Consider the following 71282-nt stretch of genomic DNA (forward strand, 5'->3'; position numbering starts at 1 on the left):
TCGCCGGTGATGGCTCTAACCTGGTACTCAGCGGCGACCATGGAGATTTGGGAGGCCATGGATTTTGGAGGAGGGTTAGGAGAAGTTGAACTGTTGTACCCCGCAAAAAAACTGGGAGCGAACTAATGTGAAAGAACGGGACGACTGGGAGCGAACTGTTGTAAGGTAGAAGACGGGGACGAGTAGGGCGTGCGAACGGCGTGGGGTTGCTGGCTTGCCCGGTGGATAAACGGCTGCAAGCCCCCCAAAGAGTTCTCGAGAACTATGCGGGACCCACTAGATGTCATGTCTACTAGACCCATATCGTAGGCCTGACGGTATAGCTTCTGCCTGTTCGCACGCCATGCCGGCACGTAGATGTAACTTCACTTAATTCCGTCAAACGTCGCGCCTCCCACGACCTTCGCCTCCCTCGTGCGGTTGCGCCCTTTGAGACTTCGGCCGGCTATAAATGAGCAATTTTTTTTGCCTTTTTTTGAGACAAGCAATTTTTTTTGCCTACTCCGCATGCATGATACTCCCTCTGGTCCTTTTTACTCCTGTCAACCGTTTGCAAAGTGTTTGACCAAATTTATACTTCTTTTTTGAACACCACCTTATATTAATTAACCAGCCACACCAGTACACTCATTCGATACAATATTCACCACACAGGGCGGTACGTTATTTACAAGAATACAATCTAATCTATTGTCAAAGCTATACTTAGCGATTAAGTGTGCCACCTTATTGGCTGAACGGCTAATCTTTGACAATTGAAGATTGTTGATCAACTTTGAGATGCTCAACGCTTTGATCTTCAGGTCACACATAGCAGACCTGTCATAGTCCCCCGATGCAAGAGACGCTACCACAAAAGCGCAATCAGTCTCTAAAATTACAGGATTATGAAGAGAAATACCTATGTAGAGACCGGCAATGCAAGCCCTAAGCTCCGCTTCCTCCACGCTTTGACAGGCATCAATGAAATCCCACGACCAAATTTATACTAAAAATATCAATATCTACAATACTGATTATAATGAGTATAAGAACTACGTTTTATAATGAGTGTAAAAATATTGATTTGACATTGTGAATGTTGACACATTTTTAAGTCTGGTGAAAGTAGAGGTACATTGACTTCAGACAAAACTTAAATGCACAATGCAGACTAGTTCCTCCGTCCAGGTGCGTGCCATGTCCTATCTTGTCATCACAACAAGGTTAGCTATTAGGCTGGCCATAGTGGGGGTAACATAAGTAGTATCATGCACTTGGGACTCGCAAACATGCTAATGTGGTAGGCAATTAAAGAAGAGAGAGATGGTTATAGTAACATAGGTAGATACCGTAACATAATAAATGTGATGCTACTATGTGTCATGCATGGCAATAAATGAGACCACCTATGATACTAATCTATGATACTATGCACTATAGAGGTAGTAACATAGACTAGTAACATATGCATGTTACTAGTCTAAGTTACTCCCCACTATGACCAGCCTTAGAGTACCACTACCTCCCTTCTAGTTTAAAGGGCTCGATTCAAAATTTTCACCTACTCTTAGCAAGATAGTAGAGGCGGTGGAATAGTTTTTGAAGTCTGCAAAAGTACTCAACTAGTGCTGTCGTTCTTCACAAAAAAATGTGTTTACCAATGCATGCATGAATACTAGTTACTCTAACCCCCCTCTCTTCTTTAATTCTTTGCCACATCAGCATGTTTGCTATTCCCGTGTGCATGATACCAGCTAAGATACCACCATTATGGCCAGCCTTAATCATCGCATGCAATAATTTAGTGCACCTTGAAATATGAACATGTGTGGGGTGTGTATGATTTTAATGGCTTGAGACTATACCTAGCCCGGCATGCAAGATGACTTATTATGCACCGTTCCCCATACCTGCAGGAAGCCCGTTCGTCTCCAAATCTTTTCCTCTCCATGTGTGGAAACAATATGCCTGCAAACTCTCCTTCTCCCTCCGGCGGTCCCACCACTCCACCCCGTGTGAAAAAATCTGCATGCATGACTCTCCTCCCCCACGCTCGTCCAATCCATTGTGACCAGCAATATTTCCACCCCTTCGCTCCCCCGTAATTTACTCCAACAAATATGCCCACGTAGCTGTTACTTAACTGCAGGTGCATTGGGTCACTGACATATGGGCCCAACAGGGGTCTGGCCCACATGTCAGTGACGCAACTGGACCTGCAGTTAAGTCAGTGCAGCTCAGTCCATATCTTACGTAGGTGTGCCATTGCTCGCTATAAATACTGCGCCTCCCACGACATCGCTATCTCCTCCCCCTCACGTTCACATTCATCGCTATCTCCTCCCCCTCCCTCTCACGTCGACCACCATGGCATCGCCCCTCCCAAGCCCTAGGAGCCCCTCGCTGCACCGCGCGGATGGTCACGCGTCGCCGTTCCGTTCCTCGCCGCCACTAGTCGAGGAGGACGCGTCGGTGTTCCGCTCCTCGCCGCTACGCGACGCGTCGCCGTTCCGTTCCTCGCCGCCACTAGTCGAGGAGGACGCTTCGGCGTTCCGCTCCTCGCAGCGACGCGATGCGTCGCCGTTCCATTCCTCGCCACCACTAGTCGAGGAGGACGCGTCATCGTTCCGCTCCTCGCCGCGACGCATCGAGGTGGACGCGTCGGCGTTCCCAATCTCGCCAGCACGCGCGCCGGAGGACACGTCGGCTCCCCGCTACGAGGAGAACGCTGCGCCGCTCGCCGAGCCCCCCCAGCCTTGAGGAGCTTTGGAAAGAAATGGATGTCGCCTTGTGGGAGGCTTTGCCTCCAGTAGAGCGCGCCAAAATAGAGGCGGAGAAGAAGGCCGAGGAAGAGAAGCGCACCGCGGAACAAGCTGCCTAGGAGGCCTATGTCGCGTCCGAGAAAGTCAGGCAATTGGCTCTTTGGCAGAAGGCTCGTGCGAGGGCCGTGAGGGTGGCGGAGGACGCCCTGCCGATGCCCTGAGTGCAGTCGGGCCCAAGCGCCTCATCTACGCTTGGCGGTACGTGGACCGGGTGCACACTTCCAGCGAGGAGGAGTACCTGTTGGCGCCGGATCACCACACCGGTGAGATCGCGCTCGCCCGCCGGCAAGCCGCCAATCAGCACCTCGCGAGTTGCGAGGCTGAGGAAGAGGCGTTGTGTCGGCGCACTGGGAAACGGCCGCGCACCAGGGCACTCGTGGCGCGCCGCAAGCGCTCCTGCGAGCGCCGTGGCTTTTAGGAGGAGTATAATTTTTGTTTCGTAGGGCGATCTCATTAGTTTTGGGACGCAAATGATAAATGCCGAACGTTCAGGAATTTTTAGCGTCCTTAATTAAGTATGTAAAAGGGAAAGTTTGGAAACCTTGTGTATTCGTACGCATTTTGCAAGTACGTGCATATAGCACAAACTTTACTATATACTATCGCACTACACGTCTCTCTCGATATATGCTTGCAGACTGTGCTACTCCCTCCGTCCAGGTCAATAAGTCATCTTTGGTTGTGCACCATGACCAAGAAGGAGGGAAGAATTATACACCTAGACGGAGGGAGTACTACTATTACTTATGTATGTGCAAATGCACGTTTTAACATTACGATGCGGTTTTTGTAAAAGTAGAAAAACAGCACTAGTCAAGCTTGTGAAACGATTCAATGCAAAACAAATGCAAAAATGCTCGTTTGATTGTTTACTTTTAGCTTCCTTCTCTGTGGTTATTTCTCTGTCGTACTTTGTATGGAGTATCTCACTGGTTGGAAAGGCATGCAAATTCCCAAACCGCTTCCTACACCCTGTATCGAATTTTTTTGCCTAACAAGTTGTGCCATGCAATTGGAATTCCAACTTGAGTACTACTACTAGTAGGAGTACCAGGGGCCAGTTCTTTTAGGCTTCTAGATTAGTAATCCCATAACTACTACCTCCGTCCTGGTTTATTGGTCCCCATTGTAATTTGTGTCAAATTTTGATCATAAATTTAACTAATGAAATGTTAGTGCACGTCACATGCACTACTCCATCCGTCTAGGTGAGTAAGTCATCTTAGGCTGTGCACCGTGACCAAGAAGGAGGAGAAAACGAGAAACATTAATGTTTATTTGCTAATTAATAGTATTGCATGCAATGAACTAACCACTGCATGTCGTGTTTGATATCTCAAGTCATTAAAAGCATGCACACTCTTTATCTCTTATTGGTTGATATGTCAAGAAACAAGAAACGAGGTACGGGGTAGAAGTTAATGCACCGCGCCTAAGTGTTTTGGGATTATTTGGTTTTCGTAAGATGACTTACACACCTAGACGGAGGGATTACAATGGTGAGGAATAAACCAGTTAAATCTTTGGTCAAAATTTAGCACAAATTACAATGGTGAGGAATAAACCAGGACGGAGTAGTAGTTTAGAAGCCCAAATAAATGAGTGAGGCGCCTTATTGTTACTCTCCACTGTGACTAGTCTTGTGGGAAAAGCTGGGGAAGCCACCAAAAGAACTGGCCCTAGGAGTAGTAGCTAGGGATCGAGTGTGCGAGATGAACCGGAGAAAGTAAATGCAGAGAAATGAAATGCAAAAAAGACGGAGGGATGTGATGGTTGCTTGTCCGTTTATTTTATCAGGCCACTTATTACTGGGAGTGGTTGGGTTTTGTGATATGACGGCTTTACTGCCGCGCCACGAGCGGGGTGAGAGGTGAGACTCCCGTGCAGCGCCGCCCTCTACACTTGTACTACATCGGTCGTGGTTTATTAGTCCCCCATTGAATTTGACTGAAGATTTAACTGACAAAATGTTAGTGCATGTCAACAAAAACTATATCGTTGGATTCGTATTTGAACATAGTTTTGAATGATATAATTTTAGGTGACATGCATCAGCATTTATCGTACTATATATAATGTTAGTTCAATTTTTGGTCGTACTAATCTATAGTAGTAAGGTGCCCGTGCGTTGCACCAAAGAGTGAAATGCATTGATCGGGGAGTTGTTTATTTTGACAAAGGATGTGGGGGTCATCTCATGTGTAACGGGTATCGATAGGTTTCTTCGGATATTATTTCATCTCTAGAGCTCACAAACATCCGGGTGAAATAGATAAAAAGGTATCTTTTGCAAACAAAAGCGTTCAACTGTTCAACCTGCATCCAAAACTTGTGAAGAAATAACACTTATTGTGCTTTGCAAGAAATTATCTTTAAGAATTAGTTTTTGAGTATCGATTGTTATACATGTTGGCTACAGATGACATGGCACTTTCTTATAGTCAACAGTTGGCTATACTATTAAGTAATATTAACCATGCCCTTATACACCTAGACGGAGGGATTAAATCAGGATGACTTGCAAGCGGGCAGAGGAGATGTAAGAAATGGTTCATCGTAAGTCTTTCACCAGTACTGTAGTAAAACTTCATACATGGAAGATTCTAGACTAAACCATAAACGGATACACTATTATTCATGCGCGATACTCCAATAGAGCAAGATCCTGCATGGAAGTCTCCACATGCTTAGACAGCAGATTACATTGAGCGAAGACTAATGATCAACATTTAACTTGATAATACGTATGTCCAGGTGAACCTCCTTGGAGTCCCCGTGCACCGCGTCGGCGGGTAAAGGATGCCATGGGTTTTCCAAGTCCACATTGGCGGGATAGTCCCAGCTCCCCAGAGTCCAAGTCCGTTCGATGAGGCCGGTGTCGCCGCCCACGCGACCCAGAGGGGTAGTAACACTGACCATGCACCCGTACATCGGCCTCGTGTCAGTGTCAGCGTCAGCGGCGTCGCCCCTGACGCACATTACAGAGACGGGGTGGCGGCCTGCGCGGACCTCGCCGGTGCCCACGATCAAGAGGAAGACGCTGCCGTCCTCCTCCGAGACTAGCAGGCGGCGGTGATCCTCCAGCGACTCCGGCATGGTGAACGGGTAGCACGTCTCGTACTTGATGTTCTCCGCCAAGGGCCAGCAGTGACTGCTGCACGCATCCATGAGGTGATGCACCATGTCCGCCGGCGAGCCACAAAACGGCATCGGGCACTCATAGCAGTGGACGAAAGGCTCCTTGGAGGCATCGACCAGGCCGTCCATGAAACGGGAGTGGCAGTAGGGGACGTTGCGCCAGTTGAATATATGAGCAAGTTACTACGAGATTTAATCCGAATAAGCACAAAATAAATCATGACGGCTATAACAGAGATGAAACTAATCATGTGGACTAGCATAGTAGTAGGATACAGAGTAGAAACATGAATTCTACCACGATTTCGAACAGGAAGGACAGAAACACGTATGGTGCAACGGGAGCAGCACCGTTGGCGTTGAGGTTGTCGCCCATGTCCAAACACCACGTACACACGGTCTTTGAGCACGGTTCGTAGTCGTTCCACGCTCGGGCATTGAAGTTTGTAACTATTTTAGATTAGAATATACTACTCCTCCGGTGCTAGTAGTAGAGCAGAGTCCTACTCTACTACTCTACTCAAGCAAGTTAGGGCATAGCACTGTAGGGAGTACCAGTACTGTGATCACTCAAGCAAGTTGTCTGGCATCGACATGACCCTACGCTGCTGGTATGTGTCTCGTAAGTCAAGCGGCGTGCTGTAGTCATCATCACCTGTCCACTTCCCGCGGCACATATTCGCTTCTCTATCTTTGTCCGCACATAATCTCGTCCAATCTTCCATCCCCGCTAAGGCGCCTCCCCCCCTCGTCCGAAACCCAAGCACTAACAATGGCAGAACCGAGCAGCGTCCGCCAAAAGAGTGGCTGGAATTCGCTCCCCACAGATGTAATCAAGCTCATTGTTTCGCGTGTGGACAATCTCAGTACCATGCCGCTCGCTGCGTGCTCGTCGGGGCTGTACCGTTTACTCAAAGCCCTCAAGCCGGAGCTTTTTAAGCCAGCTCCTTGCTTGCTGATGCCGCCTGATCTTCAGAAATGGCGTGTCACGCAGCATAACGATCGTAGGGTGGCAAGCATCAACCCCCTTGACTGCGATCCGATCCCCGTCAGCCTCAACTACATTAACGGTATGTACTGGGTCGGCATGAACACGTCTTGGATGGTGCTCGTCGACGGTCGCGGCAGCTGGATGCTCGTGGATGTCTACACCCGGCGATTGATCCCCTTCCTTCGATTAACACTGCACTGCTTTGGCACCGTGGCCCATAATACTCGGAATCTTACAGTAGCCAACATGATACCAAGTTTGATTTGCTCAAGGTTGTAATCTGCCAAGTGCCCACAAGATCTGCGAATTATAAAGACTTCAGGCTAATTGCGTTCTTCAACCGTGGTCTCGCCTATCTGACAGGTCACTGCGGTAAGTGGATAAATCTGCACGTCCATCGCAGGATCATACATCCTCCATGGTTCTCTGATGCCATTGAACACAAGGGCTTCATTTACGTTGTCGACTCCTTCTATGGCTGGACGTATTGCTGGCCTACTCCAGTCATCGCTACAAACGGCTGTTACAGCAGTATGTTACTTTCCTATGATATCATGATGGCTTGCTTATATTACTGTCAACATTTGCTGAAAAAATATTCATGCTCATAACATGCTGTTCTTAAGATTGACTAAATCAAGAGCCCTTTTTTATTTGACTCCAACTTGATATGATTTTGTAAGCCGCCTGGTGTCCCTACCCTTCCTAATCCCAGAACCTTTCAAAGAAAAGCGGCATGGCAGTTGCAGGTGGTTCCTGGCTCGATCAGACAACGGCGAAAGATTGATGATCGTTCGCATGTACCGGACGTGTTGTTTCGCGGAATACAAGCACAGTCACTGCAAGGTCTTTGAGCAGGATCCCAGCTTCTCTGGGCCTTCAGGAATTTTTGACTGGAGGCTGGTAAGTAGCCTTGGTACACGCTCTCTGTTTGTTGGACTGAATTATCCGATTAACCAGGAGATAACCGACGGCAAGGATCATGATGGCAGCGCGGTTTCGTTCATCAGGCAAAACTGTGTGTACAGAGCGTACCATGTGTCTCTGCATGCACCATACCCTGATATGTGCCGCCACGCTCTGCAGCCCAAAGTAGGAGAGAGGGTCGCAAGTATCAGACTTCGACCTGCTGGCTGGAGTTTCCCCCGTCAGGCACCCATCTGGTTCAAGCCGTGAGCCAATCTCCACAGCTTAATAAATAGTAACGTCTAATTGAGCCAGTTAGTTAGATGCGTACACTTGGTGTAGTAGGATCTTTATTTAGTTTGACGCATACACTTGTTCTTTTTTGGTAGCCCTTTTGTAATGATGGCTGATGTTTGGTTTGGAAGAGAGAGCTGCGTCTTCACTCTTCTGGCCGGCTTACTGCTTCTGTTGCACCCCCAGCCCTGGTTGCTGCTGCTGTTTTCAATGTACAATCAGTAGTATATTTCGTCTGTTGGTTGAATAAATGTGTTGTTAGAACGACAAACACAATGTTTTGGAAGTCGTTGCACGGTTCGATCCTTTAGTGCCTCGTACCGTACGTAGCGCATACTACTTTTCGTACGGAACACATTTTCCACTTGTTGATAACATGCAGCCCACTGATGAAGGCCCAATAGAGAAACCCATAATTAACTGGAAGGGAGGCTCTCATATGAATCCGGCCCAGGTACATGCTCATGGTCCCCTAAGCATAAATAAATAAATAAATAAAGCTAAATGCTCATGCACCAGTTCTTTGGGAAAATAGGTAGCCCAGTATTTCTTTTTGAAGAATACCCAAGCTAGGCCTATTTGTTTTCTCCGAATTACTGGGCTGCAAATCTTTCAAGACGAGGAGGGATGCATTCTGGCCTGGCTTAAGAGTATGGTCAATGTCTGTTAAAAGTAATATCAAAAGGGGTTGAAAGTTCCAAAAAAATTATAGCAAATGGGATATAAGTTTCTTTTTTTTGTTTTTGTTCTTCACTGCTATCTTATACGTATTTCATTGGATTTAACATGACATAGTATTAATTTATTTTTAAATTTGTTTTAGTATGGCTATTAATTTTTGGATTAAGAATATTTCGTTCCCCAGCAAAAATTTGCGAATTTTCAAAATTTCCCACATATTTAGTTAATTTTTTTACCCTGGTATTGACCAGAAAATGGCCAGCAATTCTAAAAATGGAAAACGGGCTGCAATAAATTCCATATGAATTAGAAAATGAGTAAAAATTATAAAAATAATAGCAAATGGGCTGTACACGCCACAGATTTCGAGGCTGACTTGTTTACGCAAGGCTTTGTCAGTGAACACACGATTCTAGCAGCAGTGACTGTTGGATGTTCATCCAACGGCCGACGTGCTTCTTCAATCTCTGATCTTCCTGCTCCAGCCGCCTAAACTAGCACCGGCGGGACTGCCTGCTCCCTCCTCTTGTGGCCCGCTATGATGCCGCGCGGGCTTCCCCGGCCCACCCTACTCCCTCCGCTGGCCTAGCCGCACGCAATCAACTGCCTCCTTATTACGCGAAAAAATGATTCCTCCCACTGACATCTGGGGCACATCGGTTGGGAGGCTGACCTGTGGGCCTACTAAGTTGACGCGTACGCAGGGCTTGTCAACTTAGTCAACAAACGATTCTAGCAGCAGTAACCGTTGGATTTGAATCGAACGGTCCTGCTGCTTCTTCAATCGCTGCTCTTCTTGCACCAGCCGCCCAAACCAGCGCCGGGGAGAGCGCCTGCTCCTGCCTCCAGTGGCCGGCTGTGCTGCCGTTGAGGCCTCATCGCCCCCTACTACTCCCACCGCTAGCCAGGCCCTGCGGCGACGGCAGCCTCACACCGCAGCCGAACCAGTGAACCCTCGTACTCCTCTCCGCGTGGGCATCCACTGCCACGTCTTCCCTGGCTCCGCGTCGTCCCCTTCCTAGGCCTCGCCGTCGTCCACCGCCTTGGTGCTCTAGGCGCGGCGTGGTCAATGTGGTCAACGACATTCCATCGGAAGAGTACTGTACGTGGAGAGGCTGACAGCTGGGTCCACGGCCACAGCCCAGTTTTTTTGTGATTTGCCAAGTAAGTCGCTTTGTCAGGCCTGTTGGGCTGCAAATCTTTCAAGACGAGGAGAGCTTTCATTCGGCTGGCCGAGAAAATGGCCCATCAGTAATGAGAAATGGGCTGTACATTTTTAAAACACATCAAACCGGCAATTAGTTTCAAATATCTTTTTTTTTCATTTCGAGATTTTAAATTACATTAATTTTTATGCGTGGAGAATTTGTTGGATTTTATATTGATATACATTTATTTTTAAAATCAGTTTGAATGTGAGTCGAAATTTCGGGATTAAAAACAGTTCGGACCGCACCGAAATATGCAGAATTTCGTATAATTTTTTAACCGTGGCCACAATATGGGTTGTAATGCTAACAAAAAGAATATGGGCTCCAAAAAAACCTTAATAATTAGCAAATGGGCTGTAAATTATTAGAATAATGGCAGATGGGCTGTATGCTATTTTCCACAGATTTGAGGCTTTCCTAAAAAAAGGTTGACGCACAAGCAGTGACTGTTGGATGGCCATCCAACGGCCGTCGTGCTTCTTCAATCTCTGCTCTTCCTGCTCCAACCGCTCAAACAAGCGCCGGCGGGACTGCCTGCTCCCTCCTCCCCGCGGCCGGCTCTGCTGCCGCGCAGGCCTCACCGCCCCACCGTACTCCCATCGCTGGCCTAGCCATCCCTCTACTCACCCACACCTGCTGTTATTCTCCGGCGACGGCAGACGAACCAGTAAACCCTCGTACAGTCGTACTCCCCTCCGCGTGGGAAACAACTGCCGAGTCTTCCCTGCCTCCGTGTCGTTCCCTTCCTAGGCCTCGCCGTCGTCCACCGCCCTGGTGCTCTCGGCGCGGCCTGGTCAATGTGGTCAATGACCGACATGCATCTAAAGTGGACTGTACGTGGAGAGGCCGACAGCTGGGTCCACGGCCGCACGCAAGGAAATGCCTCATTATTACGCGCAAAATAATGATTCCTCCACCTGACATCAGGGACCCACCGAAAGGGCCTCTGTATTTCGTGAAAAAAACGTTACCGCCGCTGACAGCTCGGACCCACCAGCTATATCTTTGCACGCAAGGAAGTGCCTCCTTATTACGCACAAAAAAAATGAATACTTCCCCTGTTAGCTGGGACCCAGTATAGTGGCAGGCTGACTTGTGGGCCTACTAAGTTGACGGGGACGGTGGGCTTTGTCAACTTAGTCAATATGCAAGATTCTAGCTCCAGTGATCGTACTATGTCCATCCAACGGCCGTAGTGCTTCTTCAACCTCTGGTCTTCTTGCTCCAGCCGCCCAAACCAGCGCCGGTCGTGCCTCGTGCTCCTGCCTCCCGTGGCCAGCTGCGATGCGGCGGAGGCCTCACCGCCCCCTACTACTCCCACCGCTGGCCAGGCCATCCCTCTACTCACCCACACCCCCTGTTATTCTGCGGCGACGGCAGCCTCACACCGTAGCGAACCAGTGAACCCTCATACTCCTCTACGCGTGGGCATCCACTGCCGCGTCTTCCCCGGCTCCGCATCGTCCCCTTCCTAGGCCTCGCCGTCGTCCACCGCCCTGGTGCTCTCGGCGCGGCGTGGTCAACGTGGTCAAGGAACGGCTTCCATCGGACGTGGACTGTACGTGGAGAGGCTGACATCTGGGTCCACGGCCACAGCAAGGAAGTGCCTCCTTATTACGTGCAAAATAATTATTCCTCCACCTGACAGCGGGGACCCACCGGACGGGCCACCGTATTTCGCGAAAAAAACGTTTCCCCCTGACTGCTAGGACCCACCAGCTACATCTTTGCACGCAAGGAAGTGCCTGACAGTCGGGACCCACCTGGTCGAAGCGTACGTAGTGTTGTCATTCTGGTCGCGAACGTGTACGTACATATATACTGGTGGATGTAGAGGCGCGCACGTGTCGTAGTAGAGGCGCGCACGTAGCCTGTACACGTACGTACAGCGGCCAGGGTGCAAGAAAGAAAATACGGCCACGTATGTCTACATACGGGCGGGGTCTCGAACGCCTACTCGCGCATACGTACGGCCAGGGCTCGTGTACATGGCTGGGTCGGAACGGAGAAACAGCGTCGTCATCGTGTTCATGGGGAGGCAACGGAATGCGTCGTGTTCATGGGGAGGCAACGGAATGCGTCGTGTTCATCGGGAGGCAACGGAACGCGTGGGAGCCAACCGGCTGGGTCGGAACGGAATCCGTGGTCGTGTTCATCGGGAGGGATTGGACGGAACAGGCAATGGAAATGAGGCCTGGCGTACCGCAAAACGAAGGAAACGGACCTCCTACGGTCGAAACGGGGGTCCTGTTGATCGGGAGGGGTGTGGCGTACCGCAAAACGGACGAAACGGAACTCCTACAGTCGAAACGGTGGTCCTATTGATCGGGAGGGGTGTGGCGTACCGCAAAACGGACGAAACGGACCTCCTACGGTCGAAACGGGGGTCCTATTCATCGGGAGGGGTGCGGTGTACCGCAAAACGGGACTCCACGGGATACTGTCCATCTCCACCGTCGACCTCCTCCAGCCTCCACGGGCTACCGTCGACCTCCTCCAGCCTCCACGGGCTCCTGTTCATCCAGCTTCCACCGCGCGCTACTCCACCGGCTACTATTCAACCACCCCTCCACGGGCACCCCTCCACCGTCTAATGTTCATCCAGCCCTCCACACCACGGGGTCCTGTTCAACCATCCCTCTACCGTCTATTGTTCATCCAGCCCTCCATACCACGGGGTCATGTTCATCCAGAGGCAACGCCACCGCTCACTGTTCATCCAACCCCCCCCCCCCCCCCGCAACGCTCACTGTTCATCCAATCGATCGGCTTCAGTTAGCAGCAGTAGCGAAGGAATCGCTCGATCGGGTTCAATTAACAGCCATCGATCGATCGCTCGGGTTCCGTAACGCTTAGCCTGCAGTGCAATCGCCGGGTTCAGTTAGAGCCCAAGGCCTCGCTTGGGTTCAGTTAGAGCCAACGCCTCGCACACACGCGCGTATGTGTATGAGAGAAACGCGCATCGCTCGGCCCCCGACCTCCCACCGTAACTGGGAACTCCCCGAAATTTTCCTCCCCCTCGCTTCTACCATGGTTTTTTCCGTCATGGATGGCCCAAAGAATGTCATGCAGCTGCGTCTCCGGCCCGCCCAGGACGAAAAGCCCATTTTCTGTCATGATTTTTTGTCATAGAAGTAGGAGCCCATCACATCTATGATGATACCGGGTTTTGTCACAATTATCGTCATAGAAGTGTCATATGTATGACAGAAAAAAAATTCGTTCGGCCCAAAATGTCACGGATTTGTCTTTTTTTTGTAGTACTACAAGATGGAGGAGAATAGCTCAGCTAGTGAGCATGTGCTCAGAATGTCTGAGTACTACAATCACTTGAATCAAGTGGGAGTTAATCTTCCAGATAAGATAGTGATTGACAGAGTTCTCTAGTCACTATCACCAAGTTACTAGAACTTCATGATGAACTATAATATGCAAGGGATAACGGAAACAATTCCCAAGCTCTTCGCGATGCTAAAATCGGCGAAGGTAGAAATCAAAAAAACATCAAGTGTTGACAAGACCACTAGTTTCAAGAAAAGGGGCAAAGGGAAGAAGGGGAACTTCAAGAAGAACAGCAAGCAAGTTGTTGCTCGAGTCAAGAAGCCCAAGTCTGGACCTAAGCCTGAGACTAAGTGCTTCTACTGCAAAGGAACTGGTCACTGGAAGCGGAACTACCCCAAGTAATTGGCGGATAAGAAGGATGGCAAAGTGAACATAGGTATATTTGATATACATGTTATTGATGTGTACTTTACTAATGTTTATAGCAACCCCTCGGCATTTGATACTGGTTCAGTTGCTAAAAATAGTAACTCGAAACGGGAGTTGCAAAATGAACAGAAACTAGTTAAGGGTGAGGTGACGATGTGTGTTGGAAGTACTTCCAAGATTGATATGATCATCATCGCACACTCCCTATACTTTCGGGATTAGTGTTGAACCTAAATAAGTGTTATTTGGTGTTTGCATTGAGCATAAATATGATTTGATCATGTTTATTGCAATATGGTTATTCATTTAAGTTAGAGAATAATTGTTGTTCTGTTTACATGAATAAAACCTTCTATGGTCATACACCCAATGAAAATAGTTTGTTGGATCTCGATCATAGTGATACACATATTCATAATATTGAAGCCAAAAGATGCAAAGTTAATAATGATAGTGCAACTTATTTGTGGCACTGCCGTTTAGGTCATATTGGTGTAAAGCGCATGAAGAAACTCCATGCTGATGGGCTTTTGGAATCACTTGATTATGAATCACTTGATTCTTGCGAACCATGCCTCATGGGCAAGATGACTAAGACTCCATTCTTCGGAACAATGGAGCAAGCAACTGACTTATTGGAAATAATACATACTGATGTATGCGGTCCGATGAGTGTTAAGGCTCGCGGCAAGTATCATTATTTTCTGACCTTCACAGATGATTTGAGCAGATATGGGTATATCTACTTGATGAAACATAAGTCTGAAACATTTGAAAAGTTCAAAGAATTTCAGAGTGAAGTGGAGAATCATCGTAACAAGAAAATAAAAGTTTCTACGATATGATCGCAGAGGTAAAATATTTGAGCTACGAGTTTGGCCTTCAGTCAAAACAATGTGAAATAGTTTCACTACTCACGCCACCTGGAACACCACAGTGTAATGGTGTGTCCGAACGTCATAACGCACTTTATTAGATATGGTGCGATCTAGGATGTCTCTTACCGATTTACCACTATCGTTTTGGGATTATGCATTAGAGACAGCTGCATTCACATTAAATAGGGAACCATCTAAATCCGTTGAGACGACACCATATGAACTATGGTTTAGCAATAAACCTAAGCTGTCGTTTCTTAAAAGTTTGGAGTTGCGATGCTTATGTGAAAAAAGATTCAACCTGATAAGCTCGAACCCAAATTCGGAGAAATGCGTCTTCATAGGATACCCAAAGGAGACTATTGGGTACACCTTCTATCACAGATCCGAAGGCAAGATATTCGTTGCTGAGAATGGATCCTTTCTAGAGAAGGAGTTTCTCTCGAAAGAAGTGAGTGGGAGGAAAGTAGAACTTGATGAGGTAACTGTACCTGCTCCCTTATTGGAAAGTAGTTCATCACAGAAACCGGTTCCTGTGACACCTACACCAATTAGTAAGGTAATGATATTGATCAAGAAACTTCAGATTAAGTTACTACCGAACCTCGTAGGTCAACCAGAGTGAGATCCGCACCAGAGTGGTACGATAATCCTGTTCTGGAGGTCATGTTACTTGACCATGACGAACCTACGAACTATGAGGAAGCGATGATGAGCCCAGATTCCGCGAAATGGCTTGAGGCCATGAAGTCTGAGATGGGATCCATGTATGAGAACAAAGTGTGGACTTTGGTTGACTTGCCCGATGATCGGCAAGCCATAGAAAATAAATGGATCTTCAAGAGGAAGACGGACGCTGATAGTAGTGTTACTATCTACAAAGCTAGACTTGTCGAAAAAGGTTTTGACAAAGTTCAAGGTGTTGACTACGATGAGATTTTCTCACTCGTAGCGATGCTTAAGTCTGTCTGAATCATGTTAGCAAATTGCCACATTTTATGAAATCTGGCAAATGGATGTCAAAACTACATTCCTTAATGGATTTCTTAAAGAAGAGTTGTATATGATACAACCAGAAGGTTTTGTTGATCCTAAAGGTGCTAACAAAATGTGCAAGTTCCAGCGATCCATCTATGGACTGGTGCAAGCATCTCGGAGTTGGAATATACGCTTTGATGAGTTCATCAAAGCATATAGTTTTATACAGACTTGCGGTGAAGCCTGTATTTACAAGAAAGTGAGTGGGAGCACTACAGCATTTTTGATAAATATATGTGAATGACATATTGTTGATTGGAAATAATGTAGAATTTTCTGGAAAGCATAAAGGAGTATTTGAAAGGAGTTTTTCAAAGAAACACCTCGGTGAAGCTGCTTACATATTAAGCATCAAGATCTATAGAGATAGATCAAGACGCTTGATAAGTTTTTTCAATGAGTACATACCTTGACAAGATTTTGAAGTAGTTCGAAATGGAACAGTCAAAGAAAGAGTTCTTGCCTGTGTTACAAGGTGTGAAATTGAGTAAGACTCAAAGCCCGACCACAGCAGAAGATAGAAAGAGAATGAAAGTCATTCCCTATGCCTCAGCCATAGGTTCTATAAAGTATGCCATGCTGTGTACCAGATCCATTGTATACCCTACACTGAGTTTAGCAAGGGAGTACAATAGTGATCTAGGAGTAGATCACTAAACATCGGTCAAAATTATCCTTAGTGGAATAAGGATATGTTTCTCGATTATGGAGGTGACAAAAGGTTCGTCGTAAAGGGTTACGTCGATGCAAGTTTTGACACTGATCCAGATGACTCTAAGTCTCAATCTGGATACATATTGAAAGTGGGAGCAATTAGCTAAAGTAGCTCCGTGCAGAGCATTGTAGACATAGAAATTTGCAAAATACATACGGATCTGAATTTGGCAGACCCATTGACTAAACTTCTCTCACAAGAAAAACATGATCACACCTTAGTACTCTTTGGGTGTTAATCACGTGGCGATGTGAACTAAGATTACTGACTCTAGTAAACCCTTTGAGTGTTGGTCACATGGTGATGTGAACTATTGGTGTTAAATCACATGGCGATGTGAACTAGATTATTGACTCTAGTGCAAGTGGGATACTGAAGGAAATATGCCCTAGAGGCAATAATAAAGTTGTTATTTATATTTCCTTATATCATGATAAATGTTTATTATTCATGCTAGAATTGTATTAACCAGAAACTTAGTACATGTGTGAATACATAGACAAACAGAGTGTCACTAGTATGCCTCTACTTGACTAGCTCGTTGAATCAAAGATGGTTAAGTTTCCTAGCCATAGACATGAGTTGTCATTTGATTAACGGGATCACATCATTAGAGAATGATGTGATTGACTTGACCCATTTCGTTAGCTTAGCACTTGATCGTTTAGTTTACTGCTATTGATTTCTCCATAACTTATACATGTTCCTATGACTATGAGATTATGCAACTCCCGAATACCGGAGGAACACTTTGTGTGCTACCAAACGTCACAACATAACTGGGTGATTATAAAGGTGCTCTACAGGTGTCTCCGATGGTGTTCGTTGAGTTGGCATAGATCGAGAATAGGATTTGTCACTCTGATTGTCGGAGAAGTATCTCTGGGCCCTCTCGGTAATGCACATCACTATAAGCCTTGCAAGCAATGTGACTAATGAGTTAGATACGGGATGATGCACTACGGAACAAGTAAAGAGACTTGCCGGTAACGAGATTGAGCTAGGAATTGAGATACCGACGATCGAATCTCGGGCAAGTAACATACCGATGACAAAGGGAACAATGTATGTTGTTATGCGGTTTGACCGATAAAGATCTTCGTAGAATATGTAGGAACCAATATGAGCATCCAGGTTCCGCTGTTGGTTATTGACCGATAACGTGTCTCGGTCATGTCTACATAGTTCTCGATCGGTATTATGAGTTTTTGTGTTTTGATGTACCGAAGGTAGTTCGGAGTCCCGGATATGATCACGGACATGACGAGGAGTGTCGAAATGGTCGAGACATAAAGATCGATATATTGGACGACTATGTTCAGACACCGGAAGTGTTTCGGAAGGTTTCGGACATTTACCGGAGTACCGCGGGGTTACCGGAACCCCTCGGGGAGTATATTGGGCCTAATGGGCCTTAGTGGAGAAGAGGAGGGGCAGCCAGGGCAGGCCGCGTGCCCCCTCCCCCTCTAGTCTGAATTGGACAAGGAGGGGGGAGCGGCGCCCCCCTTTCCTTCCTCCTGTCTCCTTCCCTTCCCCCTTCCCCTACTCCTACTAGGAAAGGAGGAGTCCTACTGCCGGTGGGAGTAGGACTCCCCCCTTGGCGCGCCCTCCTCCTGGCCGGCCGCCTCCCCCTAGCTCCTTTATATACGGGGGCAGGGGGCACCCCAAAGACACAACAATTGATCATTGATCTTTTAGCCATGTGTGGTGGCCCCCTCCACCATAATCCACCTCGGTCATATCGTAGCGTTGCTTAGGCGAAGCCCTGCGTCGGTAGCTTCATCAACATCGTCACCACGCCGTCGTGCTGACGAAACTCTCCCTCGAGCTCTACTGGATCATGAGTTCGTGGGACATCACCGAGCTGAACGTGTGTTGAACGCGGAGGTGCCGTACGTTCGGTACTGAGGATCGGTCGACCGTGAAGACGTACGACTACATCAACCGCGTTGTCATAACGCTTCCGCTTAACGGTCTACGAGGGTACGTGGACGACACTCTCCCCTCTCGTTGCTATGCATCACCATGATCTTGCGTGTGCGTAGGATTTTTTTTGAAATTACTACGTTCCCCAACAACATCTTGCATACTACAAAATGAAATTAAGATAGAACATAATGCCCTACAATAATACAGTACAAACTAATAATGCAAGCACATCTGAATTAAACGGTACAACTGGAATACAGCTTACATACTACATGAAGTCATCATCGTCATCCTCCGTTGATGCAGCCCTCTTGCCCTTCGACGATGCGGTCCTCTTGCCCTCCGTCGATGCAGAACTCTTGCCCTTCGAGGATGCAGAACCCAGAAGCGGCGGCATGAAGATATCATCGTCGTCCTCGCTTTCTTCAGTCCATAAAAATGGATGCTTTTCTGCAGCCCTTCTGAAAGTTTCACTCTTCGGCTCCACTACCTTCTTCCACCTTTCATGCAACCTAAGAAGTTCTTTATGTACCTCCTCATAGGTCCTTTCAGGCCACCCAGACCTACGTAATTCGTGAGCCAACTCATTCATTATGGTGTCACTACCGGTGAGTTCATCCCATGGAACTATCCTATTGTCCATCTTGAAATCGGTAGCTAGCCTCAGAAGATTCCTGCTCATCCCAGGGTGAAAACTATGATCGAAAGGATAATGGGACATCTCGACTACACTACAATGGAATGCTTATCCACCTCCGTCTGAAGGGGGTTTTATAGGTAGAGAGGAGAAAATGGCAGGAAAGAACGACTGCGGTATGGCAGGAAAGGGTTGGCGGGAACATATGGCGGGAAGGGGTTGGCGGGAAACGGGTGGTGGGAAAGAGTTGGCGGGGAAATATTGAGGAAAAAGGGTTGCGTGAAAATATATTTTTCCAATGTCTAAGATGGGCAATGGTTGCACAGTATTTATATGCCAAAAGTAAAAACAATACATTTCGGCCTAACGTAAGCCGAAGAGTGGAGCCATGCAATTTCAGCCAATCGTTTAACGGGAAAAGGTGGGCCCAAGGTACTTTTCGGCCTACTCTTGACCAAAAAGGACTTTTCGGCCTAGTGCTGGCCAAAAAGGTCGTTTCGGCCCAGGTACGCACCCCTTCGGCCAAGGCACGGCCGAAAAGTCCACTTCGGCCAAGGGGAGGCCGAAAACACCCTTTTCGGCCCACGCGTGGCCGATGGGGTGCTAGTTTTGATTTTTCTTCAATGCATGCTATAGTTTCCGAATTTACTATAAAATACATCATAGTTTTGAAAAAAGTTCCAAATCAGTAATGGGCAATACATAGATCTTGCGCTGCCTAGCGGGTGCGGTTATACCTCGCTTTATACAATCTAGTACCTCGCCTCGCCTATCGGGAGCCGGTAGTGGGCCGACTAATAGCCATGCAGGTTTATCACGCTGACATCACACACGTGTTTTTCTTTCTTTTTTTCCTTGATTATGTTTCGAAACATGCTAAATAAATATATTACTAAAACATAATTTGGTTAATTTTAAAATTGTTCATGGAAAATTTGAAAAAATGTTCATGAAGTGTAGAGATAATATAAAATGAAAATTATGTAACATTTAAAAATTGTCCACACATTTCAGAAAATATATATGATATTTTTAAAAACATTTATACAATCTAAAAAATGTCTGTATAATTAAAAAATGTTTTCCTACATTCAAAAAATATACAATACATTTAAGAAAATACTTATTCGTTTCAAAAATATGTTTCACACATTTTTAAAAACCACCAATATAAGAATAGGAACATAGTTAAAAAACATGTTAGGATTATAAAAACATCAACATGAATTAAAGAAAATTAACACATATTTGAAAATATTCAAAAAATATGTATTTTAGAAGTGTTCAAAAACATGTATATAAAATGTACAATCTGTATGGAAAAAAGAAAAAATATCAAAGAAAATCGATGAAAACAGGAGAAATAAACATAAAAATTGAAGAAGAAAAAGAAAAAGAAAAGGAAGAGAGAAAAACCAAAGAAAACTTAAATAAAAGTGTTGCAGTAAAAAACAAACAAAAAACCACAGAAAAAAGACTGCACGGCAGCTATCGTCCCAGTAGCTTGTGGCGAGTTATTTACCCAAACCACCACACTTGAGGCTAGGGTAATAACTTAGTACCACATTGAAAGCAGGGCACAAAAAACACCGGAAATACGCCTAATGCGTAACGCAGAGCACTGACGCTCGAATTTGGTTGTGAAAACAACGAAACCGACAGGTGGGGCCCACCTGTCGGGGTGGTGTGGCAAAGACCAAGCAGAGAAAAAGTCTTTGACCAGTTGAGGTGGCAAATGATGCGTGGACCCCACCTGTCTGTGACTACGTGATCTTCTTCATCCCATCTTTTTTCTATGAGACATTACATGGAGCAGCTTGTGGGCGGCCGGACTCCGGCGACTATGCCCACACCGGCGAGCACCCTGGTGGTGGTGGCGGGAGGGGGGAGCCGTGAGGCACGTAGCCCGACGCTGCTCCCGTCGGCGTGGATGCTCGAGCTCTCTGTCCCCGTGCGACCTGAGAGCTCCATGGCCACCATGGCCATGGCAGCCGAGCTCCTGCTTGAGCTAGCCCCAGGCCGCCTTGTCTACTCGCGACCCACGTCACGAGCACACATGCACCTACACGCGCCCAGCAACACTCCCGCGAGATCCGGCAGCAGCTCATCCCGCGCTGACCTTGGTCATCAGTCATGGCTGACCTCGGCCACACACACGCACCTCACGCGTGGCCCTACCCGCGCGCGCTCGAGGCACCGCCTTGCCGCTGGCCGCCATTGCTATCCGCGCCGGCGAGCGCGTTGTGCTTCCCGTGCACCTCCCAGTGGCCACGCACGAGGTCCAGTGGCCGCACGCCGAGCTCCGTCGAGATCCCGCACTGGTTGTGTCCGCGTCCACCTCCGACGGGCGACCACTTCCAGGATGCGGCCCTCATACACAATCTGGTCTCCCGGCGCGACAGCCTGGTCAGGCGTTGCCACTGTGCACGTCCTCTCTGGTGGTTGCGCCGGTGATGGCCATGTCCGGCGCTCACAACCTGTTCGGCTAAATGCCCAGAGAGAAAAGGAGGAAGAAATAAAAAGAAAAGGTGAAAAATTAATAAACACTTGAGTCATTGACAAGTGGGAATCTCGTCCAACTCAGCATATTGTCCACACAAGCGTGCCACCTCGTCCCAACAGGCGGGCCCCACCTGTCGGTTTTGCTGTTTTCGCGACTAAATTCGAGTGCCAGTGCTTCGCATTACGCATTAGGCACATTTCCGGTGGTTTTTTGTGCCCTGCCTTCAATGCGGTACTAAGTTGTTACCCTAGCCTCAAGTATGGTGGTTTTGGGTAAATAACTCGTGTGTGGCGGAGGCAAGACGTAAGTTCTTTTGCAACAGGTGAGAAATAGCTCCCGCGCCTCGCCGTCGCCGAAGCGGTCCCAGAAGCACACAAAAATCTAATCACGGTCCCTCAAGAAAAAATATACTCCCTCCTATTCTTATAAGTTTTTTTTAGAGATTCCAATATAGACTATATACGGAGCAAAATGAGTGAATCTATACTTTAAAATATGTTTATATACATATTAATGTAGTCCATATTGAAATCTTTAAAAGACATATATTTAGGAACAAAGGGAGTATAATCAATCGACGGATGGCCCTAGTTGGCACAGGCCATTCAACGTCCTTGATTCATCACTTAACTACTCACCACACTCATATTTATCGCGACTTTCTGTTTCAATATCAAAAAAGAAAATTCCTGACTTTCTACCGGATTCATAACAAATTCAGTGTAGCTACTTTTCAGTCACCTAAAAAAATATTTAAGTATGTTGCTTTTCGTATGAAAGAAGTAGCGTCCAGAGGAAAGGAAGGAGCAGCTGCCGAAGAAGCCTTATGGGTCTATCTTAGGATGGCAGGTAACCCCGGTATCTATCTTAGGGTGGCAGGTAGCTACGGTATCTATCTTAGGAGTGTGTGGGGGAGGGATGCAAGTTCACTAAAAATATATGTTCGGTTAGAGGGATGATCGGAGGCAGTGGGCGACGGTTGAGGGGAGGGGTGAGGCGGCGAGGCTAGCGGGTACCGACACCGACGGTGGTGGTTGGCGATTTGGCCGTTAGTTGGTGGGTGGTTGCGGAAGAAAATGAACATGACTAGGATCGAAGAAACCGATCTGACCATTCATCGTACTCCTTCCGTCTCATAGTATAAGAACGTTTTTGTCACTAGATAAAAACGTTTTTATATTATGGGACGGAGGAAGTACATCCGATGGCTCATAATGAATTGGCTGACTCAAATTGATTTTTCAGTCACGTGACACCTAGCGAGTCCCTCATTAGGGACCTGCATAGACGTGCGTGCCGGTGCTGAAAAAATGAGAGTGGATTTTCTACTCTCGGATGTAGTACACCCGAATTTGAAAAAAAAAATGGAAGAACGTGATCAAACAAAGTCGAAGGGGAAAACCCAGGCAGGGAACCGCTGGCTCCGCAGCAACGACCCAGCAACGCCGCGGGTTCAGGCAGCAATGGCCGCTTGATCGTCCCCTCTCTCAGACTGTACACGCCGGAGTCGCCGAGTGGATCCCCTCGTTGCAACGGGTCCATCTGGTGCGTGAAGTAGACACAGTCTTCTCGAGCTCCGTGTCCCGCGGCAGGTGCAGCCTTGGAGCATGGCGATGACACGAAGAGCGCCTGGCCGTCCAGGTCCCGTACCTTCTTCCATCGGGCGTAGATCTCCCACGGGCGGTAGCTATTGTCTACCTCGAAGACCTCGAACTGGCGAGTCCGCTCAATGCCAAATCCATCGTCGTCATGGTATTCGGTCATTGAGTAGTAGCTAAAGCTCAACAGAGGTTTGCGAGCCCACCGCCCGAGAGTAAATTGCTCAAAGCCATCACATTTATGGTTAGGATACTTCAAAACTATCACTTTTGCTAAAAATCACAAAAAACCACCGGCTCCGCGGCATGTGAGTAACAAATCAAACTAATTCAAAACTGAGCCGTGTCTAACAGCAAAACTGACGGGTTGGCCCCACATGTCAGGCTGACTTGGCATGCCTGTGTGGATATTATGCTGAGGTGGAAGGTAACCTCTTTTTATTTTTCTTATTCCTTCTATCTCTCCCTCTCTGCAAAGGTGCTCACTCCACCATTGTCGCCGGCAGGCAGAGCCCCTCGAGAAGCCCCGCCGCCGCCAGGAAGCCCCTTCCGCCGAGAAGCCCCGTCGCCGGGAAGCCCCGTCCTCCCTCCCCTCTTGGCCTTGACGCCCCCACTCGCGCACGCGGCCACGGGCGACAGACGCCACGCCATGGCCGCTCACCGAGATCTGTCGGACAACATCGGGTTGGCCTCCTGCTGCAGCGCCGTTCACCACCTCCCTGCAGCTTGATGTGGTGGTGGATCGAGTGTTGCAGGCAGCAAACGAACGCTGAAGCCAGTGGATCAACTGAATCGGGACCAGCTGCGTTGACCTGCTGCTGGCCAGGGCCGACTCGATGGAAGGCGTCGGTGCGATTCGACGGGAGACGTACTGCAGAACGGCGGCGTTGACCTGCTGCTGGCCAAGATAGATAGGTCCGTCCGCGTACGGCCATGCTGTGGGCGACTCCGGCGGCAGGCTCCTGCCTCGTCCTCGACCTCCCCCACCTTCCTACTCTCTGGATCCGGCTGTTCCCCACGACGTCATCACTGGGTACGGCCGCGTCCGCCGCCGCTAATCATCAAGGATCACCCCTGAGCTCCGCCATCCTGCACCGCCATCCTGCAGCAGCACCGAGCTCAAGCCACGGGCGGATAGGAAGAGAGAGGGGGGGGGGGGGGGGAAGAGATGTGAGGAGGAAGAAGGAGGTGTGGGGCTGACATGTGGGCCCTTTGCCACCTCATCATATTATCCACACAGGCATGCCAAGTCAGCCTGACATGTGGGGCCAACCTGTCAGTTTTGCTGTTAGACGCGGCTTAGTTTTGAATTAGTGCGATTTGTTACTCACTTGCCGCGGAGCCGGTGAGTTTTTGTGAATTTTGACAAAAATGAGTTTAAAATACTCTAGCCATAAATGTGGTGGCTTTGAGCAATTTACTCACCGCCTGACCATGAGTAGCTTGCCATTACATTCGACTAGATACTGCCCGCCAACGATGTGACCGTACGGCCATGGATCTTTTTGCATATGAGGCTCGTCTGTCATGGCGATGAACTCGGGCCTCACTCCGGATATGATCTCAAAGCCAGATGGCGATGCGGGTATCTCATGGAGGCGGCCTTTTTTGAGGTCGAGGGCGCGGAGCGTCTCGTCGATCTTGGACACGGCGTAGATCCTCCCTGCAAAGAACTTGATGTTGGCGATGCAGAATTCGAAGTAGTCATCCAGCGCTAGGCACGCGTTGGTCTCGCCGGCCGGTCGGCAGGTGGAGAGGAGGACCGTGGAGTTGTGGATCATGACGGCGACGAGGCGGTGTTCCAGCTCCGCCGAGGCCGCCGACGACACCACGACCTTGGTTATGGGCTGCAGGAGCTCGTAGCGGGCATTCACGTCGCGAGCACGCAGGAGAGCAGCTAGCTCGGGGAGAGGGGTCACCGGGGCGCCGGAGAAGGCGTCCATCAGGGAGCACCGGCCGTCGTCGTGCACGAGGAAGAAGGCGTTCTCACCGGCGCTGTAGGAGACGGCGTCGTCGGGGATGCAGCGCACGCCGTGCGCGGCGTTGTTGGCGATGTCAAGGAGGGTGCCGTCGCGGAAGGCCAGCCAGGGGAGACGGAGGTGGGGCGGGGGCAGCCCGGCGGCGTTCACGCGCCACGGCCGGCACACGGCGTGGAGGCGGACGCGATCTGCGAGGGACAGGAGACGTCGGAGGACGATGCCAAGGAGCTCCGGCGGCAGGTCCGGCCATGCAGACAGGCGCTGACGTTTGGAATCCGCCATCACGTTCGTACGAGAAATCTGATATGATGATATGCTCCACGCGGCGGCGGCGGCGGCAACGCACAAGTTGCATCCATGGAGCATGATATGCAGGTTTACCCGAATCGTACGGATACAGAAATCCAGTTTAAAATCTGGCAGCGTGGATATTGGAGCAGGGGCCAAGCGCCTACGTACAGCCGTGGGATTCAGCGATTCTTTTGCGGAAAGGTGTGACTACTCTCAGGTCGGGTGTAGTACACCCGAGTTTGCAAGAAGTTGAAAATACGTGATAAAACAAAGTCCAAAAAATCTGAAATTTTGAGACAACAAACTTCATCTAATGTTTGAGCTTCTTACAAAATTTCAGCCAAAAACAACATCCGAGGAGCTCACACCAAAAAAAAAAAAAATCAATGCCCAAGCAGTGCACAAAACTTTGCATTGATTTTGTTTTTCTTTTTGCCGAGAGTTCCTCTGATTGTATTTTTTACTGAAATTTTGCAAGAAGCTGAACATTTGATGAAATTTGATGCCTCAAAATTCCAGATTTTTTCGACTTTGTTTGATCACGTTTTCCCTTTTTTTTTGCAAATTCGGGTGTACGAGAGTAGAAAATCCTTTTAAAATATTCATCCTCTAATGGACTCATGTCATATGCATGCTTGTATGCTTAACCCATACATTCCATTTTATCCTCAAATAAACTTGTTTTCACTGAGTACAACCGTCTTTACCAAGTAGGGAACCGGCCGTCTTTGCAAACCACTACATTACCGAGTAGTACACTTCCGTGTGAGCGAAGCAAAGCCATCGCAGCCGAAGCACGAGCCCGGCACACTCGAGATCGCGAACACCCAGACCGTACTCTATCGGAGGGAGACATGGCGCCAGTTGACATGGCAGTGCCCTCCATTGGCAACAGCACGCCAAGGAACCCCCTCTTCTCAAGTTGCATGAGAGTTTTTTTTGGGGGGGGGGGGGGGGGGGGCGATCACGAGCATCTGACATGCTGGGATTGCACTAAGCACGATTTTGTTCATCAACCACACCTACCATGCTGGGAGTCGTCTGGCAACCGAATCGACGAGGGATTGCAGCTGGGCAGCAGAGGGGCGTCGTGTCGTCAGCGGGATGCCAAGGTAAGTGATGGCTAGCTCCACTATCGGGCATCTCAACTGCGCTATCATCTCGGCAGCCAACATGTCGTCATAAAGGACGGTGGCCGGGCTCTTGGCCTAGTTCACCTGTAGGCCAGAGGCCATGCCGAACAGGATAGGATTCCCTTGACAACGGCTACGTCACCCGGCGTGGCATGGCAGAAAAGCATCACGTCATCGGCGTAAAGGGAGATCGCCGGGACCTCCGCTGGGGATGGAGCTGCTGCAAGATGCCGTCTTGAAGGTCGTATCGCATCAAACGGCCAAGGGTGTCCACGGCGAGCACGAATAGCTATGGGGATAGGGGGGTGCCTTGACGGAGCCCACGGCGATGCCAAATTTGCGGGCCGGGCTCTGTAGGACTCCAGTGCTGGACGTTGACACAAGGATTACTAGCCACTCTCGGGAGCGATCGTCGAACCCATATTGGCGCAAAACCTTGAAGAGGAATGGCCGGGATATAGAGTCGAATGCGCGTGTTAAGTCCAGCTTGAGCATGATTCTCGGGGCCCCAAGTCGATGCAGCAGCTTGAGAGAGGGGCGCGTGTTAAGTCCAGCTTGAGCATGATTCTCGGAGCCCAAGTTGATGCAGCAGCTTGAGAGATTGACTGACGGGGACGAATAGCTGCGGATATAGGTGGTCCCCTTGGCGGAGCCCACGGCAATCTCACAAAATAGAATTCTGACGTTGTTACATAGACATAATTCATCGCAACATAAGAAACATATGGTGAACCTAAGCAAAGAAGACAAACGAACAGTGACAACAGCCGCATGGCATTTACCAAATTGATTACTCTCTCCGTCCTTGAAAGAGTGTACTTCTAGCTTTTGTTGGAAAGTCAAACATTTTATATTTGATCGTATTTATACAATAATAAACCAATATTTATGCCATCAGATTAGTAGCATTAGATTTATGATAAAATATATTTTCATCATATTGATATATTTTTGCAAACTCGGTTAAATTTTAAGATAGTTTGACCCTCCAACAAAGTTGGAGGTACACTCTTTTAAGGACCGAGGGAGTACAACACGTTAAAAAGTTTGCTTGTTCAACTTGTAAAACAAACTACACTGCCATAATCAGAGGTGATACACAATGACTTGGAAGACCAGAAACAAGGACAGAAGAACGAGCGTACAGCGATGATCATATTTTTTTTCCTTCTTCCCTGGAAAACAAACCTGGCATGGCGCTCAATATTGGTGCCAAGATGCATAAAGTACTAAACAGTAGACCTGCGTGCTTTTTACTTCATTTCCAAGGAAATAGGAACATAACAACACAAGTGGACAGCTAACCAAGCATAAAGAAACAAAGACGATTTTCAATTGAATAAAATCAACTACAAAAGAATCGTACTTTGGTGACATCATGTCTCGCTTTTACAGCATCACGTTCTATACATGCATCGATCAAAACTTGTGCGGTTGCAGATCAGCCACCAAAGTGAAGAATTCTCTAACCTCCTTTTGGTTCTTAGATCCAAAAAAACAATTTCTTCTAGTATATGTACCCTTTTTTCTGCTTGGCCTAGAGTTCCTTCTAGTATCTGTACCAAAGTGAAGAACCCTTTTTTCTAGTATTTGTACCCTTTGGAGTCAATGAATGAGAAAAAGGCAAAAGCACTACTCGCTCATAGCTCCTGAATCATGATCTTCTTTTTGTCTCTTCGTGGGACGAGAGTCGTCACGTTCTCCTCGGTCAGCAGATGCAAGATTGTGCAGTAAGGAGGCGACTTCGCTAGCTCCCTCGAGCTTGTACCGTGCTAGAGAACATTCCCTCCCAACAGTGCACGAGAAGTACTTGTCACGTTTCAGGTTAAACTTGATGTTCATGATATCTGCTTGCCACACCTTTGCTTTTCTTTCCGATTCAGGTTCAACATCAAATTGGGGTAAGGTATAGACGTCTTCATCCTGAAAAATGGTGTAATACTATTCAACATCGAGTTTGAGCATAGCTACCAACTAAATCACATGACTGGCAGCACAAGAGTGAACAAGAGAGAAATGGGTTCCCACTGGATTCATAGGACACACCATACAATCGGAAATTCATATAACTTAGGAACGTGCCGAACACATGAAATCAGAAATCTGAATATATATAGCAAAATTATCATATCGTTGAAGTTGATTTCTCTCCTACCAATTTCATTTTCTAACTGATACATCCACAATAGTTCCCGCTGGACCTTTGGGTATGATTCTTATTGTGACATAAAAAAAAATCATTTTGTTGTTGTTGTTCTGCAAAATCTTTACTTAAAAATATAGAACAGAAAGCAGAGAACCGATTTATTACCAAGATGAAACTTTGTTTTCTTTGTTTCAAAATAAATTGTGTCTTGCTTCCTGTTTTCTACTTAAATCGTTGTGACTGGGTGCTTTCTTGATTTCAAGAAGAAAGATAACGTCAAGAGTATTTGATAGGCTTTATGCCTAATAAAATTCAAAAAGCTCCTTTGACTCCAAACATCACTATTCATTAACTTTTTGTCTTGTCTCTTTCTGTTCAACTAAATTTACATGAAAGACAATACAGCAGAGAAAATTCAGCAATTACCTTCGCAAGGAAGTGGCCAATGCACAAGACATAATCAATTGAAGTGGTTATGATTTTCCTGTGACCTAACTCTTGCATAATTTTATCGATGGCATTACCCTGGACAAAAAGATGAATCGGTTTATACAGCATAGCCAACAAGCATACGTTCCATCCTTCTATTTTCAAAACGAATGTACTGTTTAGAAAACGTAGCTAATAACCATTATTTTCCATCCTTGCACCTTCTTTTTCTTGCATAACAAATAACCACTAAATCATTTGTGTTTCGATTAAAGAACAACAAGGGGTCTGACCTTGGTGACTCCCACAGGGCGCACTTCAATTGACCGGCTGCCTTGAACAACCTCAGCACTTTGATTTGACAATGAATATGCCCCCAAGTGCTGTAGCATATCATTTGCCTGATTTGTTCCAAAATGATCCTCTGTGGAACATTTGTATGAAAATTAGAAACATAAACCTGTTGGTTTGTGTTGATACGGGAATCATGAATGTAAACCAAACACTGACCTGCATATTCATAGTTCCACACAATTGATGTTTCACGCGGTTCACAATTGACCTGGAAAAGACTAGCATGCGTCAGAAGAGTAAACACTAATCTGCAACAACAGAACACAGTTCACCATGTAGATGCACCTTTACGCTATCACGGAAGCCAATTTCCAGTTGTCCAGATGATGTGGTGAACCATTCTTCACCATTTAGTCGTAGAAACATCCCATTCTCTGCCGCCAACCACATTTTAAATTCTCCAAAATTCTACATGCAGGAAATATGTTTGTCATTTTCAACCAGAGATTTGACCATGCATAATGTAAGAGGCAAATGAGAATCATTAATAGGTTACTTCATGGAGAACATCTTTGCCATAACCACTGACAACAATGACAGTTGTATGCTCATTATCACAAAGGGTTTTCAGGGCTCCCTTCAACCCAGAGTTCAACTTGAGTGTCGTGTTCCCGGTTTGGTCAGTAGCCCTTCTCTCAGAAGATTGGACCTGTTCAGTCAATGTCGCATTAAAACCCTGTGTAGAAACACGGTTGTTAGCGGCCTATAGAGTAAACACTGTTATCCCAAAGTGCACCAAAAGTTATCGACGATAGAACAAACATAAATCATAATCTGAGAAATCATCACAAAATGGCTCAAGGCATGGAAGATCAGTTCATCAGTGCATCTTCCTTCATTCGCAAGCAAGAAATCACTACACATTTTGTACAGTTTTGTTTCCTGAGGGAAACGGTATTGTGATTACCTGCAACTAATTTGGCATATTATAAGTTTTCTTATTGAAAGGAAAGCAAATGAGGGTGCCCAGCTAAACCAGTCTATAAAACTCGTAAGACTAATACGCAGAGAGTCGACCACTATTATTTTGAATAATTTCTAGACATGGGGCTTAAGCTTAACTTTCAACCAAATTATGAACCAGTTGGCTTGCTATGTCTTGGTTTTCTTTCAATAGTAACCCCAAGTTGCATGTGTGTATACTCTAAACTCTAAACAAATAAGGCACATTGTAAGCTTTCAATTATTGTTAATAGAAGATGATGGGTGCAACATACTCCCTCTGTTCCTAAATACAAGTCATTTTAAAGATTCCAATATTGACTACATACGGAGCAAAATGAGTGAATCTACACTCTAAAATATGTCTATATACATCCGTATGTAGTCCCTAGGGAAATCTCTAAAAAGACTTATATTTAGAAACGGAGGGAGTACATGACAACATTAAACATGAGTATTCAGAGGTTCCTTTGATAAAAAAAATGTCAGTATCAGAAAAAAAAAATCCAAACAAAGAATGGAACGGACAAGTAAATTTATAGGGGACATTAAGGAGAAAAACTGCAATATTTACCAATATGAGTAACCGACTTTTGGATTGTGCGTATTGTTCAGCTGCTTCTTCAATAGGGAGTCCAAGAAGACTTTCTCCTGTTCCTAACGGAGCTTTAATTGCTGCATCATTTAGCTGCCTGCAGGAAAATAATTTTTATAATTGTAAAAACCCCAAGGGTAGTAAGAATAATGTGTATGGAAAAAAAGAAATCCAGTCAGCTGATGAATACTAGTCTGCCAAACTCCACACCAGATTGTAAAGCATGATCTCCTTACCAGACATAGTTTTTTGCCCACTCTTGTGCAGTGTGTGCTGACACAATTTTATAATTATGCTTGTGACGTCGCTCCCTTTCATCAGGTAACATATCCAAAGCATGTTTTATTGCCCCTGCTACTTCCGCAATATTCCATGGGTTTACTACAATAGCACCAGCCCCAAGAGATTGCGCTGCCCCTGCAAACTGAAAATAGGAATAACAGCAATTCATGTAACATTGACCCGATATTTCAAGAAAAAAGGGAAATAAGCAACATGCAAATGTATAGTGACCACATCAGCACCAGGAGATACCTACAAATATCGGTCAGGTCAAAATCAGCTTACCTCACTCAGTATCAGAACACCTTTATTTGATTCTTGACAGGCAACATATTCATAGCTTACAAGATTCATTCCATCTCTCAGTGATGTTATCAGAGCCACATCTGAGCAACACAGAATAGATTCACAATTACAATAGTACTAGAACATAATGATACAAGTGATAAACACAAAGGACATATTTACAAGAAATAGTACCAGTGATTGCATAAAGAGCACACAATGCCTCAAACTCAACGGTTTTATCCTGTAAGATAAACAACGTCAGAAAAATGTTTACTTATATTTCGGTCGTAAATTGTAATAACACAAAATGCCCAAAATTAACATCTTTACTGTAGTTGTGATGATTAAGATGTATTTTGATACAAACATTCACTTAGTACTAGTCCATTACAAGAAGAATGTAAACACTGGTCCTTAATAAATCAGATATAAAATTTGTGTGCATAGGGGAAGGGGACGAACCAGATATATAATAGGGTACGTTTTAAACGTTCCAAATTTTCCATTTACACGTCCAACCATTTCATGCACTTGACTTTTCAGCTCTTGATCTGCTCATATGAGTAAATAAAACATTAACAAACATGAAAAAATAATTATGCTAAGTGCAGCTAGTCCTGTGGTCTAGAAAGAGAAGCATTATCACTAGAGTTTTTCCAAATATTTGGTCACATTTCGGATGAATTGCTGGATACCATGAGTGTTTTCGGCAGAAACGGTTTCTTGTAATCCCCTAGTGGTTAGTACATGATAGCAAAAGTTAAATCTGAAGACTAAAAACTGACTATATTGACCATCCTATGCGGCTATGCCTAAATGTTAAAGCACCTTTCTTTCTTGGTAAAATACCAAAATGATGTAATTCTGCTAATCAATAGTCAATCAATGTAAATACTCTACTTGTGGATGCAAAATTAAAAAAATATCCAACTATTTATGTGATATTAGAGTATTGGTCTAAAAATAAGAGAACAAAAAAAATCTCTATGGGTTGAAAAATATAAAATTATTACGCATGTAATCTTGTTATCTCCAGACTTGAGACCCTTAAATCTTAATCAAGCATTTTTTATCTTGTCACTAGAAAGTACTCCCTCCGTCCCAAAATAAGTGTCTCGACTCTAGTACAATTTTGTACTAAAGTTAGTACAAAGTCGAGACACTTATTTTGGGACGGAGGGAGTAGTCCACATGTTCTAAAAGCATAATATCACACTGTATTGGTAATAATTATAAACTCATTCAAGTAAGAAAATATTCAGCATCTCAATCCTATAAGTTATTTGTGTAGGGGGCATTAAACAATTATAAACAACCCAAGAAATGGACCTTACATTCAGGTACGTCACTTCTAGTTGGCGCAGCAATTTGCAGAAGGACCACTTTGGATTCCCAACCCTTGTTCTCCTCAAGAAATTTCTCAAAGGCCAATAACTTTTGCAGAAGTCCTTTAATCATGTCTAACCGATCAACACCAAGCATTACCTTTCACATTAGCAAACGGCAACGAATGGAAATAACGTAAATTGTTGATAATCAAGATGTGTATACGATTGCCAAACAAAATTAAAGAGCTAACTATTGAGGTGATACAAACATCTGGCAGTATGACATTTTGTTTTGTAGCTCATGAATACATGTCGACGAGAATTATCCATAAATTGTGTTACACAAAGCCTCAAAAACAACTTAGAACTATAGAAAGTATGTTCATACCTTTGGACCAGCAAAAACTGATTTGAATTCGGTTATTTCCCCTTTGACTGCGTTAAGATCCAAAGATTCTTTAAAATGCTGAGCGTCTATCCCGATCGGAAACTAGATATTTTAACATAATGAGTGTTAAACAGAATCAATTCTTGCATGTATAAACAAATAATTTCAAATCTTCTGAATGGTGATAGGATTCGGATATCATGATGAACAAGTCAGTATGTACAACAAGATAGTTGATGTTGTATTAACAACATTCGAAATCATCTTGAAAGTTTCAGATAAGATAATAAAATAATAAAAATTTAAGTTTCCATACGTACAGCATCCACTTTAACAATCCTTCCTTTAAACTTAATGCCTCCAAGGCGACCCTCAAGACCCAGCAGACTGGTGCAAGCACTCACAAAGTGCCTTGCATACTCGTACGTATGAAACCTGAAAAAGGAAGCATGAGTACACTTGAAAGGATGCCTGCACTATAGGAAGTTGATACTTCCCATAAATTATAACTGGGATTAAATCACAAGGTTCAAGTAAGTACTGGGCATAAACTGTGCGTTTTGCCACTGCCTAGCGCTTAGCTTGCCTAGGAGTTACCAGGCATTTCATAGACACTTTAAAGAATAGCTGCTGGCAGCACTGGGAGAGGTTGGAGGACAGAGAAGAGAGACAATATCGCTACAGGGGGAAATAAGTTTGTGAGGACCAATGCACACCTAATGATAGTAAACAACTGCTACATTAAGACATGCAATTTGATTGGCCTTGTGTGCAAAACGTTGTGCTCCCCCTGGTGGAGAGACACGGAGCATTTCCCCAAAGGACTACATGGTATCCTAGCCCACCCTAACCCATCACTGTTAATGTTCCCGACCGTTGTGTTACCACCATCTCCCTTCCTGCATCACCCTAAGAGGAAATAATAACAACCTCATCCTTGTGAGGGCATCAACTGCCACCACGCCGCCTTGAAGGCAGGAGTAGGGACAGTGCCTCGTGGCTGGACTTATGTGGAAGTTGAGCTCCTAGGAAGGAACAGGTGGCTCTCCAGAACCCAAACAGCACAGGTCATGTTCCCTCTGCTCACTTGGGTTGCTGCGTATTTGGGATGCTCCCTTACTATCCTTTAAACCCAAATCGCTGTGATCCAACTACTGCCTCTTTCCTAGCTAATGTCTGGATTTCATTACCAAATAATCTAGGAAGTGGAGGGAGATGACTCACCCCACTAAGTCAGCTTCAAGCACAGCCTGCAACAGCTCTTTGCGGTTCGGCAATGCCTGGTAAACCTCATATGAAGGAAACGGTGTGTGCAGGAACCAGCCCACCTTCATGTTCAGGTTGGACTGCTTCAATAACTTGGGAAGTAACATCAAATGGTAGTCATGGCACCATATGATATCCCCTTCCTTAGAGATTTCGCACAGAGTATCCGCAAACATCTTGTTTGCCTCAGTATATGCCTTAAGCTGTGACTTAAAGTCTTTTGTCTTATTGACCTTGTACCCCTGTGGAAGCCCCAAGTAATGGAAGAGCGGCCATAGAATGTTATTGCAGTACCCGCTGTAGTACTGGTCCCTTAACTCCTCACTCAGGAACACAGGTACGCACCTCTTAAAAAACAAAAACAATGTTGATTAACCCAACCAAATCACCACTTACGCATCTACAACATCAATGACTACATGGGTTTGTGAGATTTTAACCAACCTTCTTAAGTAGCTCTTTCTTGATGGATGTTTGGCCGTCCTCGTCGGTGACGCTGACGCCAGGCCAGCCGACAAACATCCGTTCCACATCTTTAACACCTGTGACATCACAATTCACAACATTGCTTCAGAATTATGACTCGCAGCACATCACATTGTCATAAACAAAATAGCTTCTGATTGAGGGCTCGGATCACATCATATAATGCCAAAAAAAAAACAACATCATGGGGGCTCACAGCCTACAAAGCTCAGATAGGGCATAAAACTAGCGTGTGGGGGTTGGATACATCATATACGCGAAGACAGGTATCCCATACGCATCAGACTATTTTCTATTTTCTAGAAAATTAAGTTAACAGATACCTGCGGGATTCAGCCCCCATACCTTTTCTAATACGTTAAAGCCCATACAGAGGACAACCCATGCCCCTTTCTCGCTTCATTCTCACACACCCACGCCTCCATACTGACCTAGCAGGGCACTTAAGAAGAGAAAGCTAGCAGTGCTCTGGTGCTCCACTCAGCAAATCTAAACGACCTTTTCTTACCCATGGTGAGTTTGAGATTTTGCCGTGTCCTTGCCTGTTAAAATAGGTCTTCTCATAGTCTACTGCTATATGTGCCTCACACTATTTTAGTATGCTGGCAAATAATCTAGGCGATAGGCCTTTGCGGAATCATGAGACATTATACAGGCAGATGCAGGAAATGATTGGCTCTGATGTAAGTATTGTACACAAGAATACAGAGGAAGCTACAACAGAGTTCAAGCACATTTGCTCAAGATATACAAAAACGGGATGAAATCATGCCCACATGTGACCGACAGCTTGAAGTTGAACTTGCAGCAGCAGAAGAAAATTAGGATCATATTTATGGTGCATTAATAGTATTCCTAAACTGCCATATTATTTTCATATAATCACTGATCTATATACTAACTGCAGATATACGAACACATCACCAGATCTGCGTTTATGAAAAATGGACATATCACCATATTCGTATCCTGCCAACCGCTCACAGCATATCGCATCGCCAGAAAGAAAAACGTGAGGGTTCTCGGTCAGGGGGATTACCTTGCAGGGCGCTGACGAGACCGCCCGAACTGGTCACCAACTCCCACTGGTTGTCTTCGAGGCGCTTGGCCGTGACGGGGAGCCGATTGGCCACGATCAGTATGCGACCTCCCGGTCCTAGAAGAGCAGGCAGGCGGCTGGCGGCGACTTCCTCGGCTGATTCGAGGGGCTCGTTGAGCGCGGTGGCGGGCGAAGTGCCTGGACCGCTAGCTGCGGAGGTGCGGTCGGCGCGATCCGGGGAGCCTGAGACCGGAACGAGGCCAGGGGCGGACACCGCCGGGTCCTGGGGCTCGCCCGAGTCGGTGTCCGCTGCGCCCACCGAGGAGGAACCTGGAGAGGAGGAGGAAGTCACGAGGCGGCGCGCGGTGCCGCTCCCCCGCAGAATCCTCTCGAGGAGGAACTGGGTAGTGGCCGCGTCGGCGCCGTAGAGCGTGGAGGGGTCGGCCGGCAACGCGCCATGGCCGCCGAGGTCGCGGAGGAGGCAGCGGCTGTGCGCGACGGGCGACCCGGCCGCCTCCAGCGGCGGCGGCGCGTGCAGCATTCCGCCGAGCAGTTGGCGGGCGACGGCGTGGGGGAGGGGGAGGGGGAGGGGCGGGGGGCGGGAGGGGTTTGGCTTTGCCGCGGCGGTGGTTGTGGGGCCCGTCTCCGCGGCGCAAACGCAACGGTCTCGTCTCGGTATATACCGCCGCGGTTGTTCTGGAAGAAACGGAAGCGGGACGCGCCGCCTAGTTTCACAAATGATTGTTACGCGATTGGTAAGGGTATACAGTGAACTATCGGTGTGGGACCGACATGTCAATGGCTGGGTCTGCCGCTGATCTGGTGTGCTGTTACCTTACGTGTGATTATGAGCCGGGAGGTTGCAGTTTAAGAAACATTTTTTACGCGATTGCTAGAGAGGTGTGCTAGACCATCTGCTGTGGGACCGCTATGTCAGTGGCTGGGTCTGCCGCTCGTTCCAGGGTGATGTTATCTTACGTGTGTTATAACTTTTTCTTTTGCAGAAAAATAGAACAGTATAAAATTGTTTCTAGCGTGCCTGTATATATGTTCTGTTTTAGTTTTCTCGAGCAATTCGAGATTGGTTTGTTGGAAATTGATAATACTCCCTCCGTACCATATTTAGCAATTGAACTGCTAAAATGACACATATTATGGTACAGAGGTAGTAGTAACATGTTTTTTGGGGGATTATGTACTTTTTCAAAGTCTAGTTAAGGACCTAAATCATTACAAGTGGATTCCCATTAGAAGTTGTTTACCACACATATCATGTGATAACTAATAATAATGTGTTCAGAAAGACAGAGACCACACATGACATCCAACATTAATGCTGCATTATGTTTCTAAAATGATGTAGTCACCTTGAAAGACCACATGCTTTGGATGGAGATATTACCCTAAACAAAATGCACATGTACCTGAGATTGAACCAAGCCCCTCCTCCTTCCCTCTCCCTCGCGACTGTTATTTGCAAACTCCAGCCCTCCAAATGAAGGTGCCATGCATTCATTCGAACAAGGAGCCTGATGGTTCCTTGGTTAAAATGTACACCATAAGAAAAAAGAAGAAGAAAAAACATGCAGATCTTTAAGATACACGTGTAGAGACATAGTTATGCATCTAGAGCTCCAACTCAAATAACCACGAAGATAAAAAAATATTGACCATGCATCAAGCGAGAGCCCTCTTTGCTTTCGGGCAAAACTTGTGAACATGCGCATTGGAGCTGCCTCTAGAGATGGAAGAAACAACTATTAGGGGTCCAGGCAAGCGTTGGAGTCCAGGATTGTACGAGATCACCAGCTGACTCCACCATCGACCAAATTTCGGCATGACGGTAATACGATCCGGTTGGCACTAGTAGGATCTTGGGCACGGCCATGACACCGTCCGACAACCACGATTTAAATGCAGTATCGGAAGAGGCGTTGCATCATCGGTGTAGCGCACGGGGCGGCCGGCTGCCCGATGTGAGCTCTGGCGGCAGCGGTTGCCCGCACCTCGTCTGATCTGCAACAGGGGAGAAGAGATACGAGAGGAGAGTCGCTAGGAAGAGGAGGAGAGATGCGAGAGGGGCGAGAGTTGTGGGGAAAAGGATGATGTGGTTGGGCGGAGAAGACGTGCATGGGTCCACATGTACACGTGTTGGGTGGAGAAGCCGACAGACGCGAAGTCTTCTTTTCATGCGTTTGACATTAAATGTTTCCCTTTGTGTATCCTAAAAATATACTGTATATTATTAGGAGTAGTACTCCTACGCCACAAAATGTTGCCGTTAGGTAGGATACAGTAGTAGGTACTGCTTGAGAACAAAGTAGAAAAAACTAGCGCGCTATAGCAGAATAACACCGACCTGAAAATACGCTATTAGCAAGACATTATATATTAACTTTTTTAGCGAGACAATTCTCAGCATTAGCGACGTTATAGCGCTGATATGAAAACTGAAACCAGGAACCGTCGGATCCACGTCATCGACCCAGCCACCGCCGCGGGCTCCGGCAGCAGCGGCCGCGTGATCGCCCCATCTCTCATCTTGCAAAAAAGGTTTGATGTGTCAGATAGATTAATCGATTGATAAATGCATGGCCCTGGTCGTTCAACGTTCTTGATTCATCGCCCAAGTTTTCACCACACATATTCAATTGTGACTTAAGAGTACGCTAATGACGTACCTTACAACTTTATAGAAGAAAAAAGCAATAAATGCGGACATGGATACAAGAAACACACCTAGCACAACAAAACTAGTAGTACCAATTGAGAACAAATCAACATGAACACTGAAACCAAATTAAACTTCAATAGGGAATACCCATGCGGGAAACCGCCGGCTCCACAGCATCGACCCACCCACCGCCGCAGGCTCTGGCAGCAGCGGCCGCGTGATCACCCCGTCTCTCATGTTGTACACCCCGGAGCCGCCGATGGGATTGTCCGGGTCTCTCCGACCCCACTGGTGCGCGAAGTAGACGCAGTCCTCTCGAGCTCCATGGCTTGCTGCAGTTGCGGCCTTGGAGCATCGCGACGACACGAACATCGCCCAACCATCCAAGCCTTGGGCCTTCTTCCACCGGCGAGTCCGTTCAAGATCGTACCCATCCTTGTCTCGAAATTCGGTCATTGAATAGTAACTAAAGCTAATCAAAGGTTTGCGGGCCCACCGCCTGACCATGAGCAGCTTGCCATTACATTCGACTAGATACCGCCCCGCAACGACGTGGCCGTACGGCCATGGATCCTTTTGCAGATGAGGCTCCTCTGTCATGGCGAACTCGGACCTCACTCCGCATATGACGTCGATGCAAGATGGTGATGGCGGTAGCTCGTCGAGGTAGCCATTGTTGAGATCGAGGGCGCGGAGCGTCTCGTTGATCTTGGACAGGGCGTAGATCTTCCCTTGAAAGAATCTGATGTCTGCGATGGAGAAATCGAAGTAGTGGTCCAGCGCTACGCACGTGTTGGGCTCGCCGGCCGGCCGGCAGGTGGAGAGAAGGAATTTGCCAGTGCGGATCATGACGGCGACCAGGCGGTATTCCAGCTCCGCCGAGGCCGCCGGGGACACCACGACCCTGGTAATGGGCTGCAGGAGCTCGTATCGGGCATTCACGTTGCAAGCAGCCAGGAGAGCAGCTAGCTCGGGGAGAGGAGTCACGGGAGTGCCGGAGAAGACGTCCATCAGGGAGCACCGGCCGTCGTCGTGCACGAGGAAGAAGGTGTTCTCGCCGGCGCTGTAGCAGACGGCGTCGTCGGGGATGCGCACGCGGTGCGCGGTGTTGTTGGCGACGTCGAGGAGGGTGCCGTCGCCGAAGACCAGCCAGGGGAGATGAAGGTGGGACGGCGGCAGCCCGGTGGCGCTCACGCGCCACGCGCGGCACACGGCGCGGAGGCGGAGGCGATCTGCGAGGGACGGGAGACGCCGGAGGACGGTGGCAAGGAGTTCGGGCGGCAGGCCCGGCCATGCTGACATGCTCTCATCGCGTTCTGAAGACGCCATGACGGAGATCGGATCTTATCTGGATAAGGAAAACTCTGGATAATGGGTAAGCTACATAGTATCTCTACTCCTAATGGACGACTTGGTGAATAGTCCGCGCGGTTAATTTTCGCTGGTTTATTTTCGTCATATTCCCACCGCCGTTTTTTTTCCGTCATCGCACCACCTCTGCCTTACTCGATCGAAAAAAACCGGCGCAAACAAAACCCCTGGAATCGATCCCTCGTTCACGCAGCTGATCGATCTCCGCCGCCGCCCGACACAGCAGATCGATCTCCGCCGCCGCCCGATCGCACGCCCGAACCACCCCTACGCCCAGACCGCGGCGGATCCATCCCTGTGCCGCGCCGCGGCGGATCCATCCCTTCGCCGTCGCACTTGCAGGAGGCGGCGGTCTGCTGTTGGATCGGGCGAGGACACGGGGCCGCGATCCCGCGTGTCGTGTTCGCTGGAGATCACGACCCCGATCCGAAGGCGGCCACCTTCTGACCACCCACAGGGTGTCAACCGGCGCTGCTCCCCTTTCAGTGCTACGTAATGCAAGTTCATACACATTATTTCATACTGAATATTTCATGCTGAAGGTCATACAAAAAAACATCTCAGGAGGCGGCGATCTGCTGTGGGATCGCTTCAGGAGACGCGAAGCGATCTGGTGTGGGATCGCTTTAGGAGACGGGGCCGCGATCCCGTCTACGTGACGCCGTGATCCCCTTCTGGACGCGCCCAGCATCCAACTTCTGCTGTACGTATCGCACATTACCTATGTACAGAAAATAGATATAGAATCTCAAGTTTATACTCGTTTATGACTATCTTTGCTGGAGCATGGTAGGCTTGAGTTGGTTGCTTGTGCTTGTGCCGGTCTCCTGTACATATATTGAATGAAGTCAGAAAACAGAAATACTGGCAATGGAACCAACTTAGTACCCATCACGAAAAACAACATTTGAAATCAAAATTTACCACCATGCTATCCCAAATTATATGCACCCTTTCTTCAATACCTGGGATCAAGTAATGAAAAGAGAGATGCCTTAGCCAGCTTCCATTTGCAATGACACAACACAGTTTCCTTTGTTCAAGCCCTATGGCTTACCATTTACGCCATTGGGAATCTTCCTGAAATCATCAGGACCGAAAGCTTTCTGAGTGGAATTGAAGGTGCAATGATCAGTTCCCACAAGCTGCATAGGAACAAAGAACAGTTCGGTGCTTATTCAAGGGATGTTTCCGTCTCCACAGTAGACAATGTACAAACAATATTTTCAGAAAATAATATTCCTTTTATAATTTACCGCCTCGAACAATCTTCAAGCAGAGGCTAAACACCAGCTTGAAGCGCTTTATTTTAAGGACTCCACAACTTCACACTTCAGGAAATTAAGGTGGGATTCTGGATTCAAGCGTGTTGGAACATATACTGATTCAGGAAATTAAGCTTCCCGGATTGGAGGACTCATCACATACCTAGAAGCAAGATATGAAATAAGAGGAACCACAACTACATAAACATATACTGATTGTGTGTGTTCTATTTACTTTGAAGCAGTTGCAAAGTCAGGATCCCAAAGCCAAGAATCATCAAGGACTAGCCCAGATACCACAGGTTCCCCGATGACTCTCTGACCTGCAAAGTTTGAGCTTACATCAACTTACAGTTTGTTTCACAATTTGACACGGCGTTGAAAATTTAAATCAACTTAGTACTTAGATTTGGGGTATTATCAATCCCGTGGGACCACTTAGTTCTGAAGCCCCAACAAGTTATTCTGGGACCAACCCAGTCCTGATTTTTTTTGTACAAAGCCGAAACTAGCCAATGTTCTGAAAGTAAATGTTCATAAAATAACTCTGTCTTAATTTGCATTGATGAGGAACTTGTTTGAACCAAATGGCCAGGCACCATACCTTCTCTTTTAGCCTTGGCAATCTCTTCCATTGCATCAGTACTCATCACATGAACAACATACAACGGTGTATTGACGAATTTTGCTAATCGAATTGCCCGTGAAGTTGCCTCGCCTTCCAACTGCAGAAAATAAGAGAAACTTAATTGACTCATCACTACCTTCCTGTGAGAGGAAAGCACAAATTTCATGTTAAAGCTATCTCATCAAGGACCTGAATTTTGTCAAAAAAAAAACATGAACCCGTCAAGACAAAGGAATTACAACTGGAGGTCTTGAGAGAGCATGCCCTTCTGGACCAGTTATCCCAAGGTCAATCATCCGCTGCTGTCCCTCAGCAACAGCATCCCCGTTCTCTGCATGAACCATAGCCAGTGCACCAAGAGACTTGCATTTCTGTAAGCCTTCAAGGAGGAGGTCGTCCGTCACCATCAAGGAACCTTTATATGCCATGAAGAACTTGAAAGAATTGATCCCTGAAAATTTGGCACAGAGGATCTTCGTCATGAACAGAATAGTCCAAGAATGCAGAAGAGAGTATGCACCCACCATGTTCCTTGACCATCACTTCCATTTGCATAACTTAGGAGCTGAAATTTGCAACAGAATAGCTTAGGAGCTGTTTACGCATGTTGCTGGACATGTTTAGTTGCTGTACATGTTTGCATAACTGATTGTGCTGCTTTTACTTACTTTGATTGCTTGGTTGTGTGGCTTGTTCTGCTTACTTTGCACTGCCAAAAAGCAGCCTGTCCAATAAGCATAGTCTCCAAGTTGTCTCCAAGTTCATGAACGAAAGTGCATGAAACATAACAATTAAGAATCAGTCTGTTTACATAAAACCTCCCAATACGGAGGCCAGGAGTTGGATCCTGGGCGCGTCCAGAAGGGGATAACAAAATAAATGATTGACGGTAGACAACTTCAGTATGAAACATAACAAAATAAGATCATTAAGATGGTAGACAACTTCAGTTCACAAGCCATTGTTAATAGTATGAAATCTTTGCTTGTAGGTAAGTATGGGGAATCTACAAAGCAAATCTGCGGAACATACAACAGCGTCAGGTGTACCTAGAGGTAAATCTTTGACTAAAAAACTTGCTGCACATGTCAAGCTATATCCCGATTGTGATTTCCTTAAATGACGTTGCTTCAGATAATTTGGATTGGACAAATGACGGTGAGAACAACCTGAGTACCCCATTTATGACAGTTGGATTGTCAATTTACCATGATTTAATACTATTTATTTATCGAATTGATCTCGCTTACTTGTATGAATGACACTCAGATGGGCTGACACTTGAACCGTCTGGACAACCGGTTCTTCCAGATAATGAACTTGTGGGTACTGAAGGTGTAGGATATCAGATGGCTGGGACAAACGTTGTTGATAATCACCCTATTAGTCCAGGTATGAGGCTGTGCGGATAGAGTACTCATCATTTTATTCTCTTAAGTTCGTGACTTCAATCTCAGTTACTTGTATGAACCATGCTCCAGGCCACTCGATACCTGAACAGACCGCAGACCCGGTTGTTCCCCAACCCACTGATGGTGATATCACATGTGTTCAGCGGCCTCCCGATCTGAACTCAGGTGAGCAAAAAACATATTGAAAAGGAGACCCGGCAATCTCGGTTATTTATCATGCTTATAGAGGTTGTGTTGCAGACATTCAAGAACAGTCTAAGAACAATAACATTTAGCTTTTGTTTTGTTCCAGATGTTCTTGATGTGTCTCCTATTGATGGAGGAATACACCTGTACACTATGTCAACTGCTCAAGATTTATCCCAAACCGTTTCAACATCCGAGCACATGACTACAGGATCTTTCGAGAATGTCGCCAAACAAACTAAAAAAGGTATCTTATCTGATGAAAAAAGGGAGCAGATAAACGCCAAGAGGCGAGCTAATTATCGGCGGAAGAAAGAGGAGGAAGCAAAGAAACTTGAGCATGAAAGTCAAGCTTACCTTTCAACATCTGGTATAATTGTTTGATTTTTAATGAAAACAATGTGCATTCCTGCTTTGACTACTCTCACAGCTTGCTGCATCTATTATTAGACTGTCTATTTACTTGTATGAACCAATTTCAGATCAGTCCATCACTGAACAGACCGCAGTTGTTGTTGTTCCTCAACCCACTGATGGTGATGTCACATGTGTACCGCGGCCTTCCGAACTGAACTCGGGTTAGTATAAAACATAATCAGTACTCTCCACTCTTCGGATAGCACTAAACTGACCCGTTATGACCACTATCGGTTATTTTTACATCAAGCGGGCAACCCGGCAACCTCATCAACGTTTGTGTCTCTCAGTTGTCTCACTGACGAGTTAGCCGCAGCCGTAGCACAAAGTGTAAACGGTATTACAAGATTCGTCTTTCGTTGTGAACCGTATCTATCTTATAGAGGTTGTGTTGCAGATGTTCATTAACATACCAAGTACATTATCATTTTGGTTTGGCTTTGTTCCAGAGGCTCTAGATTTGACTCATGTGTATGGAGGAAACCACGTAAACATCAATCAACTCCTCAAGTTTTACCACAATCCAGTTCAACATCCAAGCACATGACTACAGGATCTGTCGTGCGTGTCTCCAAACCATCTAAGAAAGTTATCTTGTCTGATGAAAAAAGGGAGCAGATAAACGCCAAGAGGCGAGCTGCTTATCGGAGGAAAAAAGAGGAGGAAGCAGAAAAAGTACAGCATGGAAGTCAACCTGACCTTTCAATATCTGGTATGATTGTTTGATTTTAAATCAAAACAATGTACATTCCTGCATTCACTACTCTCACACCTTCATGCATCTATTACTAGATGACAAGAAAGAGCTAATAAATGCGCGGAGGCGGGCAACATATCTTAAGAACAAGGAAAATGCTGACATTGAAAAGGAACAGATGAAAGCTCCGTTGGTAGATGGTTATCGAAGAAAATATGATGACGCCGCCGGCAAGCATCTCCATCAAAATATGCCTGCCGTTGACATGTCGGGTACGACTATTTCTATATTACAGGCCAAACGTCTATTGAATATACTCCCTTTGTTCATAACAGTATGATTATTATCTGAGAATCCGTGAGTATGACACCTGCAACCATATTGCAAGTATGCAAAATGTTCCACGGAGCGCTCTCGGTGATATCACTAATGGGGTACAAGCTCACCCTATGCTCCTTGCCGACAAAAATAGCCAGATCAAGGCTCAAGGGCGAGCTACCGTGAGGCACAAAGATGATAACCTTCCTGCCCTTACAATATCAGGTTAGGATGCTTTTTGATTCAGCTGCCTCTTGATAGTATATATATTCCTAATGTTTCTGGATACAAGTGTTTAATAAGTTATCTTGGAAAACAAGCTTATCAAACTCATTTTTTTATCGTCCTCTCGTTTGACTTTTGATTAGACATTAATACCTTGTGAAAATGGACGGAAGGAGTCAGCTGATATGACCTGCATAATATGCTGGTACCTTTTGTATCAATGATCAATTAATGCAGTACTGATTAGCGTTTTACACTGTTGTATAACCAGCCGACCCAAATAGGTCCAGCTATACGTCATTGTCACAAGATGAGGCGGTATTGCCTCATACCAATACAATCAGTACAGCTGTCATTCATGATAACCAACTACCTAGGAAGCAACATGGTAAGCAACGGAGAACTTGCTTAACTCCTGATCAAATGGAGCAAACAAACGCGCGGAGGCGAGCAACATATCGGAAACATCTAGAGCACGGAACTATCGATCTTGAAGAAAAAAATACCACGCTGCAAGAATGGAGGGCATGCAGCAAAGAGAAGGGGGAGTTAAGTGCAAAAAGAAAGGCAACTTATGCGGCAAAGAAGCACACCCCGTGCAAAGAATCCCTCGCACTCCCACGTCCAGACCTAGCAAACTTATCCCGCGCAACACCCCTCTCTCGGGCCGCCGAAGGTGATTCATCTGATGGCGACCCGACGACAATCATGCCGAATTTCATTGTTGGTACCAATGGTATGATAATTCTATTGTCACCTTGCTGTGCTCATTCTCACCAACCCTCATCTGACATGACGTTGTCTATTGTCACATTCGCCATGGAGATAATGCAGAGGAAATCGATGGGTTCCGAGACTGCATCACTGGTGATGAGACGACACCATCCGACTTTATGGATGAGGAGTACTACATGTTTCGCGACGAAGGTATGGTCAACTATAATCTATGAATTCGTGGGGCTTTATCATAATTATAGTTAGTAGTTAATAATGTTTTGAACATCATGTTTCAACAAATGCACGTAGGATACGATAATGACACCTTGGAGGATGAAGAGGAAGCGATCATGTCGTCTGCTATACCTAGCAAGGTTGATCCATTAGACTTTGTCTACACAAACATCCCAGACACGACTCACATCCTGAAGCTCGACGCAAACTGCAAACACTGCAAGGCAAAAAAAATTGTGTCTGAGACTGACGGCTTCTGCTGTCGCAATGGCCAGATCGAACTTAAACAACCTGAGCCAATCCCAGAGCTGATGAGGCTATGGTCAAGCATGGATGCAGATTCTAGACATTTTCGGGAAAACATACGCTTCTTCAACGGGCATTTCACCTTCACAACCCTTGGCGTCAGCCTTGATGAGAACTACACAAACATGAAGTCTGGGGTGTACACATTCCGGGCACACGGCACCATCTACCACAATGTGCATTCGTTCGGGCCTAGCTCCCGTCCTGAGCATCTGTAGTTATACTTCTATGATGATGACCCAACCATCACTCATCGTAAGGCGGCCACCAAGCAATTAGACCAAGATGTCGTGAAGAAGTTAGTAGACATACTCAAAGAAAACCCGTACTCCCAGCAATTTAGGAGTTTGGGTGCACACAAGGACAACCTCGATGATTACAGGATAGACCTAAACACCGATAAAAGGCTTGACCAAAGAAGATATAACAGACCGTTGTCATCTGAGGTCGCTGCAATTTGGGTTGAGGGCAACGACCTAGCAAAAAGGTTTGACCAGAGGATAACACTTTGTGGTAATAACAACGAAAGGCACAGTATACGTGTGACCTCCGGAGCATATGACCCTTTGTCTTATCCCCTATTCTATCCAAGGGGAGAACTAGGTTGGCATCTGAAGCTACCTAAACGTAATGTTCCTTTGGAGGTTGTACTAAATCCTCAACTGGTCCATGATGATGATGAGGATGCAGGTATGCCGTCTGCGTCCCATTTTGCTACAAATAATATTTTGTTTGTCGATTATATCCTCATTTTGATGGTACTCAATCATGTGCAGAGGGCAACAGCAGGTTGTGCGTCTCTGTCAGAGACTACTACTGTTACATGCTGCAGACACGGCCTGCGATCTTTAATCCCATACTCTGTGGAGCACGCCTCTTGCAGCAATGGGCCGTCGACATGTATGTCAAGATTGGAAGTTGTCGGTTAAGGTGGTACAGGAAGAACCAGACGCAGATTCGTGCCGACTTGTATAAAGGAGTTGTTGATGCGATCACATCGGGGGAGACACGAGCAAGCGCTGTTGGGGTAAGAATAGTTCTCCCTGGAACATACCCTGGTGGCGACCGCGACATGAAGAAGAGGCATATGGATGCCATGGCAATGTTGGGGAACGTAGTAATTTCAAAAAATTTCCTACGCACACGCAAGATCATGGTGATGCATAGCAACGAGAGGGGAGAGTGTTGTCCACGTACCCTCATAGACCGACAGCGGAAGCGTTATCACAACGCGGTTGATGTAGTCGTACGTCTTCACGATCCGACCGATCAAGTACCGAACGCACGGCACCTCCGAGTTCTACACACGTTCAGCTCGATGACGTCCCTCGAACTCTGATCCAGCCGAGTGTTGAGGGAGAGTTTCGTCAGCACGACGGCGTGGTGACGATGATGATGTTCTACCGACGCAGGGCTTCGCCTAAGCTCCGCAATGATATTATCGAGGTGTAATTTGGTGGAGGGGGGCACCGCACACGGCTAAAAGATCTCAAGGATCAATTGTTGTGTCTCTGGGGTGCCCCCCTGCCCCCGTATATAAAGGAGCAAGGGAGGAGGAGGCCGGCCCTAGGAGGGGGCGCACCAAGTGTGGAGTCCTACTAGGACTCCCTAGTCCTAGTAGGATTCCACCTCCCATATGGAATAGGAAAAGAGGAAGGGAAAAAGAGAAGGAAGGAAGGGGGCGCCCCCCTTCCCTAGTCCAATTCGGACTAGACCAAGGGGAGGGGTGCGGCCACCCTTGAGGCCCTTTTTCTTCTTTCCCGTATGGCACAATAAGGCCCAATACGTATTCCCGTAACTCTCCGGTACTCCGAAAAATACCCGAATCACTCGGAACCTTTCCGAAGTCCGAATATAGTCGTCCAATATATCGATCTTTACGTTTCGACCATTTCGAGACTCCTCGTCATGTCCCCGATCTCATCCGGGACTCTGAACTCCTTCGGTACATCAACATACATAAACTCATAATAAAACTGTCATCGTAACTTTAAGCGTGCGTACCCTACGGGTTCGAGAACTATGTAGACATGACCGAGACACGTCTCCGGTCAATAACCAATAGCGGGACCTGGATGCCCATATTGACTCCCACATATTCTACGAAGATCTTTATCGGTCAGACCGCATAACAACATACGTTGTTCCCTTTGTCATCAGTATGTTACTTGCCCGAGATTCGATCGTCGGTATCTCGATACCTAGTTCAATCTCGTTACCGGCAAGTCTCTTTACTCGTTCCGTAACACATCATCCCGCAACTAACTTATTAGTCACAATGCTTGCAAGGCTTATAGTGATGTGCATTACCGAGTGGGCCCAGAGATACCTCTCCGACAATCGGAGTGACAAATCCTAATCTCGAAATACGCCAACCCAACAAGTACCTTTGGAGACACCTGTAGAGCACCTTTATAATCACCCATTTACGTTGTGACGTTTGGTAGCACACAAAGTGTTCCTCCGGTAAACGGGAGTTGCATAATCTCATAGTCAGAGGAACATGTATAAGTCATGAAGAAAGCAATAGCAACATACTAAACGATCGGGTGCTAAGCTAACGGAATGGGTCAAGTCAATCACGTCATTCTCCTAATGAGGTGATCTCGTTAATCAAATGACAACTTATGTCTATGGCTAGGAAACATAACCATCTTTGATTAACGAGCTAGTCAAGTAGAGGCATACTAGTGACACTCTGTTTGACTATGTATTCACACATGTATTATGTTTCCGGTTAATACAATTCTCGCATGAATAATAAACATTTATCATGATATAAGGAAATAAATAATAACTTTATTATTGCCTCTAGGGCATATTTCCTTCAGTCTCCCACTTGCACTAGAGTCAATAATCTAGTTCACATCGCCATGTGATTTAACATGAATAGTTCACATCACCATGTGATTAACACCCATGGTTCACATCGTCATGTGACCATCACCCAAAGGGTTTACTAGAGTCAGTAATCTAGTTCACATCGCTATGTGATTAACACCCAAAGAGTACTAAGGTGTGATCATGTTTTGCTTGTGAGATAATTTTAGTCAACGGGTCTGTCACATTCAGATCCGTAAGTATTTTGCAAATTTCTATGTCTACAATGCTCTGCATGGAGCTACTCTAGCTAATTGCTCCCACTTTCAATATGTATCTAGACCGAGACTTAGAGTCATCTAGATTAGTGTCAAAACTTGCATCGACGTAACCTTTTACGACGAGCCTTTTGTCACTTCCATAATCGAGAAACATATCCTTATTCCAGTAAGGATAATTTTGACCGTTGTCCAGTGATCTACTCCTAGATCACTATTGTACTCCCTTGCCAAAATCAGTGTAGGGTATACAATAGATCTGGTACACATCATGGCATACTTTATAGAACCTATGGCCAAGGCATAGGGAATGACTTCCATTCTCTTTCTATCTTTTGCCGTGGTCCGGCTTTGAGTATTTACTCAATTTCACACCTTGTAACACAGGTAAGAACTCTTTTCTTTGACTGTTCTATTTTGAACTACTTCAAAATCTTGTTAAGGTATGTACTCATTGAAAAACTTATCAAGCGTCTTCATGTATCTCTATAGATCTTGATGCTCAATATGTAAGCAACTTCACCGAGGTCTATCTTTGAAAAACTCCTTTCAAACACTCCTTTATGCTTTGCAGAATAATTCTACATTATTTCCGATCAACAATATGTCATTCACATATACTTATCAAAAATGCTGTAGTGCTCCCACTCACTTTCTTGTAAATACAGGCTTCACCGCAAGTCTGTATACAACTATATGCTTTGATCAACTTATCAAAGCGTATATTCCAACTTCGAGATGCTTGCACCAGTCCATTGATGGATCGCTGGAGCTTGCATATTTTGTTAGCACCTTTAGGATTGACAAAACCTTCTGGTTGTATCATATACAACTCTTCTTTAATAAATCCATCAAGGAATGCAGTTTTGTTTATCCCTTTGCCAGATTTCATAAAATGCGGCAATTGCTAACATGATTCGGACAGACTTAAGCATAGATACGAGTGAGAAACTCTCATCGTAGTCAACATCTTGAACTTGTCGAAAACCTTTTTGCGACAATTCTAGCTTTGTAGATAGTGATACTACTATCAGCGTCCGTCTTCCTCTTGACAATCCATTTATTCTCAATTGCTTGCCGATCATCGGGCAAGTCAACCAAAGTCCACACTTTGTTCTCATACATGGATCTCATCTCAGATTTCATGGCCTCAAGCCATTTTGCGGAATCTGGGCTCACCATCGCTTCTTCATAGTTCGTAGGTTCGTCATGGTCTAGTAACATAACCTCCAGAACAGGATTACCGTACCACTCTGGTGCGGATCTTACTCTGGTTTACCTACGAGGTTTGGTAGTAACTTGATCTGAAGTTACATGATCATCATCATTAACTTCCTCACTAATTGGTGTAGAAGTCACAGGAACAGATTTCTGTGATCCAATAAGGGAGCAGGTACAGTTACCTCATCAAGTTCTACTTTCCTCCCACTCACATCTTTCGAGAGAAACTCCTTCTCTAGAAAGGATCCATACTTAGCAACGAATGTCTTGCCTTCGGATCTGTGATAGAAGGTGTACCCAACTGTCTCCTTTGGGTATCCTATGAAGACACATTTCTCCGATTTGGGTTTGAGCTTATCAGGATGAATTTTTTTCACATAAGCATCGCAACCCCAAAATTTTAAGAAACGACAACTTTGGTTTCTTGCCAAACCACAGTTCATAAGGTGTCGTCTCAACGGATTTTGATGGTGCCCTATTTAACGTGAATGTAGCTATCTCTAATGCATAACCCAAAACGATAGTGGTAAATTGGTAAGAGACATCATAGATTGCACTATATCCAATAAAGTACGGTTATGACGTTCGGACACACCATTACACTGTGGTGTTCCAGGTGGCGTGAGTAGTGAAACTATTTCACATTGTTTTAACTGAAGGCCAAACTCGTAACTCCAATATTTTACCTCTGCGATCATATCGTAGAAACTTTTATTTTCTTGTTACGATGATTCTCCACTTCACTCTGAAATTCTTTGAACTTTTCAAATGTTTCAGACTTTGTGTTTCATCAAGTAGATATACCCATATCTGCTCAAATCATCTGTGAAGGTCAGAAAATAATGATACCTGCTACGAGCCTCAATATTCATCGGACCTCATACATCTGTATGTATGATTTCCAACAAATCTGTTGCTCTCTCCATAGTTCCGGAGAACGGCGTTTTAGTCATCTTGCCCATGAGGCACGGTTCGCAAGCATCAAGTGATTCCAAAATCCCATCAGTATGGAGTTTCTTCATGCGCTTTACACCAATATGACCTAAACGGAAGTACCACAAATAAGTTGCACTATCATTATTAACTTTGCATCTTTTGGCTTCAATATTATGAATATATGTATCACTACGATCGAGATCCAACAAACCATTTTCGTTGGTGTGTATGACCATAAAGGTTTTATTCATGTAAACAGAACAACAATTGTTCTCTAACTTAAATGAATAACCGTATTGCAATAAACATGATCAGATCATATTCATGCTCAACGCAAACACCAAATAACACTTATTTAGTTTCAACACTAATCCCGAAAGTACAGGGAGTGTGCGATGATGATCATATCAATCTTGGAACTACTTCCAACACACATCGTCACCTCGCCTTTTACTAGTCTCTGTTTATTCTGCAACTCCCATTTTCGAGTTACTACTCTTTAGCAACTGAACCAGTATCAATTACCGAGGGGTTGCTATAAACACTAGTAAAGTACACATCAATAATCTGTATATCAAATATACCTTTGTTCACTTTTACTAGTCTCTGTTTATTCTGCAACTCCCGTTTCGAGTTACTACTCTTAGCAACTGAACCAGTATCAATTACCGAGGGATTGCTGTAAACACTAGTAAAGTACACATCAATAATCTGTATATCAAATATACCTTTGTTCACTTTGCCATCCTTCTTATCCACCAAATAGTTGGGGTAGTTCCGCTTCCAGTGACCAGTCCCTTTGCAGTAGAAGCACTTAGTCTCAGGCTTAGGACCAGACTTAGGCTTCTTCACTTGAGCAGCAACTTGCTTGCCGTTCTTTTTGAAGTTCCCCTTTTTCCCTTTGCCCTTTTCTTGAAACTAGCGGTCTCGTCAACCATCAACACTTGAAGTGGTCTCGTCAACCATCAACACTTGATGTTTTTCTTGATTTCTACCTTCGTCGATTTCAGCATCACGAAGAGCTCGGGAATTACTTTCGTCATCCCTTGCATACCATAGTTCATCACGAAGTTCTACTAACTTGGTGATGGTGACTAGAGAATTCTGTCAATCACTATTTTATCTGGAAGATAAACTCCCACTTGATTCAAGCGATTGTAGTACCCAGACAATCTGAGCACATGGTCACTAGTTGAGCGATTCTCCTCCATCTTTTTGCTATAGAACTTGTTGGAGATTTCATATCTCTCAACTCGGGTATTTGCTTGAAATATTAACTTCAACTCCTGGAACATCTCATATGGTCCATGACGTTCAAAACGTCTTTGAAGTCCCGATTCTAAGCCGTTAAGCATGGTGCACTAAACTATCAAGTAGTCATCATATTGAGCTAGCCAAACGTTCATAACGTCTGCATCTGCTCCTGCAATAGGTCTGTCACCTAGCGGTGCATCAAGGACATAATTTTTCTGTGCAGCAATGAGGATAATCCTCAGATCACGGATCCAATCCGCATCTTTGCTACTAACATCTTTCAACATAATTTTTCTCTAGGAACAAAAAATAAACACAGGGAAGCAACAACGCGAGCTATTGATCTACAACATAATTTGCAAAATACTATCAGGACTAAGTTCATGATAAATTTAAGTTCAATTAATCATATTACTTAAGAACTCCCACTTAGATAGACATCTCTCTAATCATCTAAGTGATTACGTGATCCAAAGCAACTAAACCATGTCCGATTAACACGTGAGATGGAGTAGTTTCAATGGTGAACATCACTATGTTGATCATATCTACTATATGATTCACGCTCGACCTTTCGGTCTCTGTGTTCCGAGGCCATATCTGTATATGCTAGGCTCGTCAAGTTTAACCTGAGTATTCCGCGTGTGCAAATGTTTGGCACCCGTTGTATTTGAACGTAGAGCCTATCACACCCGATTAACACGTGGTGTCTCAGCACGAAGAACTTTTGCAACGGTGCATACTCAGGGAGAACACTTTTATCTTGAAATTTTAGTGAGAGATCATCTTATAATGCTACCGTCAATCAAAGCAAGATAAGATGCATAAAGTATTAACATCACATGCAATCAATATAAGTGATATGATATGGCCATCATCATCTTGTGCTTGTGATCTCCATCTCCGAAGCACCGTCATGATCACCATCGTCACCGGCGCGACACCTTGATCTCCATCGTAGCATCGTTATCGTCTCGCCAACTTATTGCTTTTACGACTATCGCTACCGCTTAGTGATAAAGTAAAACTATTACATGGCGATTGCATCTCATACAATAAAGCGACAACCATATGGCTCCTGCCAGTTGCCGATAACTCGGTTACAAAACATGATCATCTCATACAACACATTATATCACATCATGTCTTGACCATATCACATCACAACATGCCCTGCAAAAACAAGTTAGACGTCCTCTACTTTGTTGTTGCAAGTTTTACGTGGCTGCCACGGGCTTAGCAAGAACCGTTCTTACCTACGCATCAAAACCACAACGATAGGTTGTCAAGTTGGTGCTGTTTTAACCTTCGCAAGGACCGGGCGTAGCCACACTCGGTTCAACTAAAGTGAGAGAGACAGACACCCGCCAGTCACCTTTAAGCAACGAGTGCTCCGAACGGTGAAACCAGTCTCGCGTAAGCGTACGCATAACGTCGGCCCGGGCCGCTTCATCTCACAATACCGCTGAACCAAAGTATGACATGCTGGTAAGCAGTATGACTTATATCGCCCACAACTCACTTGTGTTCTACTCGTGCATAGCATCAACGCATAAAACCAGGCTCGGATGCCACTGTTGGGGAACGTAGTAATTTCAAAAAATTTCCTACGCACACGCAAGATCATGGTGATGCATAGCAACGAGAGGGGAGAGTGTTGTCCACGTACCCTCGTAGACCGACAGCGGAAGCGTTATCACAACGCGGTTGATGTAGTCGTACGTCTTCACGATCCGACCGATCAAGTACCGAACGCACGGCACCTCCGAGTTCTACACACGTTCAACTCGATGATGTCCCTCGAACTTCGATCCAGCCGAGTGTTGAGGGAGAGTTTCGTCAGCACGACGGCGTGGTGACGATGATGATGTTCTACCGACGCAGGGCTTCGCCTAAGCTCCGCAATGATATTATCGAGGTGTAATTTGGTGGAGGGGGGCACCGCACACGGCTAAAAGATCTCAAGGATCAATTGTTGTGTCTCTGGGGTGCCCCCCTGCCCCCGTATATAAAGGAGCAAGGGAGGAGGAGGCCGGCCCTAGGAGGGGGCGCACCAAGTGTGGAGTCCTACTAGGACTCCCTAGTCCTAGTAGGATTCCACCTCCCATATGGAATAGGAAAAGAGGAAGGGAAAAAAAGAAGGAAGGGAAAAAAAGAAGGAAGGAAGGGGGCGCCCCCCTTCCCTAGTCCAATTCGGACCAGACCAAGGGGAGGGGTGCGGCCACCCTTGAGGACCTCTTTCTTCTTTCCCGTATGGCCCAATAAGGCCCAATACGTATTCCCGTAACTCTCCGGTACTCCGAAAAATACCCAAATCACTCGGAACCTTTCCGAAGTCCGAATATAGTCGTCCAATATATCGATCTTTACGTCTCGACCATTTCGAGACTCCTCGTCATGTCCCAGATCTCATCCGGGACTCCGAACTCCTTCGGTACATCAACATACATAAACTCATAATAAAACTGTCATTGTAACTTTAAGCGTGCGGACCCTACGGGTTCGAGAACTATGTAGACATGACCGAGACACGTCTCCGGTCAATAACCAATAGCGCGACCTGGATGCCCATATTGGCTCCCACATATTCTACGAAGATCTTTATCGGTCAGACCGCATAACAACATACGTTGTTCCCTTTGTCATCAGTATGTTACTTGCCCGAGATTCGATCGTCGGTATCTCGATACCTAGTTCAATCTCGTTACCGGCAAGTCTCTTTACTCGTTCCGTAACACATCATCCCGCAACTAACTTATTAGTCACAATGCTTGCAAGGCTTATAGTGATGTGCATTACCGAGTGGGCCCAGAGATACCTCTCCGACAATCGGAGTGACAAATCCTAATCTCGAAATACGCCAACCCAACAAGTACCTTTGGAGACACCTGTAGAGCACCTTTATAATCACCCATTTACGTTGTGACGTTTGGTAGCACACAAAGTGTTCCTCCGGTAAACGGGAGTTGCATAATCTCATAGTCAGAGGAACATGTATAAGTCATGAAGAAAGCAATAGCAACATACTAAACGATCGGGTGCTAAGCTAACGGAATGGGTCAAGTCAATCACGTCATTCTCCTAATGAGGTGATCTCGTTAATCAAATGATAACTTATGTCTATGGCTAGGAAACATAACCATCTTTGATTAACGAGCTAGTCAAGTAGAGGCATACTAGTGACACTCTGTTTGACTATGTATTCACACATGTATTATGTTTCCGGTTAATACAATTCTAGCATGAATAATAAACATTTATCATGATATAAGGAAATAAATAATAACTTTATTATTGCCTCTAGGGCATATTTCCTTCAGGCAATTGTACATACATACGGGAAGCCTGACATCTTCTTGACCATGACTTGCAATCCAAAATGGGAAGAGATAACGAATGAGTTGCTGCCTGGTCAGACGGCGCAAGACCGACCTGATATTGTGGCTCGCGTGTTCTTTGGCAAACTAGAGGCTATGAAGGACATGTTGTTCAAGAAGCACATCCTGGGTGTTGTTGTCGCATATGTATATGTTGTCGAGTTTCAAAAAAGGGGCCTCCCACACGCACATTTTCTGTTGATCATGGACTCAACATATAAGCTTATCGTCCCCGAGCAGTATGACCGACTCATTTCCGCAGAGCTCCCAGACAAGCATAAGTATCCGGAATTGTATGCAATGGTGGTAAAACATATGATGCACAGACCATGCGGTGCTCTAAACCCGAAGAATGTTTGCATGCAAGAAAACGGATGCAAGTGCAGATACTCGCGGTCGTTCAATGAAAACACAGCACAGGGGAAGGACTCGTACCCAGTTTATCGACGTAGAGACGATGGTAGGCGTGCTAAGGTCCGAGGGAAGATGTTGGACAACAGATGGGTTGTGCCTTATAACCCATACCTTCTGCGGATGTTCAATTGCCACATCAACGTTGAGGTCTGCTCGAGCATAAAGGCCGTCAAATATCTTTACAAGTACATTTACAAGGGCCATGATAAGGCTTCTTTCAGCATCGACCAGCCCGACGATGATGGTAACATTGATGAGATCAAGAGATACGTTGAGGCAAGGTGGATCACCCCTCCGGAGGCTATGTGGAGGATATTTGGCTTTCCACTTTGCGCCAACTACCCTCCTGTCTTGCAGTTGCCTCTTCATCTCCCGAATATGCACAGGGTCGCATTCAATGCCCAGGCTGACTTGAAAAATGTTGTCGCCTCAGAAAATATTTCAAAATCCATGTTAACGGAGTATTTCAAGGCTAACCAGGAACACCCTCGGGCTAGAAATATATTGTACAAGGATTTTCCTGGAAGCTTCACGTGGCAGAATAAAAAGAAGTTTTGGAAGCCGCGGGTCGAGCATTTTCAAATAGGTCGCATCGTGTCTGCCAATCCTGCCGAGGGGGACCGATACTATCTGCGTGTGTTGCTAAACCATGTTACGGGCAAAACATCCTTTGACGACTTGCTCACCGTGGACGGCGTGCTATGTGGGAGCTTTAGAGAGGCTGCTGAAAGGTTGGGACTCATCGAGGTAGACAACACGCTCGACGACTGTCTTACTGAGGCTGAGCAGTGGGCGATGCCATGTTCTCTTAGGAGGCTCTTCGCAACCATCTTGGTGCACTGCGAGCCAGGCGACGTGCGTGGTTTATGGGATAGGCACCTCGAGCCTATGTCAGATGACTATCGTCGATCACGCACGTCCCCTGACGAGGTGGAGCAGATGGTGTTGCTAGACATTAGGGGTATGTTGCAGTCCATGGGTAAAGATATTGTTGATTTCGCTCTTCCGAGCATAGATGATGCGTTTGACCCAACCGAGGGCGAGGCAAGAGAGGTCATCAAGGAAACAACCGTTGAGTTTGACATGGATGACACTAAGTTGGTATCTTCGCTGAACTTGGAACAAAGGGCCGCATACGACGAGATACTAACGGCTGTTGAACGCGGTGATGGGGGTGTATTCTTTGTTGATGGCCCTGGAGGTACAGGGAAGACCTTCCTATACAGGGCGATGCTTGCCAAGGTGAGGAGCCAAGGCAAGATTGGTATCGCTACCGCGACGTCGGGCGTCGCCGCTTCTATCATGCCTGGCGGCAGGACTGCCCACTCGAGGTTCAAGATCCCATTGAGTTGCGATGATGGAGCCTCGTGCAGCTTCACCAGGCAGAGTGGGACCGCCAAGCTCCTAAGGATAGCCTCATTGATAATATGGGACGAGGCCAGCATGACGAAGCGACAAGCGGTAGAGGCATTGGACAACAGCATGCGCGACATCATGGGAATACGTGACCGACCCTTTGGAGGAAAGACTGTTGTTTTTGGTGGGGACTTTCGGCAGGTGCTTCCGGTCGTCAGAAGGGGGTCGCGGGGCCAGATAATTGATGCAACCCTCCGAAGTTCTCATCTGTGGAAGTGTATGCGGCAGCTTCGGCTCATCTCCAACATGAGGGCTCATAATGACACGTGGTTTGCAGATTACTTGCTAAGGGTCGGCAATGGCACTGAGGATGTAGACGATCAAGGCAACATACTACTCCCTGAAGATATTTGTCTGCCGTCTACAGGCAAGGTTGACGACCTGGAGAAACTTATTGACCACGTGTTTCTGAGTCTAGATGACAACATGTCTGATTCCAATTACATGACATCTCGAGCAATCCTTTCCACGATAAATGACAATGTTGACAAGATAAACATCCGCATGATAGACCGTTTTCATGGAGATGAAGTAATCTACCATAGCTTTGACATTGCAGAGGACGACCCATATGGCTACTACGCTCAGGAGTTTCTTAATGGATTGACTCCTAATGGTCTTCCTCCGCATGCACTCAAGCTAAAGCTGAACTGCCCTGTCATACTTCTAAGGAACATTGATCCAGCTAATGGACTGTGTAACGGCACTAGGCTTGTTGTAAGAGGTTTTGAGAGGAACACCATTGATGCAGAAATCGTGATTGGTCAACACACTGGCAGGAGGGTCTTCCTTCCTCGAATACCTCTCTGCCCATCTGAAAACGACATGTTTCCGTTCAAGTTTAAGAGAAAGCAATTTCCTATAAGGCTTAGCTTTGCTATGACCATTAACAAGGCTCAAGGGCAGACCATACCGATAGTTGGTGTCTACCTACCCAATCCCGTGTTCTCTCATGGTCAGCTCTATGTTGCTTTGTCTCGAGCCACCGCGAAGAGAAACATAAAGATACTCATTCAGAAGGAGAAGCCGAAGGAGAAGGCCAACAAGCTAAAGGACAATCCAAAGAAGCGAAAAAGACCGACTGTGTCCTTACTGACCTCGATGAAGAACATCGTCTACAAGGAAGTCCTTACAGGCTGAAGTTCGGTCTTAATAGACTGGCAGGTTTAGTAATGACAGAGCATTTACTCTTGCGATGGTCAAGATATGCTGAATTTCGTTTCTTTTACATATTTTTTTTATTTGGTATTTTTATATTTGGATGTATACAACATCATCGCTGATATAGATTTTCTACAAGCGTACTTTTTCATGTGTAATATGTGATTCAGATATAGTGATTGGCAGGATAAAGACCTGGAACATCCAATGAAACTATTGTATTACGGCAAATTAACATATCTGTTCTTATTATTTTGGTATTTTGATAGTATGTTTGAATGTAAGTTTATGGACGTCCTTATGATCCTCTACAATCATCTGCTAGGTCAGAACTATAATATTCTGATTGGTCTGAATTATAAGACCAACACACGCTGGAGGGAAGTTTGTGAAGCTTGTGAATATATATTTTGCATATGTACTACAAATAAATAATAAAAAGCTAGCCTGCGTACATGCGAATAAGTTTATATGCCCGTGCGACTTTGAAAAAATGTGACAACTGACATGTCTGATTGCTGAAGTGTACAATATTTGGAAAAAATTAGAATACTTGATACTTTCACGTATCTAAACTAATTATTTAACAGTTCATTTCAGGTTACATATTATTTTCTTGCATTGGTTCATTTACCATCATGAATTTACTGTGCATCTGTAATAGTTCAGACCTAAAATATTTGTATGTATACACCATCATCGCTGATATAGATTTTCTACAAGCGTAATTTTTCTTAACGAATGATGCCGCTGATGTGTTACTTCTGCTAATGCATAAACATATAGTGCATGTGTGTAATACCGTTGCTGCTAATGCATACGCATAAATACACAAATTTATGTTGTTTCCTAGCTATGGGAGCGTGTACTTCTACTACTATTTCTCATATGTACGTATGTATGTTATACAGATTGTTGTGATGAAAAATAATAATAAATATGATCTTTTGCAATGCTGTGTTGGACTGAATGATTTGTAGTCCAATTATATTTTTTGATATACATGAGGTATTACACATGAAATGCAAGAAAGAGTTGTAAGCTGATCTCAATAGGTTTCTTTTTATTTATTTCCCTAATTCATGTTTATTTTTTGATGTTCTCTTTCCTGTTTGAACAAGGAAATGTAAGTAAATGTTATAGCTGGCACAAACTTGAATGAAGTGTTAATGCATTTGAAGAAAACAGTATTCAACATAGTTTTAAAAAAATCCCGTGTATAAGGAAATTTTAGAAGTGTTTTTCAAAAATGTACAATACGTGCATGTTAACTATTTTATTTGCTTCCTTTAAAAAAATTCCTAATCGGTTTATCACACTTGAAATCTTAAGACAGGTTATCTTTTTTGTCTTGTAATAATATAATAGGTTCTACTCACCGAATCACAAAATTGATTCAAAATGGTAATATATTAATTGCGTGACTACACTTACCTTAACGCACTATCACCTTAATTATTTTGATATATCCAATTATTGCGTTCCTAACTAAAAATCTGAAGTCATCATTATATTCCCGCAGTTTGTTATATTGAATGTAGCGGATTCACAGGCGAAAAGGAAACAATGATACTGGTGAGATAATTGACATGATTTCGATCAGATTAAGAATCTGAAATATCTATAAATAATTAATTAATTCAAAAAGTTTTAGCAATAATTTTTTTTGCCAAAGAACTCTCATAACTTACTATTTATAATAGTTTCGATAGTAGAGGTTTTTTTTCGCTAGACGGCCACATGCAAATATTGAAAGAATTTTGATTTTCCCGCCTGTGGGCCCCTTGGACTATATATATAAATGTCACTACCCGTGCCCGTGCGCCCCTCTATCTTTCTTTAACACTTCATCCATTAGCTCCCTGACCATGGTGATACCGTACAGCTCGAGGCCCTCGAGGAGGGTGATGGCGAATCCACCGGATCCCATCATGCCTCTGCCTACCATCCCTCCAATGAACAGGCAAGTGTACAGATCTTCATGCACGCTTATCTGACATCACCGTTTGTTTATCCCATCATTTCGTATTATTTTATGTTGGTACCTGAATTTTCAAAGTGTACAGATGGAACATATCTATCAAAGATGTTGGATAATTCGAGCTAAGGTGATGTGGAAGTCCCATATCAGGGTGCATGCAATGGGAAACCCATACTTTCGTTGCATACTTCTGGACCAGGAAGTATGAGATTAGTGATCACTAAATATAGCAACCTTTTTTAATGTATATACACATGTGTTCTAAAGTCTTGTTATCTGAATTTTTAAATATTTCTAGGGAACAAAGATTGAAGCAATTGCCTTCAGCAACCAAGCTTATCGATTCAACGCCATTCTGCAGACCGGGCTAACATATGACTTCAGTAGCGTCGGGATAAACCCCACGGAAATGCTAGATGGTCACTTCTGGTATCTATGCATGGAGTTTGTCACTGAACTAAATGCTATAACCATGGTTAGGACATCGGTGCACAGTATTGCATCGACAATCTGTCCACCATTTTTCCCACAACTTGGTGCCGTATCCTTGCTACGGGACAAAACCATTACCGGTGCAACATCTTTTAGTTTGTTTTTGCATATTTATCGATTTAACATTTTGTCTCACCCAGACTTAATTTTTTCCAGATGTTCTTGGTATTCTTGTCTATGCTGGTAGGATACAACATAGGTGGGATTCAGTATATAGACGACAGGTCCATTTTGTTGAGATAGGCATCATGAATTTTCGGTAAATTCCAATCAGTACTTGAGGTTTTATATGATTATTAATATTTGATAGTTGCCTACCATCAACATATCTTTATCATTCCAGACGGGAGATACTGTTTATATGCCTAAGTCAAGAGCATGCTGGTCGTCACTTGTACCACTTGCAGAGCACCGAAAATTTGTTCGAGAAAATTGCAGTTACGTACATACAGGTAAACTGGAGGGATAAGTGCATGGAGACTATGAGGGAGAGCACATTCTTGTTCTCCCCCAACATTAATGATGATGTTCATCATCTTCAAGGTAAGTTATATAAACTATTTCGATTTTTATGGATTTTTGTTCTTTTCTGTATTACGATGTTATTAGTACTAACAAATTGTTTTTTCGTAGATATCCACGAAGCCTGCTTAATGACACTTGACGAAATACTATCATACGTCAATGCTGCAGTTGTAGCCAGGAAAAATGGACAGTAGATGACTTTGTTTTTCAACACGGCTCAATAAAAAGCTCGTTTCCCTCGGTCCTTTTATCTACATTTGGAATAATAATGTATTCACACAGAACAATCATTTCTGTTAAAGTGTGTTTTCTTTTGCTTGTTAACTCTAAGTGTAGCCATTATGGCAGTATGTATTATTTGTACGCGTACTTAATTCAGGATATCTGGTTTTATACAAAGGTTGATTTTTTTTTGATTCGTTGAGATTGAACTGTAAATATGTCATGCCTTAGGGACAAAATATTCAACTATAAAAAAGGAGAAAGATCTGATACGCCCCCGTCACATTTTTTTATAATTAGAAAGAATCATCTACGTCTTAAAAACGACTTGATATATTTGGCAGGCATTAAAAAGCATTAAAAATATATCCGTTTATATATATGCTGCATCGACATCCTAATTGCCAAGACACCTCAGTGAACGATCACTCACGCGTATCGATCAGCGATGGAGCCCATCATTGGAAACAATGCGCCGGCGATCCCTAGCTTTTGGCAATTGTTTATACACATATTTTAGCCTATTAGACTATTATTTAGATTACAATTGTGCCACACCCCTAGCTTTTGTACCGATGAACAGTTCTCACTGCCTAATTTTGCAATGCAAATTAAAATGCATGATTAGCACGTAGTGCTTTCCTGATCATTTTTTTCAGCGAATTATTTAAGTGAACAAATAAATTCATTAATATTTCATCGTTATTGTGCACGTCGTTAATTTTCTTTTGCTGTAGCTAATCTCGTATCGTATAACTTCATCCATACACGCACTGTTATACGATACGATGTATACTTTATTCTTCAGAAATAATCACATTCCAGCTATAGAATACTAAATAAACATATGAAGGTCATACGGCACGTACCTTGCATATATTATTTAATCCTGAAGTTGTCCTTGATCTTCCTCTCTCGCCGTTGCCTTAAATTCCAGCTAGCGAATAAACGCTGATTATTTTTTATCTGTTCCTGAATAGAGTAAAATAAATGATATATGCGTGTTTTTTCTTATTGATCAGTACCCTACAGTACACAACTAGAACCACGTTAATAGTAGATATGTTAGTGTGCACGCCGTGAATGTTCTATTTTGATACATGCTAATCAATGATAAGTTCATGAAGCTTATGTGTAAGAACATAAGCATTTTGGAAAAAATGAGTACCACAAAAAAAAATTAAGGCATGACAATTGACATCATCATGATCTAAAGTATGGATAGGACATTAAGGACAATCTAATTTTATAGTAAGTTTTGATTTCTGACTTGTTTTCTAATATATTATTAAAATTTATGCGTTTGATGAAAAAAGGAAAGATATCTGCACCATACATAAGTATATATATGAAAAAAGCAAAGACATGTGCTACCCAGCCTTCCTCTGCATGGCCTACCATTTTATGTTAACATCCTGTAAAATCCGTCAATGCCTAATTTATTAACAGGTGTGATTTTATGGAAAAAGGAAATAGATGTGCAGGGGACAGGTATATATGGTAGTGCTAGATTAAGCAATGATCTGCTAGCCAGTTATCCTCCGCATGGCCTACCTATATATGTGAACCTCCTCTGCCATCCCTCCTCCCCCTCCTTGCTCTTCTTTCGTCCATCACAACAGCCAGACCTGGAGGAGAAGTTCCCAAGGAGTACTCTGTGTAAGCAAGGAGCATCAAGAAGGCGAGTACCTCTAGGTATGAACAATTCTGGATCTTTATTTTCTCTAAAACTGTAATAGTTGTTATGTTTGCTTGAGGTGTACTATCAAAAGTATGTTTGGTTGAGGTATACTACAAAAATATTGATTGCCATCATAGCCTCATAGGAAAGGAAACTGCTTTTTGATAGAAGTAGCTTCTGATTTAATTCACTGAATAATAATTATAATACAGGTAACAAAGGAACACTTATTGGGGGGAAATGAGCTTAGAATTACTAAGATAGGCATTACCTTCTGTTGCTCAATCAACTGGTACTAAACCATATCATATTTTGGCCTCCCCTTTCTGATTGAGGTGGTTTGGGTTATCATTCCACAGTTGCACGTACATGCGCTCCCTATATTACCATCATTAAAAAAAGGCGTATGAGTGCAAATGATGCAAAAAATTATACAGACTATTGACACAAGATATAATATGACTTACCACAACAGTTAGCACCAAACAATAGCCAGATAGCCAGATTCCTAAAGAAAGAGAACATTCAAAACAGAATAGCCAGTAGAAGCCATGAGCAATGAATTGCAGTGAGATAAATTCAAGCTAATTGTGAAAATGCCAACAACAGTGAATATTATGTATTTTACATAACCATTGATGGATTTTTGTAATATCAGGATTCCTGATAAGCATTTTTTACTATAGGAAGGGGATCGCTGCTATATTAATTTTTAAACTGTAAATTTCTTAACTTGCAACACAAACTAAATGAGGCTAGAATCACAATATCATGTTGAACAAAAAAAATGCCATTTCAATATGAAAGACTTGGCCTTTTTATTGTTAACTAGGTAAATGAAGCAAGTGCACGCCATGATATTCAAGTTCACCGAAACTCTATTTCAGATTATTTTTCCTATGATGGAGCTAAAATATTCCTATATACTTGTAGGAATCATAAATCACTAAATCAACAGGAAGTCCTGTCATAGATCACTATAGTTCCTCTGCAACAAACTGGAGCTAGCAAGATGAAGAAAATGATGCCTGATTGTTAAAGCAAAGTGTGGATAGATACCTATATATAGTAATTAGACACTTATATGCTAAACCAAACGGCACCTGATTGTCTTAAAGCACTATAATCATTATTCAGTATTTAGATACTTATATTTTAAAAGGTGGACAGATACGTCAAACCTTTCCTATGCTAGCAACCAATATTGCTACTTAAAATTAATACCTCACTATGGTTCAGCTCCTCTATAGTATTGGCTCGCCTCGTCGTTCTCGTTATGCACAGGTTTTGTTTGCCGAGGTGGCATCAGCTCCATGGTGGCCTCCTCCGAGCTACTGTGCTCATCGACGCCCAAGAAAAAACCAAAAAAGAATCTGGCTATTTATACATGACGACAATAACAAATAATTATGAGGGTATACAAGACCACAACAGTAATTACCGTAGCATGCCTCTTTCTTGGTAATTAGTTGTTGAGAAGCCAAGTCAATTATGCTGCTCCCATTGCCAGCTTAGAAATAAAATAGCAAATTGCTCAAATATACAATACACTGTCAATGAATGCAATACACATTGCACAACACATACTAACATGTAATACACAATACACTGTCAATCAATCAAGCAAGCAGGGTAATAAAACAAATGATATATAGTGCTCGCTGCATGCCGTCACCTACTAACATGCACGGATGCATTAGAAACTGAACTTTGTGCAATGTAGCAATCTACCTCTTCAAGTTGAAATTGATTGTTTACAGAAGATATTTGTATGGTGACAAGTGAAAAGCAAGATAGTTCAAGTGTCAATATGATAGCGTTAATATTTATTACTAGATCACAACTAACAACATAACTATGCACTTTGGAGACTGATATTATTTAGAAAGATATGGACAATAAACAACAGGATGCAGCAACAACCATACCAGTAGTCTTCCTTATGGCTCAGCACTCCTAACTTTGATCTCCATTAGTTTCTCAACAGGCTGTCTGCATATGGGGCATTTATTTGATTGGAACCTTAGAGCTTGTGCGCATTCACTGCACATACACTGTACAAGATAGGACCAATCAGATAACAATATTAAGTAATGTATAAGTGAGACCTGAGAAAGCAAAAGTAGAACTACATGCTACAATTAATTATCTTACCAAATGCCTGCAAGGAAATACAGCAGTGTCCCTTGGTCCTATCTTGCAGATAACACATTCTTTCCCCATGCCATCATCGTCAGCATCAGGAACATCAACGTTGGGGACTTGGTAACGAACTAGCAAATGCCCTGTGCGTTGCACCGGGTGTACAAAATGTAAATATATGCTTACACAGTTGAAAAAAACTACGAACAAAACAACATTGCAATCAGTCAAACAGCCATATCAGAACAAAAAATTCAAACAATTTTGGTTAAAAATATTTGTCAAACATCTAATACCTTTTAAGTTTGTAAATCCCGTACCATTCTTAGGAAACAAACACATGGATATGCTCTTACTTGATTTTCCACATGGCAAGTTGAAACAATTTTTGTTGTATCAAAAGTATTGGGATAAGATTTCCGATCAAAATTGATGAATGATTTCGGTTTAAATAGTTAACAAAACAATGCAATTAGATCTCATTGTTGCATGCCTAAGGCTCAAACCCAAGAATAGCCATGCACCCATGGTGAAGAATAACCAGACAAATCATGAGCAAATTCATTCAAAAAGATTGGCTGCATGTACTCCATTTAGAATTCACAACCAAGAGTCAAGTCATGGGCGTAGGTAAGTTTCATAGCTTCATATATATTTCACTTAGCTAGAAAAATAGTAGGAAACTAAAAAATGAAATTAAATTGATGGTCATGGTTGGCTGTCAATTAGTATCAGTGTTGGGAGACAACGATACAACTAACCAACGAGAAACGAACTTGCTACTTAAATTGCTTCCTGGTTAGAAGAATAGATCCCTTAGAGATTAAACAGAAGCTTTTAGAGAGGAAGACTCATCTTAGCACCGTCGTAGGTCCGGCCGATGACAGCGTTGGGGACTTGGTGACGAACTGGCAAAGCACGCCATGCCGCAGAGTTGGGGAGTCGTCGCTCCTTCCCATGGCTGTGAGGCCGGGTCACGGCGCCTCGGCTCATCAGGAAAGAGGAACCACATCAAACCATGATCTAAAGGAAGAAGAAGAGGAGGAGAGGGGCGGGATCAAGAAGGGGGGCGACGTACCTGAGCTACTGGCGATGCAGATCGAGGAGACGAACACCGCCGCGAATGCGAGGGGAACGGGACCGGACCGAGCACCCGCGCCCGTTTCATTGAGCTCGCTGCGTCCGTCCCCGTTGGTCGCGCCGCACACAGCTCGTCGGATCCCCTGGCCGCACAGGTAGGTGGTCGGTGGGCGGAGTCACATGGTCGACGTGCGCAACCATGCGGCGGGGGGAGTGGAGATGGCCGAGCTGCTGGTGGGGTGGAGAGGACCGGTGAGGCCGCCCCAATATCTGCTGCGGCATGGGATTGATCCGGCGGGCGGAGTCGCGCGGGCGCCGGCTCGTCGAGGCGCGCGGCCATGCGGTGGGGGGAGGGGAGAGGGCCGAGCTGCTGGTGGGGGTGGAGAGGGCCGGTGAGGCCGCCCTAGGATTTGCCGCGGCATGGGATCCGGCGGTCGGCGAGCGGAGTCGCGCAGGCGCCGGCTCGTCGAGGCACGCGGCGGGGAAGGGGAGAGGGCAACAGGAAATGAGTGAGTGGAGGGTAGTATGGTGAGTGAGTGGGGTTAGGGTTTGGATGCGGCGGGGGGAGGGGATAAGGCTAGGGTTGCCAGTGAGTGGGGTTATGTTTTGGGCCTAGTGTGGTGAGTGAGTGGGGTTAGGGTTTGGGCCCAGACGCCAGCGTGCCAGGTGGGCCGTCGAGCCGGCCCGTTAGGCAACTTTATAGTGCCTGGGCCATGGAGGCCACCACGCGTTCCTGGCCGGTAAGTGCCGGCCCATTTGTCCAGTTATAATGTAATCCCTCAGAAAAAATATAATGTGGATAAGGTAATTTATTTTATAGTTATTTTTTTATGGGGCTAAGTTTGGGTGCAGGTTCGGCCGTGCTGGGTAGCTAATTTGGGCCTTGTGTGCAAATTTTGCTCAACGAGATAAATGCTAGACTCGCATGTGTAGGATTTTAAAAGTATACATACCTCACAGAAACAATAAAAGTATATATATATTTATTAAATATGGTTCATAAAAATAAATATTTTTTATATTTACCTTTCATATACTAAGGGTACCACAACAAAACTTGGTTGATGTATAAATAAATCTACTTGGTTGAAGAATGTTTGTTTGCATGTTTTTTTTCTTTTGTTGGACAAATTTCCATGGCCTATATAAATAATTTAAATAATGTTCATATGACTACTCATTATATATGAAAATTACAGTTTGTTGTTTTCCCCTAATTTTGTGTTAGTACAATTATTTAAATTATTTAATCAACATATTTTCCTAATAATGTCAATTATGTTTTTTATAGATAAAATAATGTGTTATTTTCACTACTATTTTTTCAGATATTATATATGATTATATTATGCAGTAGAAAACATAATTTATATTTCATCATATATATTTCATCGTAGATACAAAGTGATTGGTTCCGACATATGCACTGATGTAACGATGACAGACCGCACTGAAACACCACGAGAAGATGTGCATATAGCTAACCTTCCTATGTATGTATATTATACATGAAAACACGAAAGGTCTATTTTTATATTTTTGTTTTTTCAGAATATAGGAGACATGGATATGGACTTTGGAGATGTACGGAAAGAATCCATTGAGGGTTCAGATGCGATGTTGCTGAAAGGGGACGAAAATTCACAACATAAAAATGTCGAAGAGGTTATGTCTCATAACAAACCAAAAAAGGATGCTAATTTACATGTTATCCCACAAGGTATTTTTTAATATTACTATCAATCTTATTTTTCTGATATTGCCTTTTGTATTCAACTAATTTTGCTCAGTTTGATTGCTAAATTGGCTCATTTATTTATGAATTCAACAGACTATGTTTGTACCCCTAGGGATATTACAGTCATCGAATCATGCCGCCAAGAATACCCAGTTCGTGGACATTGGAGATGCCTTGTTATCAACCGACGATTTGGAATGCCTTATGAAAGATGATATGTTCTTACATGATGGTGTAAGACCAATTGCACAAACTTTGTAATTAATAATATGAACAATATTTAATATCATAAAATGTACATATAATCTAAATGTTGATTACAGGTGATAAATGCTTACATATATTGCATGCTTGCTCACGACCATCTACAAGACAGGGCTAGTGAAAAGGTACACATTGTTAGCACGTTTGTATCTGGCCAGATAAAAGAACGGGGAAAGAGACATAGACCCATCAAAATATCACCGCATTGTGCATCATGTTAATACTTATCTACAGCAAGACATGGTTAGTTTTTGTCTCGTTATCCATGCATATAATTATGGATTGTTTTTTCAATTCATATGTATAATGATTTATTAATATTTATATCTAATTGCGACCGTGATGTTGGGGAACGTAGCAGAAATTCAAAATTTTCTACGCATCACCAAGATCAATCTATGGAGTTTACTAGCAACGAGAGGGAAGGAGTGCATCTACATACCCTTGTAGATCGCGAGCGGAAGCGTTCAAGAGAACGGGGTTGATGGAGTCGTACTCGTCGTGATCCAAATCACCGATGATCCTAGCGCCGAACGGACGGCACCTCCGCGTTCAACACACGTACGGAGCAGCGACGTCTCCTCCTTCTTGATCCAGCAAGGGGGGAGGAGAGGTTGATGGAGATCCAGCAGCACGACGGCGTGGTGGTGGAAGTAGCGGGATTCCAACAGGGCTTCGCCAAGCGCTGCGGGAGGAGGGAGATGTGTCACGGGAGGGAGAGGGAGGCGCCAGGGCTTGGATTGCCGCTGCCCTCCCTCCCCCCCACTATATATAGGGCCAAGGGAGAGGGGGGGGGGGCGCAGCCTTGGCCCTTCCTCCAAGGAAGGGTGCGGCCAGGGAGGAGTCCTTCCTCCCCAAGGCACCTCGGAGGTGCCTTCCCCCTTTAGGACTCTCCGTTTATCTTATCTCTTGGCGCATGGGCCTCTTGGGGCTGGTTCCCTTGGCCCATACAGGCCAAGGCGCACTCCCCACAGCCCATGTGCCCCCCGGGGCTGGTGGACCCCTTGGTGGACCCCCGGACCCCTTTCGGCACTCCCGATACAATACCGATAAAGTGCGAAACTTTTCCGGCGACCAAAATAAGACTTCCCATATATAAATCTTTACCTCCGGACCATTCCGGAACTCCTCGTGACGTCCGGGATCTCATCCGGGACTCTGAACAACTTTCGGGTTACCGCATACTAATATCTCTACAACCCTAGCGTCACCGAACCTTAAGTGTGTAGACCCTACGGGTTCGGGAGACACACAGACATGACCGAGACGACTCTCCGGTCAATAACCAACAGCGGGATCTGGATACCCATGTTGGCTCCCACATGCTCCTCGATGATCTCATCGGATGAACCACGATATCGAGGATTCAATCAATCCCGTATACAATTCCCTTTGTCTATCGGTATGGTACTTGCCCGAGATTCGATCGTCGGTATCCCGATACCTTGTTCAATCTCGTTACCGGCAAGTCTCTTTACTCGTTCCGTAACTCACATCATCCCGTGATCAACTCCTTGGTCACATTGTGCACATTATGATGATGTCCTACCGAGTGGGCCCAGAGATACCTCTCCGTTTACACGGAGTGACAAATCCCAGTCTCGATTCGTGCCAACCCAACAGACACTTTCGGAGATACCTGTAGTGCACCTTTATAGCCACCCAGTTACGTTGTGACGTTTGGTACACCCAAGGCATTCCTACGGTATCCGGGAGTTGCACAATCTCATGGTCTAAGGAAATGATACTTGACATTAGAAAAGCTCTGAGCAAACGAACTACACGATCTTGTGCTAGGCTTAGGATTGGGTCTTGTCCATCACATCATTCTCCTAATGATGTGATCCCGT

At 45.0% G+C, this 71282-nt stretch overlaps 6 protein-coding genes across 6 annotated transcripts; 2 read left to right on the forward strand and 4 right to left on the reverse strand.

Annotated features, from left to right (window-relative positions):
- Positions 1–27748: 27748 nt before the first annotated feature.
- Positions 27749–36541, reverse strand: LOC109760320 (probable alpha,alpha-trehalose-phosphate synthase [UDP-forming] 4). The gene is made up of 17 exons (XM_073507750.1): positions 35981–36541; positions 34900–34997; positions 34414–34802; positions 33510–33624; positions 33190–33291; positions 32808–32958; positions 31936–32024; positions 31666–31714; positions 31471–31571; positions 31140–31327; positions 30883–31000; positions 29863–30042; positions 29652–29774; positions 29523–29574; positions 29306–29436; positions 29010–29108; positions 27749–28360 (listed from the first exon to the last, which is right to left on the reverse strand). The coding sequence occupies exons 1-17, from the start codon at positions 36519–36521 to the stop codon at positions 28070–28072; spliced, it is 2817 nt and encodes a 938-aa protein (XP_073363851.1). The 5' UTR covers positions 36522–36541; the 3' UTR covers positions 27749–28069.
- Positions 36542–38780: 2239 nt separating this feature from the next.
- On the reverse strand, positions 38781–39983 carry LOC141027482 (uncharacterized). Its single transcript, XM_073504539.1, has one exon. It carries the CDS (start codon positions 39981–39983, stop codon positions 38781–38783), a length of 1203 nt encoding a protein of 400 aa, XP_073360640.1.
- A 1421-nt stretch (positions 39984–41404) lies between these two features.
- LOC109747734 (dihydropyrimidinase-like) lies at positions 41405–42467 on the reverse strand. Its single transcript, XM_073506649.1, has 5 exons — positions 42443–42467; positions 42158–42369; positions 41895–42015; positions 41526–41613; positions 41405–41453 (listed from the first exon to the last, which is right to left on the reverse strand). The coding sequence occupies exons 1-5, from the start codon at positions 42465–42467 to the stop codon at positions 41420–41422; spliced, it is 480 nt and encodes a 159-aa protein (XP_073362750.1). The 3' UTR covers positions 41405–41419.
- A 637-nt stretch (positions 42468–43104) lies between these two features.
- Positions 43105–44052, forward strand: LOC123494567 (uncharacterized). Its single transcript, XM_073506650.1, has 3 exons — positions 43105–43310; positions 43400–43495; positions 43623–44052. Exons 1-3 carry the CDS (start codon positions 43268–43270, stop codon positions 43898–43900), a joined length of 417 nt encoding a protein of 138 aa, XP_073362751.1. The 5' UTR covers positions 43105–43267; the 3' UTR covers positions 43901–44052.
- Positions 44053–44476: 424 nt separating this feature from the next.
- On the forward strand, positions 44477–59286 carry LOC141027483 (uncharacterized). The gene is made up of 9 exons (XM_073504540.1): positions 44477–44645; positions 44726–44902; positions 45445–45561; positions 46008–46100; positions 46200–46606; positions 46691–46917; positions 47023–47120; positions 47207–47544; positions 56260–59286. The coding sequence occupies exons 1-9, from the start codon at positions 44477–44479 to the stop codon at positions 59284–59286; spliced, it is 4653 nt and encodes a 1550-aa protein (XP_073360641.1).
- A 6810-nt stretch (positions 59287–66096) lies between these two features.
- LOC141039284 (probable E3 ubiquitin-protein ligase LUL4) lies at positions 66097–66692 on the reverse strand. The gene is made up of 3 exons (XM_073506651.1): positions 66647–66692; positions 66363–66493; positions 66097–66262 (listed from the first exon to the last, which is right to left on the reverse strand). Exons 1-3 carry the CDS (start codon positions 66690–66692, stop codon positions 66149–66151), a joined length of 291 nt encoding a protein of 96 aa, XP_073362752.1. The 3' UTR covers positions 66097–66148.
- Between the last annotated feature and the right edge of the window lie 4590 nt (positions 66693–71282).

This window comes from Aegilops tauschii, chromosome 1 (genome assembly GCF_002575655.3).
Source record: "Aegilops tauschii subsp. strangulata cultivar AL8/78 chromosome 1, Aet v6.0, whole genome shotgun sequence".
NCBI classification, from domain to species: domain Eukaryota; kingdom Viridiplantae; phylum Streptophyta; class Magnoliopsida; order Poales; family Poaceae; genus Aegilops; species Aegilops tauschii.

Bases quoted from the DNA above. Each gene is read 5' to 3' on its own strand.
- LOC141027483 (XM_073504540.1), top strand. From the start codon at position 44,477: ATGACTACAGGATCTGTCGTGCGTGTCTCCAAACCATCTAAGAAAGTT. The intron at 44,903-45,444 runs GTACGACTATTT...TTGTATAACCAG, and splicing joins GCCTGCCGTTGACATGTCGG to CCGACCCAAATAGGTCCAGC. The intron at 46,607-46,690 runs GTGCATTCGTTC...ACTCATCGTAAG, and splicing joins ACGGCACCATCTACCACAAT to GCGGCCACCAAGCAATTAGA.
- LOC109747734 (XM_073506649.1), bottom strand. From the start codon at position 42,467: ATGGAAGTGATGGTCAAGGAACATG. The intron at 41,614-41,894 runs GTATGGTGCCTG...CAAACTTTGCAG, and splicing joins TGCCAAGGCTAAAAGAGAAG to GTCAGAGAGTCATCGGGGAA. The intron at 41,454-41,525 runs GTAAATAGAACA...TCTTGCTTCTAG, and splicing joins GACTTTGCAACTGCTTCAAA to GTATGTGATGAGTCCTCCAA.
- LOC141039284 (XM_073506651.1), bottom strand. From the start codon at position 66,692: ATGTGTTTGTTTCCTAAGAATGGTACGGGATTTACAAACTTAAAAG. The intron at 66,494-66,646 runs GTATTAGATGTT...TGCAACGCACAG, and splicing joins GGGATTTACAAACTTAAAAG to GGCATTTGCTAGTTCGTTAC. The intron at 66,263-66,362 runs GTAAGATAATTA...TATCTTGTACAG, and splicing joins TATTTCCTTGCAGGCATTTG to TGTATGTGCAGTGAATGCGC.
- LOC123494567 (XM_073506650.1), top strand. From the start codon at position 43,268: ATGGCTGGGACAAACGTTGTTGATAATCACCCTATTAGTCCAG. The intron at 43,311-43,399 runs GTATGAGGCTGT...ACCATGCTCCAG, and splicing joins TAATCACCCTATTAGTCCAG to GCCACTCGATACCTGAACAG. The intron at 43,496-43,622 runs GTGAGCAAAAAA...GTTTTGTTCCAG, and splicing joins GCCTCCCGATCTGAACTCAG to ATGTTCTTGATGTGTCTCCT.
- LOC141027482 (XM_073504539.1), bottom strand. From the start codon at position 39,983: ATGGCGTCTTCAGAACGCGATGAGAGCATGTCAGCATGGCCGGGCCTG.
- LOC109760320 (XM_073507750.1), bottom strand. From the start codon at position 36,521: ATGCTGCACGCGCCGCCGCCGCTGGAGGCGGCCGGGTCGCCCGTCGCG. The intron at 29,575-29,651 runs GTGCATCTACAT...AGTCTTTTCCAG, and splicing joins GCTTCCGTGATAGCGTAAAG to GTCAATTGTGAACCGCGTGA. The intron at 29,109-29,305 runs GTCAGACCCCTT...CTTTTTGTCCAG, and splicing joins GCCCTGTGGGAGTCACCAAG to GGTAATGCCATCGATAAAAT.